The 72089-nt window shown below is 36.2% G+C and overlaps 1 protein-coding gene across 1 annotated transcript; it reads left to right on the forward strand.

The window, feature by feature from the left end:
* Positions 1 to 1002: 1002 nt before the first annotated feature.
* LOC114361592 (uncharacterized) lies at positions 1003 to 50289 on the forward strand. The gene is made up of 4 exons (XM_028316686.1): positions 1003 to 1230; positions 42208 to 42430; positions 46144 to 46584; positions 50286 to 50289. The coding sequence occupies exons 2-4, from the start codon at positions 42279 to 42281 to the stop codon at positions 50287 to 50289; spliced, it is 597 nt and encodes a 198-aa protein (XP_028172487.1). The 5' UTR covers positions 1003 to 1230; positions 42208 to 42278.
* Positions 50290 to 72089: the final 21800 nt, after the last annotated feature.

The raw sequence follows: 72089 nt of genomic DNA on the forward strand, positions 1-72089 counted from the left end.
CATTTTGCTCTAATCTATAACGTCAGTAAGAAAAAAAATTTTTTTTTTCATTAGATACAAAATAAAATTTTAGGCAAATAGGCGTATGTGCAAAACTACGCCACGTATAAAGCCCAATCATACGATTCGTCAATCTATACGAGTAGTTGCTTACATAAATACATATTTTTTATAATCCAAATATTAAAAAAAGCCATGAAAATATTTAGCAAATTGTTTTATTTATAAATTATGACACATTATATAGTTATTTAATTTTTAGCGTTAAGAGTCGCATCTCAAACTAATTTGAAAATTATAAATAACTTGAAAAAATCGAACTGCCTAAGGCATCGTGGGTTCAATTCCCGCTTAGGCAGTTGGATTTTTTCAAGTTTTTATAATTTTTAAAAATATGACACATTATGTTAAAAGACCTAACTAAACCTCGAGCACAGTATATGGGCGTATTTGCGTTAAAACGTAATAACGATACATTAAACAACTTTTTCTAACTGATTTATTATTGATATAGCACATGATAACAATTAAAATAATTACATGCATAAATAAAGAGAGTAATCGCTTAAAATATTAGGTATATTTATGTTGTCATTTAAGTCTCTTTACGTTGAACAATATACATGAAATTATAGAAATATGCCGACGTAAAAGGGCAATGCGTAAAATCTCAAAATATATAAGAAAAATATAAAAATTGATAACAGCAGTAGCAAAAGCATTACATGTTAAGGCTAAATGTGAAATTTCATTAAATTCGTTTTAGTAGGTCAGAAGATATGACCCAAAAATATGGTTCTGGCCACTAAAATGGCTCTCCTGTAAAATTTACTTTTTTCACTTACGCCAGTATACGTAGGAGCCATCGAAATGTAAATATCAATGTAATTGATGTTATGTGTGTGAGAGATAAATAAATTATTATTATTATTATTATTAATGTTCGCTGACTTATTAGACAGCGAGATATTATATTTCCGAACAAAGCATCGAGCAGATTAGACGATAAAATTGTTGGGAATACAATCGATATTCACATTTAATCATGTAGGTAGTGATAAATATTTTAATAAGTGTCTACCTACATAATGAAATATTGTTAATTCTTTATCAAATGTTAGTCGCGTTATGATATGATACGGAGTGGTTGTGAAATACGTTAATAATAACTTTTGTGTGTGTAAAAAGTGTGTGTCGTGAGAATAAACGCTGGGCGTCATCTAAAACAAGGTAAGAGCAATTTCATTTTATTTATAATTACTTATGTAGGTAAGAAGGTGTCTTTACCTAAGGCTAGAATTTGTTTTTTATTTAGTAGGAATTTAGCAGCGAATCTTTTTATTAACAAATGAGATTAAGGATAAAGGTAGATCTTTTAATTTTCTTATTTTTATTTAAATATGTTTGTACGATCTGGGATCTGGGATATTATTACGTTCCTTTTTATCTGCGAGGTAGCCAGCTTTTCGATTGTTCAACGATTTTGTTTACAATGTCAAAGGTTTCCTTACATGGCTTAGTATACCTACTCAGTTACTCAGGCATTTAACACAAAGCTATCCAACCCCATTAATCTCAATAATCATCTTTATTTTATTTAATTGTTCCCTGAAAATTCTCAAAATACCTACACCCAAGCTAAACTGTTTCAATAACTAGTTCATAACAAGATAAACTTCGGAACAACAAACAAATCTCTTATTTCCCAGGACGATGTAAGTTACACTTTAGTTCATATTTCTCCGTATTCCCTTCGAACGAAGTTAGAAAATGCTTTTAATATAGAAAAGCCTCTATGAATAAATAATAGATAAGTGCTATAATACCTATGTTATGCGAGTTTAAAGCATTTAAAGAAATAACTAAAATAAATATTTTTTTGTAATATTTAAAAACGCGCGTTTTATTTCAATACTCCTGTAGGTAGAAAAATATCACGTTGAGACCCGTGTCTCTCAATTTCTCTCAGTATTTTCTGTTGAATTCCGAGTACGTTCAACAACTATAATTTTCCTCGAATACACAGTGGAAGCTAGATCTCTATACCTAGATATAGGGATACTAGGAATCAGTTACTAGTAGTTTTGCTGACAATTTTCAATGAGCCAAATTAATTTCGAGTTCGAGTCATCAGTGGCGAAAGCAGCTGTCAGAACAATGAGCATGCTTCAGTTCACATGAGCGCGCCGGACAAAACTTGTTGTTCAATAGCTTAAACAACAACATTAATTAGCAATTTTCACGGCTTTTTTTGGTAGTTAGTAAACAACGAACCGGATGGATTGATTTCGTGCATAAGAAGTGAACAAAACCTTACACTAGTCTTTAACCACGTAGGTAAAGGTAAAAGTCTGATTATCTGGTTGTATTTTTTTGGTTTAAGATAATAAAACGTATATAACTCTTTGATAAAATTACATGCTAATCTTTAAATTTGAGAACATCCAACTTCTCTTTATCGCGTCATGTCGAATTATTACCCATGGATCAAATAAACCAGTTGATGAAGCATAAAATATGATGTCGTGCCCTGCGTGTCCAAACAACTGCACGCGGGAAGATATGAACACTACTGACAACGCCACTCTTGTAGTGGAGTTTTGGGCTGACACTGTATAAGTTTGTTGTCGACACAACAAAAAGAAGAATAGTAAATCAGGTAGCAGGCTAAACAATGCAACATCTTAAGAAGTGGTGATCAGAATAACCAATTAACTACTTTACAATAAAAATGTATTAACTGATGTTGACTATGTTGTCGTCTGATGTTGACTGTTGACTATGCAATCCTTTTAATACTTAGTACGAGGGGCTAACGGGACTATTAGTAATTTTAGCAATTAAAAATACTAATATTGAAAAAAAAAAGTCTGCTACTTTTATTTTTCTGCAGAAATGCCAACATTCAACACCTTTATCCTAACAACTTAGATAATAAACACGTGTCTACCCTCACCCTCACATATCTTTCTACAAGGAGCCAACTTAATTTCCGAGAAAAACAAGATCACGTCCGAAGCATGCTTGTTATAACAGGGAGATGTTACAGCATGTCCCGCGTTACACCCTGTTTATTTCCACATCTGCATTACACATCCACAAGGCAGGAGACGTGACTAGTAGGGTGACCAAGATTTGGGAAAAACAAGTATTTAAATCATGTAGAATATAGATAATAGAAAATTCTGATTTTTTATCAGATAAACTACAACTTTTGGCAACCCAGATTTCAGATAACGATATCGGACAGATAAAGTGACAAGTTAACTTGTTTCAAGTTTCTAGGTATCGTAATGACTTTTTTTGTTAACTATTTGAAACTTAATCACGTAATGGTAAAACTGGACCTGATTCAAATTAAAAAAAAAAAACTTTTTACTCAGCCCGTGACCTTTTTTTCTAGTATTCTAAAAAATAATTAGCCAACCTCACAAACGAATGAAAAGTTAATAAAGTTCTTTAAAGGGCTTAAGTAAAATTTGGAACTACGTTGGAATTTCAATGGATTTTATTGTCGACCGATGATACTAGAATATTAATTACAAAGTACCAACTTTAGCTTTTAGATAGCCTCAATTCGACTAAGTACTTTATTTAATGTAAGTAGGTACCCGAGGTTGGGCAGATGGCTTTTGCTTGAATATTTCAAATGCTTTCAAGCTTATTGGCGAATAGTACTTAAGGTACTTAACTACTTAAGTAGACCTAAACTATTAGAGGCTATTCAAATAAGTAGGACATAATTATTAGTTTTCTCAAGTTTGGGATCGGATATTAATGTGAAAGATTCTCAGATCTATTAGTAGCAGTAAGTCACAATTCATAAAAATACATAAGTAAAGATGTAAAAACAGGTTATTAAAATATTTTTAGGTAAGTGATACTACTCTCCGACTGTAATCCTCTCACGTAAGATAATTTTAACTCTTGGGAGAATAAATAAAGATCTAAATTACAAATACTAGCAAAGTCATAGTTAATATAAGAAATCTTTAGATATCCAACTTTTCACTCAAACCATGGTCACAGCAACGCCGACATATGACATCTGAGCAGAATTTTAAATACTCCACCCACACTGCCCTGAACTTACCCCACTATTCGAAACACATTCAGTTCGTAAATGCTTAAAATACAATCCCAGGAGCTTCGTGTTTTTGTCATCTCGCGTAACCTGTGAGTTATGAACAGCGCCGGGGTTTGTGGAAAATGTCGCGGATTTTTAGTTGGAACTGCATTTAGCTATTTTGGGATATCCATGCGTTCTTTTAGTGTAGGTATGTATTTACCAGTTAAGTCCCCAGTGATTGAAGACAAAAACCCACTAGTTCCAAACTTAGATACAACCAATAAATTGTACCTATCCAAAACATGCATTTCTAGCTGTAATAAGCTTTAAATTTATTAAAAATCATTGAACCTTTTTCAATGGGATTAAATTAGAGGTAAAGTATTTGTAGCATAAAATAAGGTTACCTATGCTTATGTACCAATATTCCTTTATTGGATAAAACTATCATTTAGTTATTTACAAACTTGAAGCTTAATTTAATTGTATATCGTTGTCTTTTGCTTTTTCTGTCGAATTAGCTTGGTCAGGCTCAACTAAAGTCACAGTAGACTAGGTGTCAGCCATCAAAGGATGCTGCGAATCTGATAGGATAGGGTTCATTAGCATTGCAATTAAAAGTTCTATTAGCATCCCTTCTCTACCATTTTCCGAATAATATTACAAGAAAAATCTTTAAGATTACGGCAAGTAACACACATGTTGTTATTAAAGCATGTTGACTAACTAGTAACTATTCGAACTCCCGTTACTAACTAGAACCGACCGGGTAGCCCACTGAGCCTTCCTCAAACTTAGAATCACTGGTATTAACCACTTGATCTAGATTTTCAGCCTTCCTAGATTAAATTCTAGCTAATTAAGAAATTAGTGACTACTTGGTACAAGTAATGTACGAGTATAAGATGAATAGACACGCACATTTTCTAAATAATTCTAATAAATTCTTCTACAGATGTGATTAAAAGATATGATGAATATTTTGTAATTAGGATGATGCCTCGGTAATAATTAGAAATTCTATTTAGTCCGTCAGACTTAGATAATGAATGTTTATTCTAAAATATTTAAATCTTAACACCTAGTATACTTACTAAATTAAGTAGGTAGGATTTCATAGATAATTTTTCGTTCGTGTGAAAAATTCCATTTAATTTTTTAAAGGTGTTTTAAATATTTGTATCAATTTCAATTCTTTGTATAAGTTGATCAACGAAATAGATTAAATTATTACATAATTCACTTTTATCTGGATAATTATCCAGTTGTATGTAACTTCTGTACGGCCTTAGTACATAATTTATTTACTTTCATACTATTTAAATAACTAAACAAAAGGATCTAAGATCAGATTGGCTTTCAAATCGCATGTCGATACACGTCCGACACAGAACACACATTAGTTTAAACGCCGGTAAACAAAACCAGTTGGACAACTGCTCGCGTTAACTCTATGTCACGCTTTCCTAATGCTTTGGCCACACTGCGACACTATCTTCGCGATATCTTTCTTATGACTTGACTTATGGTCCTATGTCCCCTAGATGGGGCAAAGGGCGTCCACAACAGTCCTCCATCGCGTTCGGACTTGAGCTACGCGTTTGATCTCGCTCCAAGTCTTGCCGATCTTCTTCGCCTTGTCTGCCACAGTGCGCCGCGTTCTTATGAGATGGGGTCTAAATCGAAATAGGACCAAAGCATTTGAAATTCATAGTAAGAACTACAGCAACTGTTGGAACTGTATTTAGGTTTAAACTGTATTTATTTATTTATATCTAGGTATAAATCTATAGGCTGAATGATGATGATAATGGCTACTGTACGTACAGTAAGTAAGTACAGTTAACTTTTTCTTTTAATTTATAAAATAGAAATACAGAAGATAACAGGGGCTTTCCGTGGAAACTCCAACGAAGTTAGAGTTATAAGTTAGAACCTAGATTAAAATAATTGAAAAAGTCTAACAGTGATATAGTTGAAATAAAAAAAAAACAGTTAATTACGACTTGCGACTTTATCAAGACATCCCAAACTTTTTTTATCGTAAAGCCCTTGGCGACGCACAGTTTTTCTTTCTTTCAGAATCTTTATTTTGCACGAGTGCAATAATAAAATAAATCAGCTCCATCTTTTGTCGTAGTGTGGCTTCAGCCTAATAAAGACGACATTGCAAGAGCTTTCCATGGAAAGCAATACATCTACGTCTTCTTACAAAGCCGTAAGTGAATACTTATAAAGACGATGCTTGTTGCTCTTTGATAATGGAAACACTTGTAAGACTTTGCTTATTTACACAGTTTATTTATTAAGCTGACTCAATTACCTGAAAGTATTTGTTGGAATTTAGAAAGCATTATGTTTGATTTATAATTTGTATTTAATCAGTTATAAATATCGTAGAAAATAAATACTAAAAAGTCCTTAAAATAGTTTTAACGATTAAAGGCAGCTAAATATCCTCTAACTTTCAACTAACTACGAGTATACCCATAAAAATTGTTTCAGCATGTTAGTTCATAGTGTTCACTTACCTACCCACGTTAACTTAAAAATGTTTTAGTAGTAGAATGTGTTTCTTTAATTGGCTTAATTATGTTCAAGTTGTATCTTCCTGCACATTTATATACAATTCAATGCTGTTGAAACATTGTTAAACAAATAAAATAAAATAAGATGTTAGAGTCAAATTATAGCATACACTAAATATTGCCTCTTCAAACTAATCTTCGATTTTTCTCTGGTCATTTAAATGACTTGATGATGACCAATACACAGTACAAGAACCTTATTTTGACAAACTTTAGATTAAATAAACTAAATGACATTTCAAACTATAACACTTACAAATTTGGGTTCCTTATAGGCTGTAGACATAAGAACATAGAAGACAGACATAAGAACGGATTTTACGAAACTCCACCCCTAAGGAGGTAAAACGGGGTCCACGACAGAGTCATAGACAGCCGCTAGTAATTACATACCTACTTTTCTCTTGTAAATTCTGCATTTAAGAACAGAAACATCGAAGAAAATCTATAAGTGTGCTGACCAGCAACCATCAGACAGCTCGACCATAAATTAAATGGTTTACTATAACCTAAAAACTGTTTGCTCATCGCATGCACTACATCGCATAGTAATAGCTTTTTAACCCACTTCGAGTGAAAAATAAACATTGTTTTTGTTCTGAAGCTCGATGGGGTAAACATTTTTTCATTATCGTATAAAGCAATTGAATTACACAAAAACCTGCAAAAATGCATTAGGTATAGTAATTTAATCATACTGCCTGTTCTTTGTCTTTCGGCTGAAACGAACCAACGAACGAACTGCCTGTTCAAGTTTCAATTATAAGTCGAAAACCTAGGAGAGTCTTAATGGGCAACCAATGAAGCCATTAAAACAATAAAATCTTTTGTAGGAATTATTTCCGATTTGATTAATTTTTGTGTTTAATTCTACTGGCCTATAAAGGTGATTTAGGAAAGTAAAAGTGCCCTGAAAATTCATACACCACAAGAAAAACAGGGTAAATAAATCCCAATCTTTATTGAAATAACGACTTCAGTATTAAGCAATATTGAAGCCTGTATGTTTCATAAACTGTTACAAGTTACAACTAAATATTTACAATTAATAGTGATTACCTACTTTTTAATATTGTTGAATCTTTTGAAACGCAGAGTTACATTTTAACAAACAAGTACTTATTGCACAGTATGAAATAATGTAGTAACTGAATTCCGATGAAAGCAATTTCAATTTATTGTAAAGCAACAATGGTTAATTAATAACAGGAAATGCGATGTAGTGAAATTAGGATTGTTTCCAAATATTAATGAACTAACCTTTTTAATGAAAGTTATTTAATGCACTGTATTCCATTTTATTTACTAAGGGTTAGATAAAATGTGTATGCTTTTATAGGTTTTAATAACGAAAACTTAAACCTTTTTTAAGCTTAAGGCTTTTTCCTCAAATATTGATCAACTTAGACATTGTATTTGTCATAATCATCGTCATCATTTCAGGCATAGAACATCAACTGCTGAACATGATAGGCCTCCCCCAGTGATTTCCACAATGGCCGGTTGGTGGCGGCCTGCATTAAGAGTGGAGCAAAAAAATTTGCAGGCTCTGCATCCAGCGCCTTCCTGCTACCTTTATGAGGTCACTCCACCTCATTATTATTATTATAAAACTTTATTGCACAATAAAATCGTACAAAAGGTGGACTTAATGCTATATAAGCATTCTCAGCCAGTCGACCCCTGGGCTATGCAGAAAGCTGTGAGTGCGGTAAAAGTTTGAACGGTAAGTATTTGAAGAAAAAAAGAGAGGAAAAAAAACTCATTGCATTGTCTTGAAGAAATACTGTACGTCTACTTAGAAATAAATAAAAATATTTTAATAAATAAAAAAATTATATATTTTGAAAAAATATATGTTTTTTGTCTGTAATTTATGATTTAGTTTCACGCCTTCCGGGGTTGCACGGGTTGCACTTTATCCAGGGCCGCACTGTAGATTTACTCAAATGAAAAGTTATCGTTCGTTCGTTTCAGCCAAAAGACGTCTACTGCTGGACAAAGGCCTCCCTCAAGGATTTCCACAAAGACCGGTCCGCTGCTCGCATCCTGGCACCTCCCGCGACCTTCACCAGATTGTCGCTCGGAAAAGTTATATTACCTACTACTTAAATGAACACGAAGAAAGTTAAAGCAATGTTTATGTATGTTAGTGGTTAATAAAGATCATAATATTTGCAACTCTGTGGTAAATCAATAAACGATCCCAAGCGAGTTCAAGTGCGGTGTAAATGTGAAAACTGGTACACTTGAAATCTATTGCATTTTGCATAGAGCTTTTGCCCCCGGTTTTGCTCGCATGGTCATGGTATTGGTCATGGTCATGGTCATGCGAATGGTCATGGTCACAAAGACTACGAGGTAGATCAATCACACTTTTATCATCATCATAATCATTTCAGCAGTTGTAATATATCTGAACTATCGTTCAGGATGGAAGCTTTTTTCAATTAAAATACTCCTATTTTTATTTCTAAGTCACCATAGAAAATCTTCCTCGCCTTTTTTACCTACTGTAATATTATTGCGAAAAAAGATGTCTTTTAAGTATCGAGACTCATCAAAATTGGTACAAAAATGGGCTTAAAACTGAACAAACTAATAGACAGACGTTAAAGTATTATTTAGCGTTACTATAAAATACATACAATGCTCATAACGATAAGCTAGAAAGCAATACGACGGTGCATCCACGGTTAAGTCTTAGAAATATGAGCACATCTAGATACTGTGGCATCTTATACCGTTGTCTTAAGTGCTATATTGCCATAACAATGTAAAGCCTGATGTGCTATCGATATCCAGTGTTGACGGACAGTAAGCGGATTAACGACAAAAACTCGACCCCGATGCGTTGGTCAGTGGGGCAGCTACTAACCGGTGCCTGGGAATGTTAGGGGCTTATTTTGTCATTATTTTCGATGACTGATTGGATTTAACCTTCTGTACTAAAGAGTATAGAGCGGTGATGGAATCAATTAGGCTTTGAATTTGATGTTTGTGTTGCCGATTTACGTACTACGGTTAGAATTTCGTTAATTACTTCTTGTGTAAATGTTGGTTAGTATTATGGTTTCAAAAGATGTTTTTTGAAGTCATGTTCTCCTAAAATCCTTGAATAATATTTCAAAACAACGCTCAAAATATAGTCATAGATTCTGTCCTGCGATTTGTCTACTAAAATATTAAAATTCGACCAATTGAAAGTCTCAATTTAATCTCATTGAAATCGAATTGAATTTTCAGTTCTAGAGGTATAGTAAAATTACGTGAGAATAATTTTCATTTTGAAAACAACTTGGTTAGTATACAAGTGTAAAGCTAAGTTGCAACTTCTAACTTTAACCGTAACTATAACGATAACCGGTGTATTTTGTATGGAGTTGACAGATTTCTGAAGTTTGTTAAAGTTAAAGTAAGATGATGGTGAACCCAGCCTTAGTCTGAATTCTTTAGCGACTAATCGTATAAAAATAATATAGCAAACTGTGAATCGAATTTATCCCGATCGAACTAAATTAATGTGATATCAAGTAACACTATTAATATAATCAATTTCACTTATGATTGACATTTTCTAAATAAGCAGAATTTAATATTTCAAACACCGATCGAGACTTGATGTATAAATTGCTCTGTTTGAAGTTTAAACAAGGCAATGTGGGTGTCCATTGTTAATTAATTTAAGGAGTGGAGATTGGCTAGTTTTTAGCGTAAATTATACCCGTAAACGTTACTATGAGATCTCACAGTGCGTGTGGACGCTCAGGGTCTCCAAAACCCTATTTGTAGACAATACTTGAGTGGCGGAGTCACACACGAATCAATCACAGAGCTCTATTCAACGCTGTGCGTTCGACTTCGCATAGCGTTGCTACTTCACTTATAAGCAAGCATTTGTGAATACAGTGTTAGTGTTAATATCCTGTGTTCACGTTAAATTGAATTATCCTGCAATCTTTTATAATGTACTAGCGACCGCCCGCGACTTCGTACGCGTGGATCCCGTTTTACCCCCTTAGGAGTTGAATTTTGCAAAATCCCGTCTTAGTGAGCACTTACGTTCTAAAAGGAACCCCCATGCAAAATTTGAGATTCTTAGCACTTGTAGTTTCTGAGATTTCGTGACGAGTGAGTCAGTCAATGGACCTTTCGCTTTTAAAGTTAAGAACCGTGTGCGGTCCTACAAATGGACGACAACTCTAGCTAGATGTTTGGGTTGCAAATAGAAAAATGTTTTTTCAGTTACGTCACAATTAGCTAGGGGCATTAATTTTACTTCGAGGCAGGAACTTGCTATAAATATTGATAATGAGGTGGGAACTGCCTGTATTATATGTTAGATCCTTGTTCTATGTAAGAAAGTGCGAATTAACCCTCGCTGTACGAGGTGGGGTGTGACACACCCCAGTCCTTTAAAATTAGCCACAATTTTAAAAATTTGCAAGTGCTGAATTTGAAATTCTCAGTAGCTGGAATTATGACACTGCTGCTTCGATCAGCGTTGCAAAATCAGTCCAGCGGTGACTACCAACTGAGTTACATGCCTTTAAAGTGCGTGTGGGTGTCACACACCCCACCTGGTACGGGACGTTGTTAAAAAGTTTAAAAAAAAATCTAACAGTTTTGGTGTAATTTATATATTTTTAGCTTTGTCAATTGAATAAAATTCAATACAAATATTATTTTTCGTGATTTTTACGGTATCTGAAATTTTCAAGCACTTTTAGTCAAATGAGATGACTTTTAGTGCGAATCTGGAAGTTTAGTACTGAGATCCGAAGATGTATGTGAACATACACTTATGGGCTACAATTTATACTTGGTGATACAATTTATGGGCTACTGAAATGGAATAACATATTTTATAAATAAATAATATTGTTACGATCCCATTTTATGCATTGAGCATACTCATTTTCTTTCATCAGAATTGTCGTAAATTGAAAACCGACGATCAAAACAAATTTATACCCTTCCAGTTTTTAATTTACTTTTAAATTATAAGTAAATACTTGTACTTTGTTAAATAAAAACGGTTGTCATAATTAAAGGCACTAATTAAAAATTATACATAGGAAACTGATTCCTAAATTACAAGAACAACGGAAATTGTGTCTTTCCGTTTTTTTATGATAAAAATGTTATAATACATATTTTCAGCTCAGAGCATTTCTTAAACCTAATTAGCATACGTAAATAATCAATATTAAATATTAAATTCCACCTAAAAAATGTTGAATGAAAATGTTATCACTTTGTTTATTGGGGTGTGTCATACCCCACCTGGTACGGGACGTAACTTTTAGTCACCTCGTACACGGAGGGTTAAAATTCCTAATAAAATTATCATTAACTTTTTTATCTCTATAAATATTTCTGTTTTATTTATTATTATTAATTATTTTTTATTGCTTGTAAATGTAACTTAAATAATATCTTATGCATTGAATTTGTTAGCATAATTATTATTGAATGTGTTTTCAGATGAGACAATTTACATAATTTTCTACTATGGCAGCACAATTATAATTTATTTAAATTCTTGTCGCAAAGTTGTCCCTATTAACACAAAATACTTATATTTTGTGCTAATAACCATTACTTGAGATACCATAGTGTCTACCTTGATATGCAGTCGTCTGTTCAATATTTTAATTGACATTTAATTAATACAAAAATCAGACTAACCCTTCGTGCTAACAAGAATTGATTTTTATTAATCTATGTTCATATCTTCAATAAATCAATAAATAAAACTAGTTTGTATGTTTTACTCGAATCGGTTCGTCACACCTGCTAAACGCGCAGAAAACATGCTATTAACACTCTTACAAGTGTACACACGCCATTAGGCCGCGATAGCGAGTGTGCACGCGGCCTTATTAGTCCGATACTTTACAACGCCATTAGAGACGCGGTTTTCTTAACTTATGAATCGACGCGTGAGTTTATAGTGCGATGGAACGGGTTTGATGCTTGCTAGCGTTTAAAATTCAAATAATTCAGGAACACTCTTGAATAATTTCGTTAATATTGTATGATTGGTAGGTAAGTACAATTTTTATACGAAGCCTTGATTGCACTAAAAATTAAGCCAGAAACCAAGCGATGCGGTGTCACTGTTCTAAAAAATTCAAAAGAGCTCGTAAGAGTCCAATCTTTATTTCGAATATACTTAAAAGTGTCACATACTCCGGGACTATATTCTCACCTCTCATCCCCATTACTGCTACTCATGTGTAGCCAGGATCAACAATTTGAGCATCAACAAAAAGTCAACCAAAGAAGGCCGGGTCCCAAGGAAAATTTAAACTGTCATTGGACATGCAATGACATCCATCAGAAGAAAAATAGGAGTTCAAAATGTCGCACTCTAATATTTTAAAGATGTTTTAATGGATTTATAATAATAATTTTGCGAAAGCATCAAACCCACTGCATCCAAGTACAAGCGTTTTCGAATGCTCAGTCGCGCGCTGCGCGGGCGCACCGTCCGGCCGCTATCAGTCAGTTCTGTAGGTCACTCCCGCACGCGCGGACGCGTCCCGGGAAACCCGCGAACACTACGTATACATCGACGACATTTTGTTTTTTCCGTGATTTTTTTGCAAAAACAATCGAGTGTCGATTACGAAGTGAAAAGCAGTGATTAAGTGCAGTGCACGTGATTTGTTATTTACGTTGACAGTGCGTGAGGTAAATATTGGAAATTGGTGTTTTAATTATCTGGGAAGGCAGGACTTTCGGCAGAGTTGGTAACGTAACGTGAAATTCTTGGATTTCTCATTTTGTAAAGCAATTTTCTCGTTTCGTTCATATATTTTCATAATATGGTTTCCACAATTTTCTTCTTTATGTTTACAATATTATTATCAGGAAGTTTCAGGATTTCAGACGGCAATCGTCTTGTTAAAAGAATTAATTTTATTCTATCTAAGTACTTATACTCGTACATTTTGGACAAAATCTGTACTTATTCAATACGAAAATAACTTTTTGAAATAAAATATTTATATTTTTGACGTGGCTGAGTGCGAATTTTTAGCAATTACGAGTAATAACTAATATTTCTAATTATTGTTATTGTGTGGAATCATCTGCAATATTAAAGAAAGCATCGTAAAAAACATATTGAATTTATTACTTTTTATTGCGTTACGAGTTTTTATTACTTAAATTGATAAAATGATTTCGATACGACGCATTTTTTTTGTGTTATTACGAGCACATAAATTCAAATCACTTTTGTGGGGTAGGTCAACAATTTATCAATATAGGCTGTTGATCGAGATTAGATATTGATTTATTGACACAATAGGTCTTATCAGGCGATATTATCGGGCGATGACATGCATTGATATTGATAATGGTGATTAGGAATTTCTAATTAGGTATCAATCAATAAGTCATTTATTGTGCTTTACTTCGTTACATTACCCATAGTTTATTAAGATCAAAATAAATAATTTTATCGTACTTTTACTTTTTACTTTTTGGCACCAGTCACTGGAAGAAAAACTATTTAAAAATTCAAACCACTACTTGGCCCGTGGACCAAGCTAAAAGTGGGCCAAGTCACTGGGAGACACTTTGAAGATGATACATTGCAACAAAACAAAACATTATTTTGGTTTTAAGTCAAAAGCGCATTGCTTACTTAAAAGGTATTGCACAATTTCAAATTAACCCTGTGTGTGTAGATACTTAACAAACAGTTCAAGATGGCAACATTTTAAGTGGTTTTCGGCACCAAAATACACTTTAATAATATCAGTTACTTAATTACTTAACTTACTCTTTACTACCACTTTGTGGTATCTTTAATTTAACTGATAAAGTAATCGAAATTCAAGTGTCAGTTAATTGAATCCATACTGTATCTGCCCCACTTAATTTGAATATTTCGATAATTATAACTGTTTTTTCTTTTCGGGAATATTAATATTGATATGTAAATCACCGTTAAGTCATAAAAGTTATTTTATTGGATAACAATTAGTTAATAGAGCGTTCACTATAACTGCCCGTTTTTGAATACCGCTAGTGTTTGAGCTATGACCCGGAAATCTGCTATATTTGCATTTATAGGTGGTTTTATTATGAATGTCAATGCTATAAGATAATATTCATAATATGCAGATAGATCGGTATCTATTGAAGCACTACTGCAGTATTGGCACACTTACCACCGCCTGTGGCTCTGAATGGCTATTTTAGTGGTAAACTTCCCATAGATAATCTGTAATTATGGTAATCAAAAGACGTTAATCATAATATGGGGACGCGATTATCTGTGGGAAAAACGATATTTATAAATAAAATAGGTCATGTGTACCTACCTACGTACCTAGCCTACGTCCGGTTGGATCACGGATTAGCGTATACGAAGCTGAGAAATCTTGGTAGGATTTCCATATTAAATCAATACATGTATGTCAGAATCTATGATTGGGCTTGAATCAAATGAGAATAATTGTTTTGTAATACGGAATGTTTCACAAAAAAGTTTCAAGTTTGTGGGTTATACTTACATAATGTTAACTTATAACCATGGAAGAGAAGCATTCTTATTCGTTATAAGCACGGATTTTACAGAGTTTTTCTGTAGTAGGTAGTAATGTTATGGCTTTATGGTCATGATGACGGATGACGTGATGATGATAATAATGATGATAAACACTATCATCTGGCATAGACACAAGACTATTAATTAGCCATAGTAACAAATTTCAATCAGAACATAATCAAAAAATAAGTAAAGTTAAAGCATCTTTTAGTCGATGTTTTTCCTACAAAGCCATCTCTAATCTATCGATAGATTAAATCCTAAACTCACTAAACCCAAACTACGCCGTAACTACCAGTGGTCTAGTTCAAAACATAATCTGCATAAATCACGGCCAGCAGACATCTTTACCGGGGCATTTGAATTTCAAATCGCAGTTCGATTCCCGGCTGTTGACTTTTCGACAGCTGACCTGCGCTGGACTAGTCTGGAATTCTGAATCTAGCCTCAATTAGTTGCTAGACTCTATTCAGGGGTATAGAGGTGGAAACTTAGGTGTAGAAAGGGTTTATTATCGGCCGTTTGGTGTAGTGGTTCTAAAACGGACTACTATGCCGAGAGGTCCCGGGTTTGATTCCCGGCCGGGCAGAAATTGAAATGATGAATTTTAATTTCTGTGACGGGTCTGGGTGTTACTATGTACCTATAATATGTATGTATTTAAAAAAGTATATAATATGTAGTATATCCGTTAAGCTAGCACCTAAACACAAGCATATTAATTGCTTACTTTCGGGATAGATGTCAAAAAAACAAAAAAAAAATTAGGAAAGAATCGACTGCCACAATTAATGGACTTGATCCACCCCTCTTCTGATTTCTATAGCGACAAAATATTGTACCCAATGGTCAAAAAACTTCAGACATTGTCGAATCAACCTCATCCTTCGAATACGTACCAAAAATATAGCAATACGTATAATTAACAATTTAAGTATGCGTGTTAAAGATTACGTACTTAAATTATTTAAACTAGTGAAATAAGTAGTTATATCCATATACTTACTAGTTAGGCCCCAGCCTTAGATTATTGTAAGGTACCTACTTTTGTCGGTAATATAAACGATTTTATTAATTTTTGATTAGTGCTGTGCGCCATCGTCACAGTACTCACAGTAATGCAAAAGTATTAATCCAATTAAACGATGACTCGCTTAAGTTAAGAAAATACTATTATTTCATGACAAAATTAAAATAAATATGCAGTAACAGATATTTTTTGTGAAGTAAGTAAATAAAGTACTTATTTCAATTTGTAATGATACTAATTTATTTCAATTCACTGGTCATCACTGACGTGGATTCTCCAGCAAAACTTGATCATGCTCGGCTAACCATAAACCATAGTTTCAGCACAAAAACTGATTGAAAGCATACGGTTGATTAGATTCGTAATAAATACCACTATAAAATACATTCCGTCTTGTGCTGATCGGGGTTTAGAAATCGAGTTTGATAGATATCCATTGTTGTTGAAGTTGTTCATCATCAACAGCCCTTTACAGTCCACTGCTGGACTATGAGCCTCCTCCACTATAGTGGAGGGTTTTGCCATAATCCCCACGCTTGGCAGGCGGGTTGGAGATCGCAGTTTAAAAGATTGATGTTTTTCAGAGAGCGCTGCTGCCCGTTCTCTGTTTGATGTGTGGACCCTAAGTCGCCTCTTACGACACCCGTGGGAAGAGTAGGGGTTGGTGACAAATGTATTCTACTCTGCCGTCACCACACGGCACGTCCAGATAATTTACTCCTTATAAACATTAGGTATTTTAGCACTCTCTTACTCTGTACTCTTCGTCTATGACTTCTGTTTTTAGAACTACAACTTCGAGTTCAGTATTACCATCAGATCTTTCACATTTCTGCAACTGACTGACTTCCAGAGGAGCTATCAACTTTGAAGACGGTCTTACAGGATTGCTGGGTGCAGGTGATGAACTGCCTAACCGGTCCTTAATTGCTGTTGGCACTTCTATTTGGTTGTTTGATTTCATTTTTCTTTGCAGTACTTCGATTTCAGCTTGGTTGATAACTTCAAATATCTCCCCTTTGACTCGGATTTGCACGTCTTCGGGGAACGAGTGAGCCGTACGACCTAAACTTGTGAAGAACTCTATGACACCCAGAGCGTCTTTAAAGCTGGAATTTTGATATTTGTTCTTCCCTGTTTTACCAAGACCTTCTTCATTTCTTTTTCTGACGCTGCTCTCTGATCCAGGGAGGTTTAGCGTTGGAAACGCGTCTTCAGCCAACCTCGCTGTTTTGTATCGAGTTGTTCCTACACACAGTGCAATAATTAGGCATTTTAAGACCTTACACAGAGCACAAATAAACAAAAAGAGTCAGAAAACGGAATGTTATTGACACGGTTGATCGACTTTTCTGAAGTTTTCTGAAGTTGTTATATTCATTTTATTTTAATTGATCCATATTCATTTTATTATGTGTTGCTAGTTAGCACAGTGCATAGAGATATATAGAGATGCCAACTAATGCACTGAGTTGAAAACTCAGTATCGCTTTAGACATTCACACACACAAAAAAATCAAAATATGTCCTCATTATCCACTGCGGTATCAGTACTCAACGTTCGAATAATTTTTAGTACTACGCAAGCAATGTAAGCTGTTTACATTATGACGTCGCTGCTGTCACTGTCACATTGCCATCTGTAGTGATACATACTGAAGTTTAGTAACCACACTGTAACTATTTAGCTGATGGCCATCTCAAAGGTAACTGACTGACTGACATAGTGATCTATCAACGCACAGCACGCACAGCCCAAACCACTGGACGGATCGGGCTGAAATTTGGCATGCAGGTAGACGTTATGACGTAGGCATTCGCTAAGAAAGGATTTTACGAAGTCCACCCCTAAAGGGGTAAAACTGGACGGGATCCACGCGTACGAAGTCGCGGGCGACCGCTAGTTAAGGCATAAAAGTTCTCGAGTGACGACCACGGGCCGGAAAACGTAGTGGCTAGGCCTACCACCCATATCGCGAAGCCTCTATAGGGGGGTCGCGAGAGGTCGTAAAAACTACCTCAGTAAAAAAACAGTAAATTTTTAAAGCTAGATTTATCCGAAATCTAAATATGCAAATGCATAAATAATGTATAGATTGAAGAATTCGGTCCCTGCAACATCTTTGTAAAAGGCATGAAAATAAAAGCGAACGGTCTGGGGGTCGCAAAAATGTCATGTAAAAGGGTGAAAAACACTGACCTAGACCAACCAAAAGAAAGTACCTAGACTGGTCGTTGAGGAAATCCTTGGGAGGCTTTTGTCCAGCAGTAGGCGTCATTTATCTGAAAAAATGAATCTTGTTTAAAGTACGGCCAACGAAAAGCGATACCAAATGTAAACAAACCCTATGTCATGGTCATTTGGAATAGCAGGGGTTTGACTTTGACATATATTGGCGGGAGAACGAGACATTACGACAAATACACAAGATGGGAAGAGACAGAATAGATTGTCAGTTCGACAGTCGAATCGACCTTTTGTATCGCTGCTAGTTGGCCGTACTTTAGCTGTCAATCTAACATTCTGACCACCTCTGACTGTACCCATGATCATCTAGGTAATTTAGTCGCCACAGCAGGAGAACTACTCTCTATAATTTTCCAAGGGCATATACATGACATAATCACGTTAAGCACTTTTTAAAGAACCTATAAACTAATCCAATTTCCTTCTTCAAACTTTCTGGGCTATTATTTAATTATAAATAATACAAGAGAGAGTCTTGAGTCTATGTTTAAATAGCGCAATGAAAGTAACATTAAAGTTTACTGCGTGGTTATAACAAACTGTCGAATGGTTATCTATGTCCTTTACTACTAATTACACCCTGGAGTGTTTTACGTCCATATTCTTTTTGTTTTCTCTCAGAAATTGGTAAACTGCCTTTGGAATAATAGTCGTACCTAATTGACTAATTAGCAATATCGACAACGTTCATTAATAGTTATCTATCAATTATTAAAAGGTAAAAGTAAGTTAAGATCTCTATATCTTATATCTATAGATGTTCAGTAGTTTTCTATGACTAATTTAGCAAAAAAAAATTATCTAAAGTAAAAATAGATTAACTGAAGTAAAATCTCAGAAATCGGATAACAAAATAAATCAAAAGATACTTTAAATAATACATAATTATTCAGTATTTTTTCCTAACAATAATGCCACTAGGTACTCCTCCATGCTTTACGCCAAATCCATGCGTTTCATCATTTAAAAAAAGAAGTAGGTAGGTATGTTGAAGAATTAAATAAAATTAAAGGTTACACAATTACTTTAGGCAAAATAATTAAATGAGTGACTATTGAATGCATAATATTAATTTAAAATGTTATCTAAACTCAACTAAAATTACCATCATTATCAAACATTGTCTCACAGTGCGTTCTTGACATAATTACCCGGTACGATCATTTTGACCCTCAAGTAATATCGTTTAAAATAAAAAAGAATTAGAATTACCTATTACTTACTTTAAGAATAAAAATATTATTCGTTCCATGTGAGTGACTTCCGTATTTTGTAAAAATAAATAGGGGATTTATGTATCAATGTATTCAGGAAATTCCAAAAAAAATTGATAACAATAATCCCATGTTCAATAATGACATTTGCAAAAGATATGACATCTCCATGCACCGAAAGTGTATCCTCGACATTTAAAAGTTAGAATTTGACATTTGTATAGTCACAAGCGCACGCGCATTCGATACAAAATGGAGGTCAACAGTTAAAGTTCGTGATTGAAAATCTTTTGGTAAGATTTAAATTGGAATTGAGTTTGTTGCGGCGCTTCTTCTCAGCACTTGCCAAATGTTGGTCTCGAAGCGCTGGTAGGGTAAAAAGATTATGAGACATGTAGAGGCTCCTTAAGAGCAAAATGACGATTTGTAAGAACTATTTATTAGTCCAAACAAATAAAGAAATTTTGACTTTTTTGACTTTGACTTTGGAACCCAATAAACACGACAGGTTTTATTAAAAACAAGTCGCTGTGATGAATCGAAGTGATGGATCATGTGATATCAATTTTGTTCGATAAAATCGGCACATCAGACTATTCATTTTTATCTACAGGCATTGGTATTTTTGCAGATTTTAAATCATTAACGTGTGAAATCTAAATTCAAGACCTATCTTGATTTGTTTTTAAATCGCTTTATACGTGTTTACTAACCAAAATGAATTTCATAAATAAAAATGGCAACATCACGTTGTTCACTATTTGGCTCAGAATTTATATCGAATTCTGAAATCATAACGGCATTTCTTCAGTGATCATTTTTACTTTTCTATTAGTATTAATTGTTTTGATTATTTCTCAATTTTCGAAATACTTTCCTGTGCGTTACGCTTCCTCGAGGAGACAGTGAGTGATGAAGCTCGCGCTTGAGTGGCTCTGCGCCCGCGCCTTCCGTACGCTATGACAGTTTTATGAGCGTGGTCTAAGCGTAGGCGTTAGCGGTTTTCTTAATAGGATACACGATAAAAAGATTCAAGCCTTAAGATAAAGCCCCACATTTTGCTATGTGTTTCCAGTACAATACAATGGAAAGTTGGAAACTGTGGGGGTTTTCCCTTAGATGTCTTGGACCAAGGGACAAAGATGCGCGTTATGAAAAATATCTTATGGTGATATTATTTGGGAAAACCTGCAGGCCTAGGATGCCAGGACCCGTGCCAGCGTGGGGAGTGTAAGCCAAATCCTTCTTTTATCATCATCATTTCAACCACAGGACTTTCACAGCTGAACATATGCTTCTCTCCAATGATTTCCAAATTGGCAGGTTAGTAGCGTCCTGAAACCTGCAACTAGCGCCTTCCTGCTACCTTTATAACGTTACTGCATGCACATTATAGCCGGATATCTTACACCACGCTTGCCATAGCTTCCTAAATCCCTTCTTTTGCATCTGTTAAAATTAAGAGCTTTTTGTAGTACTGCAGTAGAGAGTAAACGACCGTTCTTGGATCTATCTATCTATCATAGATTATCGCTTAAAACTTGAGCCTTTTCCGCTGTAGCTCGTGTTCTATGCCACATCTAACGTTAGAAAGTCAATACATATTCACCATAATCGATTCGCAACGTATCCGCAGTAAATAATAACAGTTAAAAGCGTTACCGAGCTGCGCTTGTTAAGATATTAGCGATGCAGTGTGACCTAATTCTTACTAAGAATGTTAGATTTTGTAAAATCATTGTGCGTGATGTTTAAGAGTCCCCGCAGACTGCAGAATTTTTATGGTAAACGAACAAAACTCGCTGACATAACCCGACGGATTAGCAAGCTGAAGTGGCAATGGGCAGGGCACATATTACGCAGAACTGGGGCATGGGGCAGCAAGGCTCTGGAGTGGAGGCCGCGTATCGGAAAAAGTAGCGTGAGACGTCCACCCACAAGGTGGGCCGACGATATCTTAAAGGTAGCAGGAAGGCTCAGGACGCAGCCCGCTACCAACCGGTCAACATGGAAATCATTGGGGAGGCCTATGTTCAGCAGTGGCCGTCTTATGGCTGAATCGTCCTTATTTACCACGAAATTTTTGCGTAAACTGTTACGCTTGATGTGCTGTCGAATGTATAATACCTACTTAGTAATAGTGCGCTACTTGCGACGAAAAACAGTACAAGGAACACAGGAAGTAGGGCATTGTGTTCACAAATCTGTGAGTGTAATGAAGGAGGAAACCGCACTTCATTAGATAAGCGAATCATTGTGATTACCTTCCGGCTGATCACCTTATAATCCACATAATTGTGATTTATTCAACAAACGTTTTGACTATTCCTCAGATGTATAAATTAAGTTTGAAGCCACGATAGCCGAACGGTGAAGGGGTCGGACTGACCAATTCGTGATCCAAGGAACGCTGGTTCGAATCGCGCAGCAGCTCGTGGTGAGCTCTCTTGTGACACAAGCATATTTAGCTCAGTACGAGGGGCTAACGGGACTATTAGTAAATTACTAAAAAAGTTAAAAGTCTAGGCGACAAGCGCTCAAGGTGTCGGTGTCAGATTGGCTAACTTGAGATCCAAGGAACACTGGTTCGAACCCCGCTGCGTGATGAGGACTATTGTGGTGAGCCCACACACACCAGATCGTCCCCTAACTTCACGAGATCTTCGATCCACATGTTCGCAACACTGAAAACTTCTGTGGTGAACCCACAAACACCAGATTATCCGCGAGCTCTACCAGATCGTCTGTCCACCTGCCCGCATCAAGGCTAATAAAATGTTTAGGTGGCTAGCACCCTAAAACTTAGTATGGTCATAGTTACCAGTATTCGTGTTGTAATTGTGAACAATAGGTTGACAATTGTAAACTGATCTTACCTAATCGGAAGTTGTAAAATAACTTGCCAATTTCCCACACAAAAACTAACGATTGTCTTCGATGGATAGCTTGCTATTTGCCAACAATGTCGGTTCTTTACTTTGTCTTTAATTTGATAGACGACAGCACATTAAGCGAAATAACAAAGCACATAATGCACTTATAATTTGTACGATTTTTGTAAAAACTAAGTGACGGGCACGTCAAAACAATGAAATGTCATTTTTGACATTTTTTTTTACCAAGTGTTGGGAATGATTTCTAGTGTTGTTGTACCTTAAAAAAACCGGTATTTCATAGAGAATCCATCGAATTTTTTGCCATTCGATTGTAACAGTAATCTAGTAGGCGTAAAGCTTAATATTCAAACACTATTTTTGGGTACCGCTAGTACCCAAGGCCACTTGACTACAAATTTCGTTTTGGGTACCGCTAGTACCCAAGGCCATAGGAGCGGTTATCTATACTTCTATACTCTATACTTACTAATATTATAAAGCTGAAGTTGTGGAACATGACGCTCAACCACCATAAGGAGTCAAAGCATTTAATTTACACAATCTTGGTTTGTCTATATATACTGGGCAGGGTAAAAAACTTCGTCACCGCGATGCAGGATTGTATGCGCGGTGGAGTTTGCCATAGTAAGATCGTAACAGCGCCATCTGTAACTGTAACAATAANAGAACTTTTTCGACTTCTACACGGACGAAGTCGCGGGCAAAAGCTATTTGTAAAATCATCATCATCATCATCATTATTTCAGCCATAGGACGTCCACTGCTGAACATAGGCCTTTGTAAAATAATTAAACTAAATTATTAAAAGTGCCTACCCAAAGTCATTAGTCCACGCGGACGAAGTCGCGGGCACAGCTAGTAATTTATATAAAATGGATGACGAGAGGTAAGGGAGGATTAATTCAATATCATTAACACATTTAATGTGCCACAGTGGTCACCTTGATTAAGCTGAATAATAATAAATAATAACTACCGTGGTGCTACTTTCAGAGACTACGTTATCATGCGACAGTTATATGAACGACATAAAAAGATAATATAGGTAGGTACGTACTAAATTACAAGAAAAAGATCGTGTAATGTTGCATTTAACTTCGACATAAAAGCATAGTTTTAACTTTGTTGCTTCAGTTTTTACCGATCTGTGGCTTACACAGCTAATTACAATATACCTACTCTAAGTACAGCTTTCGTACCTAAGCCTGCACTTAGAGATAAGTGCTAAAGTATAGCTTAGAATGCAGGGCAGGTCACGGAATGCGGAGATAGCCGTGGCTGCGACTAAACGCATTGTGCGCGACAAATTAGAGGACGCAATGCACTATGACCCATATGATGACAGTAATACAAATGTAAAACCATAGTAATTAGCCTATACATAGTTATTGGCATATTGGATTGTTATAAGTAAGAGGCAAAAATATTTACTACATTGGACTGCATATTGCTCAGAAAAAATATTTGTCTCTTTTCCTCTCTTAATAACTTCCATTAGGCTTGTTTCTTTTCATTTTAGGCAAGTTGGCCAATAACTATGTATTGGCTAATTACTATAGCGTTCACCCTACATTAATCTAAATTGTACAGTGGTATTTAATTATCGTGTATCAATACCTGAATATGAAGACTAAGATTCAGGTCATTGAAAGATACGAGGAGCATGTACCAGTGCAGCCATGAAATGATGTTTTTTTTTCTTTTTAGAAAATTGTATTATTAATCTTCTATCTTCTATATAAATAAAAATGAGTTCGTTAGTCTGATTAAAACTCGAGAACGGCTGGGCCGATTGAGCTGATTTTGGTTTTAAAATGTTTGTCGTAGTCCAGGGTAGGTCTAAACGGTGAGCAAATAAGGAAAAATTGCGATGGCTTATTTATTGCCTTTAAGGCGGAACAGAGTTCGCCTGGTCAGCTAGTTTGTAAATAAAAATAGTCCCGTTGTAGTTAGCTAAATATTCTTGTTACATGTGGCTTCGAAGTATAGCGGTGGCGGGGTTCGAACCCGCGTTTTTTCGGATCTTGATTCGTCCAGTTCAATAACTATAAGCCTTAAGCTGTTGTCGCTTCAAAAAATTTAATTTTTACTTGAATTAAATACATTTTCAGCGTTCTTTTAGTTAGAACATGAGCCATGATATTTTCTATTTTGAACTCTTTTTTTTTTGGATTAAAGTGATACTGTCCATTTTGTTACGTAACAAAAACCGGTTTCTCCAAACAAATACTAATCTTCCACAATCGAGTCCCACCACGTTTCCATTCCCACATGTGGCCAGTGCATTCATACAAAGGCACAATTACTCTCGAAAACAACTCAATTGTCAATGTTCACCTTTTGTTTGGTTGGGTCTTTATTACCCCGCTATCTTTAAAAGCTTAAGAGTTATCTAAGATTTTTATTTAACTTATTGTCAGCTCGGTGGTCTAGAAGCGTGGCGAATCACTTCGATGTTACATGAATGTTATTATAAAACGAAGTATATAAACATGATTTGAAAATAAATAAAAAAAATCAATAAACCCGACAGTATTGTAATATATTATGTATAATAGCTAATGTAGATTGACGTAAATATAAAATAAATCAAAATAGAAAAAACTTTATTTATTGAATATTTTTATCGCGCAAAGTAGCTATTTTTCAATTAGAATAAATATTTATTTCGAAAGGATTGTTGAATTGGTTAGGTATGTTTAAGAAAACTTTTTAGTGAAATTCTGGGGTATATTAGACCCCAACCTAATAAACTTGTAATTGATGCAACTCTACTGACCCCAACGTAAACAAATTACTAAGAGAAATAAGAACAGGCGCAATAAACCAGCGTTTTGTACAATGAAGCTGTTCAAAGTAATCGCAAGTGTATCTTGGGATTAATGTGAGACTGTAATTAACACTTGCAAGAGTTACATTATTAGTGACAGTGATATAGCTCTATTATTATGAAGCAAATAAACTACACACAAAGTATCTATAGTTCCTAAAATTTTTTAGCGAATTGAATCACTTCTCAAACTAAATTGTAGGTCAAATTGTTTATTTAATTTGAAAAAACCAATCAGGTCGTGGGTTTCGACTCCCGCCTTAGGCAGTTCGATTTTTTCAAGTTGTTTATTTACAATATAGATCCTATGTTCAGAGTTAAATTTTATTTAATTTTTTAATTTCAAAAATAATAAATGTGTTGTTGCGTATATCTTATATCTCTTTTTCACACACACTAGTTATTTAGTATTTCTTTGTATGATAAAAAAAAGTTTAATTGGGAGAAAATGCTAATGGCAATAAGTTCACCTTTTGCACTAAAGTCTGTAATAAAATTTCAAACAATTAAAATACGTTTTGAGTATGTTTACTAATAATATAATGCCAAATTGGCAAGTATTGTTCTTGTTTCATAATGAACAAGGCACTGTTTCATAAACAGTTCAATGTTCGACAAATAATTAATTGGCAATAAACTGTTTGTTAAAGCGTTTCTAAAACAAACAATCATTAATCAGTACATTGATATTATATTAAATTTAAATTTATTAGAAAATTATTTATGTAAACAAAAAATATATTTATCAAAAACAAACAATAATAATTTATTAATTTACAGAAGTGGAACTATACATTAAAATTATGCTAAATTCGTTATGCTAAATTATATCTTATATTTATTTAGTAGAATATTAAAATAATCATTTTACAGTGTTTGTAACAAAACTCCATCGAAGGGAGTTGACCCATTCTTATGAAAGTGGGTATATTCAGTAGGTCTGAGAATAGTTAATAAAAGTACTTTTCAGACCCTAGGAGCAAAAGATCATTTGCTGGGTCAGCCAGTTACTCGTAGTAATAAATACGTAATGTCAACGAAATGGATTCCAATTCAAGAGGGCAAGTTAAACTCAAAGTTTTTTTTTCTGTACTTAGGCCTTTTCCAGGACGCTTAATACATGTCCCAAATAGCTTGCCCTACCACCACTTCGGGAAAACATGGGCTGGTGCTGAGAAGAAGTGGCAGAAGAAACTCAGTCACCTTTGTCAGCCTCTTTTTTAATAAAATACAACAATCTGTTTTCGAGAGTCATCACGAATCGTCTCGCACGTAGGTTCGATGACTTCCAGCCTCCCGAACAAGCCGGTTTCCGGAAATACTACTTAAATTGAAACAAAATATGTAATAACTGCGAGCTAGGCAGGTAAAGTCCACGTACTCTTGTCATATAATCATTTATTTTATAGTATCCTTTTTCTTAAGGACTTTCTTTTCTTTCAAGGCCACTGATGGTAAAGACTTTCTCTAACAAACATGCGGACAAACTAGCGTGTAATGACTAGTTTTTAAACTAAGGCGTATCGAGCCGCGAGCTAGATCTTAGCATGCCAAGATGCAGTACTTTATGCTAAAGGAAAGCAATAAAACAAAGATCTGTTATTATCGAGGCGCTGGCCAAGTGGGTTGCTTTGCATGTCGACTGCAGAGGTGCGCTTATTTTAAATAGGGTTGTTACAAGTTAATCATATTATTCAGTAACTAGTTAGTTACTTTTCCAGTAGGATTATGAATAAATGATTAGGATGCGTGCCGATAAAATTATCGCGAAGCTCTTCCTGGGCCCACAGTAACGAGAGGCGGGATTTGTCCTGTTACCACTGCAATCCTGTATAGTTAGGATCTACAGTCTGGCCTCCTATGAAACATAACTGACCTAGGGTGATAGCTAATAATCCACAAAGAATTTAATCAGAAGATTAAAAAAATTTCGTCTATTCATATCAACGTAGCTCCGAAACAAAGAGACAGATGACTGAATATAGTTATAAAACTTTTCTGTACGACGTTATCGATGCCATACCTAAGTCATTAAAGATTGTGGATAGTAATGATCATATAAACATAACACAATCCTTAGTATTATTATGTTTAATTAATCGTACGGTAGTTGTGATTAATTGTTTAGGTATCGCAATTCTTTTTAAAAGCCTAATTGTAAAATAAAAATGCCTTTAGCAAATTAATGAACTTCCCACATAATCTGCATTGAAAATACTCATTATACGAGTAAAATTGATTTCAATGTTATCAGTATAGAATAGAAAATAATCACAAATAGTTATTGTTTGAATATAATGCGTAGTTTTATACTAAGTTATGCGATTCCCAAGTATCAATGGCTACTTTTTATATTGGAACATTTGGAACTAAAAGCTTCCCATGAAGGTATGTTATAATATTCTTGTTCATTTTAAAATATTTTACCAGCCTTAAGAAAATCAATGCTAATGGTAAACAAAAGAACTGCTACAAAATGAACTATAAATACTTAAGAATAACCAAAAAGAAAAAGGGAATTCAAGCATTCCAGAAATTATGGCATTATTAATAAATATCTACATTTTTTTTGTTGTTCTACTTAGTAGGTTAGTTTTGGGACTGTGACTACGAGTATTCATGGAATGTCTAGGTTAACAGTCTCGCTGAAGGGGTGCAGATTCGATCTGAAATAGAGCGTCCAGAACTTGTCCAGAAGTAGCCTGTATAAGGCCTATTCAAGCCTGAGCGATATTCGCTGCCGCTGTGGGTAGAGGTACATGGCAGACGGTAGCGAATACCGCTTAGGTCTGAACAGTATTATTACCGCATACCCACTGGGTTTTCTCTGCCGCAGACGGTAGCGAATACCGCTTAGGTCTGAATAGGCCTTTAAGAGTGCGTCTAAGAGAGAGAGAAATTGTGTGTAGAGCCACAATTTTTTTTCTATGGAACAAGACACCTGCAAAACAACAATAATACTTACAATTTTCCCTGTTGTCTAGAAGCTATCCATCCTCCCCAAGTTCCCGCTAGCACATCTTGTTTTTTGATTTGCATTATTGTTTATTGTTGAAACCTAAAATAACAAACTACACCATTTATTCCGTTGTTCCTACACACTTAAATTAGCTGTGAGACTCTGTAATTGGCTAGAGTTGTATAATGTAATACTCTGTAACATGTAAATTGTCGACAAAGCTGTTGAATTTCCAAATAAATAAATAGGTACATAGAGAGCACATATCGCCAACCCTACCAGTAGCAAATGTTGCATGCATAATGCACACCATTACACACGAGAGTGCGTCAGGAACTTAATTTTGCACAAATCATATATTGTGCAGTACAATTGCCGGGGTAATATTCCCATAGAATGCTGTGTGTTTTGTTCAAGGGAAATTTGGGTATTCGTGGAGCCATTAAGCTTTTCAATAATTCAGCATGAGTCATCTGTCAGCCATTTTCCACAAGAAAAAAGTTTATCCTTACTCGTAGCTTCGAAGACCTCAGATTTTCTTCTGAATAATTTCGTTGTGAGTCCAATGAAACTTTAGTTTTTCTCTGGGATGAAACTCGGCCATTACTGGTTGGGTTTCCATTAATGGTGATGCTGCAGTAGGTAGACTAGATACTAGCTACTAAGAAGTTGAAGCAGGTACGAATGAAGGAACTAAATGTATCCCACATGAACTAGGGATTGTAAGAAGTGCAGAAATATATATTTTGTCTGAAATTTGGCAATATTGCATTGTTTTTTAACATTTTTCCTAGAGATCTCATTCATACAAATACCCTAGTCAGTTTTTCATGACTGACATTTAGAAAGGTACAAAGTGTATTGAAGATTAATTTTTATTTTAACTATAACAATAAACACTATTCTAATAACCGTAACTGTCGTTTCAAAATCAAAACTACTTTCTCTCTAAAAGAATGGCTCATCTCACAAAGGTTTTCTTTCATTTATTTGTTTAATCTCTGGACTTCCCACGAAATCGCAAAACATTTATACAAACGGGCGCTTTCTTACAATTGTTTGGTAATTTTATAGTTGATTGAAGTGAGCGAGCCTTTTCATTTGAGACATAACGAAGTAGTAAAAGTAATGTTTAAACTAATACAAAACAATTATAAATGAAATAATTAAACAAGATGGCGAAGAAGAAGAACTAATCTGATGAATGTTAAATATTATATTCTTCCTAGAGCCATCATTATCCAAGTTACATTTTTGAAAATTAACTAATACAAAACAAAGTTAAATGAAATTATTAAACAAAGTAAGGCGCAAAAGAATAACTAATCTGATGAATGTTAAATATTATCTTCTTTCTAGAGATGACAGTTTAGGTATGAGGAATCCAATAAAATCCAAGTTAAGCATTTGATATTCATCTTCATCTTCAGTATCAGGTCATTTGGTTCACTTCAGGAGCACGTCCCTCTTTAATGTACCAGAGGAAAGAGAATTTAGCCTGCACTCCCCACGCTCTGACCAGATGTTTTTTAAGCTATTCTTGCTATTCATGTATTCATAAAAAATGGGTTTTAGAATTGTTAATATTAAGAAGTCTTTTTATGACAAACAGAGATCTAGACTCTGCTGTCGATGGATACTAGTTCAAATGAATCAATAATTTGCTCTAAACTTTAAACTTTGCTGTATCATCTTCATAATTAATCATGACTGACGTAGACTGCGAAAGTCTAGGTTTTTTACTGAATTATTTAACTGATGTTGGTTAATGACTAGTGACCTAGCAAAGAAGTAGCAAAAACTGCAATTAAAGTATTAGTAACGGTTAAAAATGTTAGTATATTTTAATCATTTCTGTCTGCGATTTTATTAACATCTATTTTTCTGTCTAGAGCTAACATTTGGATAGATAGATCAGGCAGATAAATAAAAATAAAAAACAAATAGCTACGTGTCGAAAGACCTGTTGCAGTAGTTTCTTACTATGTAATTTTTGTCCCGTGTTTACTTTTACGCTGAAATAAAAAAGTAATTTGCTTTGTATTGTCATGGATAACATAAAACCTTTTGTAAAAATTGTGAAGTCGCATTATCACATAATACATTAGTACCTAGTCCCCTTATTAATAAAAAGTTATACCCGGGACGATCACTCAATTAAAATGACATACTAAATGGGGTAATATTTATTAGCAAGTCGATCAGCTGGAAAAATACACTAACAAATCCAACTATTGAAATGTAATCGCGTGTATTTTACTAACAAATTAATTATTAGCAATTTGTTTGTTAGTTTGTTGGTTAAATGCAAAAATAAAACACATTCATTTACTGCTAAACTGACTAGCACTTCGGAAATAATACTAAAGTGCCGTGAATCAACGAAAAAAAATTGACAAAGAACGCTCGAACTTTCATTTCTGGAAACTTTAGTTTTGTTTTTGCCGACTAAAAATTCAATTAAAAACTGGCCAAGTGAGTGTAGTCACGTGAATATGTAGTAAAAAATATAGATAGGACCTAAGAACACAAATTGTGACTCAAAAAAGGTCTTTTAAATAGCTCTTTTACACGTCCTAGTAAGTATAAACTAATGCCCGTTTTCACCATCAATCCCTAATTTTTAAGTGACCCCTATGTAAACGAAATTCCTGTTATTTGTTAACAAATTGTTACCATAGGGGTCACATAAAAATTAGGGATTGATGGTGAAAACAGGCTTAAGTCATGTTTTTAACTTGGCCAACAAAACGTTGTCATTACGAGCGCATTTTGTTTTTGTGATTTGCAATTGTTTTAGGTTTTCCAAAGTTCAAATTCAGAACAGCTTGTCTATTAATACACATATTATTCGTTGGGTTGCCTTCATCCCGAATCTGCCCTACTTTGGGGCTGAAGGCTTGGCCTTTTGGAGGCAGGCCAAGATCAACGAAGTAGGGCAGGTTCATTTATCTCACCATATAATATTATTAAGTAACTATGCATCTTCTTTTATGGACACGCTCGTTGAATTATACAGGCCGAATTGCATAAAGAGGACGCTATAGGTAATTTATTACCAATTTCCTGCCTTAGAGTAAAAATCTCGGTAATGCATTTTTTCTCATATTTAGGTATACATTTTATGCATTTCGGCCAATCTTACAGAATATAGCGCAGTTTTACCTTACCTTCCTCCTGAAAAACTTATTTTACACTTTAAGAGGCTATCACTCTAAGGCTTCGTTATACAAACTTGACAATTTAATGGACAGACTGTATGTTACTAACATGTATTGTAAGGGTCTTGGTTTTTAGTTAACTAATAGTATATTTTTATCGATACATACTTATACTAAACTACTGATCTGATTTTGATGAAACTTTACGATTCATAACGATTTGTGACAAACTGAATTTCAATCGTATGAACGCGGACAACACCAAGCAAATCCATAAAAAAAACCAGTAGCCATTTCATCTAAATGATCACTAAAAGTTAAAAGTATCAATTTATCTATGAGATTTCAACAAAAATTCCAATCACGATCTGAAATTGGTAAATAAGTAATGTAATAATTCAAACAGGCATTAACATGAGCTCGGATTGCAATCGATATAGTATAAACTCATCGGCTGCTATTGCAGCTTATTTTACATCTTATTAGATGTAAAAACACTAATGATCATCCGCCGTCTCATGCGCAGGCGTACGCGAGAGCGAGATAGCAACGTCGATTAATTCTATAACTGTATTTATATTATGCGTTTTAATGTATAGTTCGATTGTATCTGGGGGCACGGCAGTACCCCCACCAAGTCCATTACCATCCTTTTCTCGAAGCAATTCAGGCCATTTTCGATTTCGACTGCCTGTAACTTCGTTGTGGATAAAACTAGAAGTTTGAATTTTCATTAGCTACGCAGGCATTGTAAAGACACGGTATATTTAAAATTTCATTCAATTTGAACCAGTAGTTTAAGAATTATAACGGGTCAAAGTTACTTAATTTTGTCACTCACTGACTCACCGATCATCAAAACTCTAAGGCACTTCTAGCAGACCTAGAAGTGCCAAGACTGAAATACCAAGTCCAGGCCAGGAAATCTTTAACGTTTTACATAAATATATTGACTTGGCCATCGCATGAAAACACGTGTAAATTAAATTATTTAGTGCGATGGCCAAGTCAATATATTTATGTAAAACGTTAAAGATTTCCTGGCCTGGACTTGGTATTACATGGATCTCACAACTTTTTACCGTAGAACAACTGAGTTGCGAGACTTGGTTTTTTTGACAAGTATTGTTTTTAATGGGATTGTTTTTTAAGCATGTTAATAGCATCTTTATAGATTAGTTTAAACACACACAAGAATTTTTGCATATTTTATAGAAAAATGTTAATAATAAAATATGCATAATTATTTTTCCTATTACTATTTTCCTGTGGTCTATTAGGTATTGAGGCTAATAGCAGTTTTGCTTTTTTTATCCACAACGAGGAAGCTCTTGGCCTGTATCTCACCTGATGGTAAGTGATGATCAGGCCAAAGGTGGAAGCGAGCTTAACCAGGCATCACGGAGGAACTGGCTATCTTACCTCTAACTGCCAGAATACAACAATGCTGTTAACATTGTTGGTATGGCGACAGATTTAGGTAGGTGGTAGCTAGCCAGGCGGACTTAGAACAAACAAGCCCTACCACCAACCAAACCGAACAGAAAAAACTGCCCCCGCTGGGAATCGAACCCGGGACCTCTGCGTCTGAAGCACATGGTCTTACCACTAGACTGTTTTGTAATAGATAAAACGTTTTGTCTAAAATAAAGTAATGAAAGAAGGTAAAAATAACTTAAAACATTTACAGGCAGGTATACCTATCATCCTAGACTGCATCTCATTTAACATCAGGTCTGATTAGGTACGGTCCTACCTAATAAAATAATACCTGTCCTAAAAAAGTTTTCACCAAATTCACTCAGTTTTTCTACCCCAAACCAAAGTTACAAAAACAGAAACATTAGTACAAATTGACGTACTGCAGCATTAGTTTTTTCGGTAAGCTACACCAGCACTTAGCCTGCAATTTCATTAACCTTTTACCCACCAAACCTGAGGAGTCGTGCCAAAAATGCCCCGTCTCGGGTACGCTCATTACTTAGCTAAGTATCATTTACACTGTGCGATTCCATTTCAACAAAAACCGTCGTTTTTACGTTTTTTGTGTGGCGGCCACGCGACGTTAGCACGCAGTGAAGTAGAGTTTTGTGGCTGTAGCGAGAAGACCGTATGCGGCGTCCCAAAGTCTTCCAAAACTGCCTTTTTATGCATAAACATAATTGTTTATTTTAAACAAAAAGTTACATAGAGAGCGAATATTACTATGCAAATGTTACATTAGCATAACACATAATAATATGGCTTCCCTGACTACTAAACTAGATTACGACCTGTATCTTCGTTGTCAGTGATTCATCTACTTGTATTACTTAAGCTCCTGTTACACTTGACCTCCACTAAGGATTTTTGCCGCAACCGGTCCTGTGCTGTCCGCATCCAAGAGCTTTCTGCGACCTTCGCCGGATCTTCGGACCATCAAGTGGGAGACCTACCCACACCTCTTCTAGTACCAGAAACAGAGCACACTTCCAGTCTGAAGTCGCCTCTCGAGAACTTTTCTGTCCTGACGTCTGAGCCCAAGCTCCAGCCCACTACTAGGTACTTACTTAAATTTAGAAATTTTGCAGGCTGTCAGCTCCAATCTCCAATTTCTGATTCAATCACAAAGGCTATAATAAAAATATAAAAATTGAAAGCCTCAGGTATTAAGAAGTCCTAATAGCCATCAAAATAAAAATTGAATTACATTAATTTAAAGTATCTATTACACAGTCGTATCGTCCACCACAAAGTACAAACGCTGTTAAACTGTACATTACGCAGTGTGCGCTGCTGTTACAACTGTAAAGGGCAGCGTACACTGTTTACTTTCAGTATAGCTGAAAAACTTTAGTCGGTATGTGTGGACGCCATACATTTCCTGAATGCGGTCTACGCCTTGTTTTTGCTTGTTAAATACCTAGTTACTTCCAAAAAAAATGTTATTCTAACGTGGTATTTAAGTAGAGTCAAATAAGTTCTAATTTTGTTTGAATTGTTAAAACAAAATCAGGTTGACTCAAGCTTGTTCTTCTTCCTCGGTCCCTCACTGATGAGGATCGCGACCACACAGTGTTCCTCCACAGACTGCGGTCATAAGCTGTGTGGACCGCACGATGCATATTTCCGCCCACCGTCTTCCTAACTGCGTCTGACCATTTCGTCAGTGCCCTATCCCAATCAATTTATGTGTCCCACGAGAGAATCAAACTCTGAACCTAAGGAACAATTCAATTCTAACCACTGAACCACACGTTGCTATTAAGTCTCTATTTCATTTTCGGAATTAACTTGCTTATTAAGAATTCTGTTATCATTACACGTGTGTATTAATTTATATGTTAATGCTTGTGCTAAATACTTCACATTTCAAAGCCGAGTTTACATTTTATTTCTGTGTATAAACTATATTAACACTACCGTTTCTCGTACTGTTAGAATAATCAATATACATACATGCGGTTCATGAATATACAGAATCATTACTCAATATTCATAATTTACATCAACATTACAAGTCGTAATATACAAGTGTTAGCGATTGTCCCCATTGATCAATAGTGGATCAAATACAGTCAGCAAAAACCCTATTTAATATTATTATAAATGCGAAAGTAACTCTGTCTGTCTGTCTGTCTCGCTTTCACGCCTAAACCACTGAACCGATTTTGATGAAATTTGAAATAGATATAGTTTGAGTCCCGGGAAAGGACATAGGATAGTTTTTATCCCGGTTTTTGAAAAGGAGCGAGCGCTATAAAGTTTTTCTGTGACAGACAAAATTCCACGCGGGCGAAGCCGCGGGCGGAAAGCTAGTTCTAAATGTTCTTAGCTCTTAGTCTGTTGGTAATAAGTGCTAGTTTGTTGAATGTTCAGTAAATACTGACTACTGTACGTAACAATCACTCATCTCTGTTTATGGCGAGTTAGATTTACGAAACCATGTTATTAAATAGACGTGTTCATTGTAATTTTACTGAGGTTATGGAAGGATAGTGTGGATAAGACTACCGATGGCTACTTGAGAAAATACATGGAATAAGGATAGTACAGTAGTTAAGTACCTGTAGTTACAAGTAAAGTGGTACAACTCCTAAACTGTAGTTACCTTTATTTTAGTTCAATCAATGATTTAATTAACTTTTGAACAGTCATAATGATTGCTTCGATGTGCTGGTGGGGTTAAAAGCTAGGGAGACTTTTAAGGAGCTTTATAAGGCTACCTTTCTTACTAAAAAATCTGTCACTTATTTTGTACCTTTTGGTCAAATCGATGGCAACGTTTTTCTTCGCTATCATCTTTGATCCCATAGTGGTACGAGTATAGGTAGTTATGAAAAACATTCATTAAATTTGATTTGATTTGCCCACTAACTTCAGTGTTTGGCTTGGATGTGCTGTTGTCTTATAGATCGTTTCATCCACGAAGACGCGCCCCACCACTTTTTGGGAAGGAGGGAAGTGCGGGGTGCGGGGAATTTGATCCGAGCGTCATTATTTTAGTGTGCGTGTGCACTCATGGAAGTTTAGTGTGTACCGATAACAGTCAAACATTAGCGGCAAAATGGTGGGGCGCGTCTTCGTGGATGAAACAATCTGTACTATGCGGTGTTTTCAGAACTGTGTAGAATCGTATCCACACTTTTCCACCGGTGTAAATATCCAAGACGATCTATCATTGTCTGCGGTCTGCGAAAAATGCGCGATATTTATAATTTTACACTTAAAAACACGATTTATTTAAGAAAACATACATTTTGACACGATTCTTGATGGATTACTGTAGATTGTTTACTCTTAAAATTTGTAAAACGGTGATTTAATGTTTCTTTCTAATTACTATAGTATTTATTATGTTTTAAAAGCTCATTAGACTGTGACCATATAAATTTTTAACTTTAAAGTTGACTTCATTCCGCGACTTTGTGTATGTAAAGATGAAAATAGATAGTTTCTATTTTTCCCCGTTTTTTTTCATTAATGCTTTGTTTGATTAAAAAGTCCGCCATGTCCTTTCGTAATACATGAATTATAGCTTGGATACAATTACAGCATTATAGCGCGTTATAATGAGATTTCTTTAAAAAGACGTCCACTGCTAGACGTAAACCTCCTCCAAGGTGTTACTTTACGAATAGGTCGCGTCCTGTACAGATAGATAATTTCCAAGTAGGAACTGCCATAATAATAATTTATTACTCCTTAATTAATTTTTAGTCTGCATTGTTTATTCATTTTTATAGCCACGATAGCCCAACGGTGAAGTGGTCGGACTGGCCGACTCGAGATCCGAGGAACGCGGGTTCGAATCCGACCGCCGCTCGACTATTGTGGTGAGCCCACCACTCGTAACACAAGCTTATTTAGCTTACCACGAGGGGCTAAAGGGACTATTAGTAATTTGTGCAATACAAATCTTTTAAAAAACATATTATAACTGTGGAAACTTTGCTGATTTCTGTCCTATTTTTTTGTGTGATTATTTGTCTATAATTATTGTGTCTAATTAACGAGCCGGAAGACGTAGCGTGGGCAGGCCTCCCACTAGGTAGACCGACGATCTGGTGAAGGTCGCGAAAGGTACCTGGATGCAAGCGGCGCAGGACCGGTCTTTGTGGAAATCCTTGGGGGAGGCCTTTGTCCAGCAGTGGACGTCTTTCAGCTGAAACGAACGAACGATTTGTCTAATATAAGATTTTAAACAACCGCGTTCCATTTCAACTAAAATAGTAAGACACGGGTCTTAACGCGACGTTTATTAATGAGTTACATTATGTATTAAGCCGTGAGTACATAATGTAACTCATTCATAAACGTCGCGTTAAGACCCGTGTCTTATTATTTTAGTTGATTATTTGTCTATCAAAATTGGTATCCTTCCGTTTGGCCAAATTACTTTTCGCCAAATTTCACTTCGCAAACAACTTATCGCCAAAGTTTCATTTCCCAAATGAACTTTTAGCAACTGTACTTTTCGCAACTAATTCATTTGGTCAAATTATCATTTGGCCAAATTTTACTTGGCAAATGTTTATATAGCAAATGTTTTATTTTGCCAAATATTATATCCCAAATAATTTGTTTGGTCAAATTGACACTTCACATACTTACCCACCGTTACCCACAAATCAAAGCATAGGCACATGATCATGGTTTTCACAAGAATTTTATGTAAAACAAAGAGATAGCAGAAAACAGTATGGTTGCAGAAAGTAGGTATTGCAGAAAATAGTAGGTTAGGTTAGGTTAGAACAGTGACCCATTAACGCGCGAAGGCGAGCGAAGCGTGCCGCGGCAGCGGCCGCCGAGCGCTAGAATCACCTTTATTGTTAACTAGCTTTCCGCCCGCGGCTTCGCCCGCGTGGAATTTTGTCTGTCACAGAAAAACTTTATCGCGCGCGTCCCTGTTTCAAAAACCGGGATAAAAACTATCCTATGTTCTTTCCCGGGACTCAAACTATCTCTATGCCAAATTTCATCAAAATCGGTTGCGAGGTTTAAGCGGGAAAGCGTAACAGACAGACAGACAGACAGACAGACAGACAGACAGAGTTACTTTCGCATTTATAATATTAGTTGGGATGAATCATTTGGAAATTTCGAAAAAAAAGAATGAAATATGAAAATTAATATAGATTTTTTTTATATTTACTACTCACGAAACAAAATAATAACCACAGGCTTATTTGTAGTCCATTCTATGCACCAATCAAATTATTTTGTAAATTGTTTATCGTGAAATATTTTTGCCAAATGAAACATTTGGCAAAACATACTTTGCCAAACAATAATTTGGTAAACAATAATATGCCAAACACGACATTTGCGAATTAAAATTTTGCAATAAGTTGTTTTGCCAAATGAAAATTTGCCAAATGAAAATTTGCGAAACGTTGTTTGCGATGTGATAATTTGGGAAACGTTTTTTGGCCAAACATTAGTAATCCATCAAAATTGTTTGTTTCCCTAATATAAATAAATTAATTTAAAAAATGTCTCTATGCCTACAATTACACCTGCACGCTTGCTACCCTGTTTAAACTAGGCAGGAAACCCAGACAACCTCAGGGAAAGTGGCCGGGCCTAGAAAATGCGTGTGAAAGTCTAGATTTACCCGCAGTTACTCTTGAGTGTGATCGCAGGCGTAAACTGTAATGTCAACCGTAGAGCCGAGAGTTATGTGCGTACTAGGAAATGTCGGTAAATAATAATTGCTGGTTTTGAACGACAGTTGGTTTTTAAGACTAATCATTATTGGTTATGCTTTCCGCTATAAAGTTGTAAATCTAAAGATATATAACTCACTGACTGACTGACATAGTGATCTATCAACGCACAGCCCAAACCACTGGGAAATTTGGCATGCAGGTATATGTTATGACGTAGCCATCCGCTAAGAAAGGAATTTACGAAACTCCACCCCTAAGTAAAACGGGATCCACGCGTACAAAGTCACGGGTGGCCGCTAGTTCTTACATAAATCGACAAAAATATTAACATAACTAACATTAAAAATATTCATCGATAATCCCATAATGTAACATTTTAATCGTCTCTAGTTTCTTATCTAATGTAAATACATTACCAAAGTTTAGTCACTCTAAATTAGTTAGATTTCAGTGCGCGTGTAACTTTTAATAGGTTAGGATTTTAAGCCCCAACCGCCCTAATATTTGACCCAGCCTATACAAAATTAAACCACGAGACAGTACATAAAGGGTGGGCGATTAATCTCTCTAATTAGTTTCCCGACGTTTAAGCGAACAATTAACCGAATTAACAATACCTCTTCCGGGTTAGGTGCAAAGTTAACGGACACAGTTATTGAACTAATTAAACTCTTTAAAATAAGTTGGTGCGTACACTCTGTCTGGCCATTATTTATTCGTGTACTTGTTACGAACAAGTTTTTGTTATTATATTATTTTCTATAGTCTGGTCCGTGAGCACGTAGGATTTTGTCCAATGAACCCAAGCTACCCATCCTTATCGCGCCTTATATTGCTGTCGCGACTGTGCGACTGGCACCCGCAGTCCCGCAGTGAGTGTGCGAGCGCGATAGCAATATAATTACGCGCGAGCGATAAGGATGGGTAGCTAGGGGTCATTGGACAAAATTCTACGTGCTCACGGACCAGGCTTTAATACAAAAATGACCTTCTTTAAAACACAAGCTCTACTATCTGTTAGTGAAAAACCCATCAAAATATACTTACGAGCAAAAGTATGGAATCACCTTGTTGTGTTTTGTGCCGAACGATCTTAAAAACTAACTGCCTACTACAATATTACTTTTAAAATGGTATCATTTTCATTTATTTTCTTTCTATTAGACATTTAGTTCTTAGGATCGTTCGAAACAAATAGGTAGGGTCATTCCATATTTTTGCTCGCAAGTTTAGTTTCAGCTTTTCCAGACATTACGTAAGAAAAAATGAACAGACAAGCAGCCAAAAAAAATTCAAAAAACGAATTTTTTGTGTGTTAATTAAAAGTAAGTAGTCATAAACTGAACAATGATTTATTATGCAATGATACCGTTTTCGATGACACGCACACTGCCCACTTTATTTATTTTTAGTTTTGTTTTGTGTTGCTGAATAAAACATTTCATTTTCATTTTTCAAATATATTTCAAAGCTAAACTCATCACTGCCCAAATTAATTCCTACAGACAATACAGGGTGTAAATCTTGTAACCACAAAAGCGCTATAAATCTAGTTCGAGCGGATTAGCCTGTCGCTGCCGATATAGCAAAACTACTGCTAATGTATAGAGTTACACACTAGTAGGGATTAATTGAAATGAAACAATGTTATTGAGTTTCACAATGCTGAAAACTTAGATGAATATTGTTATTACCACATAATTTGATGATTGAAGACCGAAAATCTCTTAAAGTAACAGCATCAGGTGTGATCTTTTTTTTTATGTACTTATCCTAAAACTGTTTTATAGTGAGATCGACATAATAATATACCTGTCCCAATTATGTGGACAGTTATCTTAGAAGACAGACATAATTCGTGGTCCGGAACGAATGTTCAGGTATTCTTGTACCAGATTATTTTAATATTTAAAAATCTTCGCCACAGTAGCCCAGCGAAAGCTTGCAAAAACGACTAGACGAACCTTGCATATTTCCCTTTTTCATTATAATTTTTAACAAGTCTGGAACCAGAATGGCCTTATCCCGGACCGAGCAGGGAAGTAATAAAGTTGCATTAATAAAATGCATCCCATTATTTCGCAGAGGCTGGATTAATGTGCCCTAATAAAAATGAGGATTGCACCAGCCAGATGCGAATAAATGAGGTTTATCTCAACAAATTTCCATACAGGCTGTATTTTAAGAGCCTACCAATGTACACACGGCCACAGTGTTAACTATCCATTTCCGTTTTTGCTCTCGCTCTCATCAAATGGTGATTCTTTGCGATAGAACGAGACGACATGACCGGCAAAGGGCAGTTAACACTGTTGCCGATAGTACTCTTTATTTATTTATTTAAACCAGCAGACGGTAGTGACTGAGTTAGTTGCGGCACTTCTTCTCAGCACTTGCCAAATGTTGGTCTCAAAGCGCTGGTAGGGTAAAAAGAGTGTGAGACATGTAATAGCAAAAGTAAGTTATTTTTATTAGTATTTGTTTTTTCATGAAATATTTGACGTTTATAAGCATTATTTAATAGTCCATATGAATAAAAAATGTTTGTCTTTGACTTGGAATGGGATGAGATATCGTTCTACAATAACAGGTTGATTAATAGTTGTAAAACGTAGGTACATACATCCTGTATTTTAAGTAGCCTTTAATTGTATGGCAGGAGTTCGGAAATTAACTACCTCTGTTTGCGTTCAAACTTAAAATTAATAGATATAATTTAGACATACCAATTAATAATGTCTTATGACTGATAACTTATGACAACAAATCGCGAAAAGTAAAATTAGATTATCTGTCGGCATTCATTTCAACTAGATTAATTATTAACTATATCGAAGTTAATATATATGTTTGTTAAATTAACATTTTACTTACCCGTTATAGTTTCATCGTGAATCGTTTTATGACGGATATTGCGACATTATAACCATTATTAAACAAGTATCTATGTATAGACTATAATACACTAACAATGTAATATATTTACGCGTTGCGGATACGTAGATGTTCGTAATAAATATTTTATGAACGACAGACGCGATATGTTGCATCCCTTGCGAATATTCAATCATTTACATATTTGTAAAGGCAAGTAATGGAAAGCTGCTGTATCAAATTGTGATGTATGTTGAAATATTTTTAAATTATTTGGGCTGTTTTTCTTCATTATGTTTGAAGTAGCAATTAATCACATAGTAGCGTCCTGTGTCCATTAACTGTACCTATCTGTGTATTTATCTGTTTTTAAAAATTTTATAGTTTCAAATATAGTATAAAGAGGATTTAGGACGATATTTGGATCAAATATGTAATTGCTCAATAATGAATAATAAATAAATAAATAAAAAATAAAAAATGTCTATAAAAATAAGAAACGTAGTTCTTATAATATAAATTGTATGTTAATCATTTCTAGGATCTCAAAGTAATGCCCAAATTGGATTATTTTTTTGATACTTAGTTCCTAAATTCGTTTAATTTTCCTATTTCAGTGCACACGTCCGCTTCCATCGAGCTATGCGCATGAAATGACCTCGTGATTCGAAATTCGAACGCCGGAAGCATGGGCAGCGGGCTCAGTAGCGCCACCAGCCGGAAGTACTCGCGGAAAGAGCCTCCGCCTCACGCAGAGTCTTCCAGAGTGCTGTTCCTCTTGTACCTGATACACAGGACTTGGAATGTCGTAGTTGAACACGTGGATTCTAAGAGTGCAAGGTACGTTTTGTTTTTGTTTTCATTCAATTAAACCTGATATTTTTCAAATAGAGGGGGAAACGTGCTTATCATGAGTTTACGTTAGGTGTGCTCGCTAGCGAGTACGTCAACAAATCTATGAAGATTTTAGTTCTTGTACAAGTAGTCGCTAAGAGCGCTGTACAATCTGTCATAATGACATTTTTTATGTACTCGCTAGCAAAGACACCTAACGCAAACTCATGGTAAGCACACAAAACAGCTTCCCTAAACAATGTAACGTTTATTTTTTATTGGGTACACCAACGATAATCCACTTTTAACAAACACATACAAAATATTAAACTAATTTTATTGCACTCTCACTTATAATAATTATACGTGACAGTTTTAGTTTTAAAATTCACTTAGACTGAAACCATTGCGAGAGTTCTTTATTCAGGGGGCAATTTCAGTCCTACATAGGGTAAACCAGAGAGTGATTGCCCACTGGTAGTGATTGCCCGCTTTAAGAATAATATTGTCAGGTGCTGACTTTGAATCACTCTAGTTAGATTTGAATTTACTAAGTAGATGGCTCCGAGATCAATGTACAGTAGATTTAAAATTTACAATAGGAAACACTAAAAAAAAAACTGTTATGGCGGATTTTGTCAAGACGGGTGAAAATGTTACTCAAACAGGTAAAGACTTTAACAATTTTACTAAGGAATGACTTGCTTAGAGGTTAAATTTTTTTTGCAAGTTATTTAATATTCAACTAATGGTGTATAGTCATGATGAAATTATAAGTGTTTTCTCCATTATCAATGAAAATAACTGACAAAATTTGATTTCTAACGGTCATTTTAACGGTGGGTAATCACTGCACGTAAATCTGTATATTTTTAGTTATTGCCCACCATCATTTCAGTTATTGCCATATTATGTTAATGTATAGTTATTGCCCAGGGCAATTATTATTGAGTGTTGCCACCATGCAGTAGCAGTGTTTAAGTTGCTCATTGCTAGACTTGTTTTGCAATTTACAGGCATAAATATTGAAATGGCTTTTAATGTTTCATTTTCAGTATGCCAAAGACTCCAAAAGTTCAATATAGCATAGAAAATTTGCAAAAAGCCATCCAAGCTGTACAAGATGTATCCAACAATTTATCTACAAGATAAATTGCTGAAAAATATGGTTTGGCTTGAAAAAATTGATAAAAATTCCAAACGCAAATACAAAAAATGAAAATCCTACGTTAAATCTACTAGTGAAAATGTTAATTGTAAGGAAATAGATACAACTTTAGGGAAGAATAACCAACAGCTAATTGAACATTCTGAGGCTAACTCCCGTTCCCGTGGGAATTTTGCAATATCCTGTTGTAACTAAGCTTTAAGTTAACTAAGGTATCTGCATGCCAAATTTCAAGCGTCTAACTTAAGCAGTTTAGATTTTTCATAAAAAAGGATTTTCCCGCTAATTCCCGTGCCCGTGGGAATTCCTAAGTATCCTATAACCTGCCCAGGAGTACGAAGAATAATTGTACCAAGTTTCGTTAAAATCCGTCAAGTAGTTTTTGTTTCTATAAGGAACATACAGACAGACAGACAGACAGACAGACAGACAGACAGACAGACAGACAGACAGACAAAAATTTTACTGATTGCATTTTTGGCATCAGTATCGATCACTAATCACCCCCTGATAGTTATTTTGAAAATATATTTCATGTACAGAATTGACCTCTCTACAGATTTATTATAAGTATAGATAACGCATAATAATATTATAGGCCCAAATACCAGTAAGTACGTGCCGAAATGAGCTTATCATAAGAGCCGTAAGTGCTACACCTTAATCTACTGTGTGGGCTAATGTCACAAAAACAATATCACATCTGTATTAACGACTTGCTTCATAACTCAGCTTATGGAGTGGAATGCCATAATTGTTTTTCCAGCCTATTTCGCGCACAATAATTGATTACTTCCTACTCTCGCTGAATTGCACGTCAACAAACTGGAAACGGGGACGAAAAGTTTTTTGCACGTCAAAGAGAATTTCGTAGTAAAATCATAAATCACGAAAAACAAATTTAATTTTGAATTTCAGCCTTTATCCCGGTCCTTTTGGATTACACGCGAGCTCGGTTATATAAATCATCAATATCAGACAGTTCAATGTGTTTTATAACGTACCAAACGAAATGGAAAAGTCGAATGTATGAAATAGAAATTCTTATCAAAGAACACGTGATGGCTTTTATGTTTTACGTGAAATAACATTGATTTATCGAAATTAATCGAAACCGAAGATTTATAATAAATTGTTAATCCATAGAACTGTCGTATTATAATGTTCTACTATTACTAGCCATTAATGCTAAACTTCTCTTATGTTCTCTGATTAACTTCGTTGCGGGTCCAATGACAGTTTAACTTTCCCCCGGGACAAACTTGACCTTCATTGGTTGGGTTTTTATGGCGATCAAGCTGTAGATCCTGGCTACACAGGAGTTGCAGTGGTTGGAACGAGAGGTGAGAATAGTCCCGAATCCACAGGAAGAGTGGGAGCCGTCCTATTCTACTCGGCCGGAAACACACAGTATAACTCGTACTCATGTAGTAAAATAAAAATATATTGTGGTTGTTCGAACTGTTTATTGCCTATAATTACAGTAGTAACTTAACCAGAGCAGTCATCTGTGGTTTTCGTGGAAATGGCCCGAGATAACCACATCTTTTTTTACATTCTCTATTAGTACAGAAAGTACTATTATCATGATTCAGTGTATATTTATGCTATGATCAATTTCTGTATGTATGTATCACTCTAGTGGTAAAGGAGAAATACTCAGAGGTGTTGGATTCGAAATCAAATGAATGAAATCACTTTTCCAATAATAATAAACCATTTCACCCATTAGGGCTTCGCTATACGTACGATCTTACACTAAAAAGCTTATTTGACTAAAAATGTGCTAATAACTGTACCTATCTAATCGTCATCATCATCATTCAGATTTAGAATGTCCACTGCTGAACATAGGTCTCCCCCAATGCTTTCCATGTTGATCGATTGGTAGCGCCTTGCGTCCAGCGCTTCCCTGCTACCTTTACGATGTCGTCGGTCCACCTTGTAGGTGGACGTCCCACGCTGCGTTTTCCGGTACGCGACCTCCATTCCAGAACCTTTCTGCCTCATCGGAGGTCAGTTCTGCGTACTATGTGCCCTGCCCATTGCCACTTCACTTATGGAGCCTATACATGTCTCATTCCTTTTTTACCCTACCAGCAGCGCTTCGAGATAAATATTTGGCAAGTGCTGAGAAGAAGCGCCGCAACAAACTCAGTCAACCACTGTTTGTTAAAGAGAGTCGTCCCTCCGCAGCCAAGACTAAATGACCTGTGGGCTGAGTGTGAGTTTATATCAAACGCGCTGACTAGTTTAAAAAATGTATGAAAATTTTAGTTTTTGAACGTTTCCCGCTAGGGGCGCTGTACAATCCGTCATACATTTAATGTCATTATTGATGAAAACTTACACTAGGCCCTCTGATAACGATCTATCTCTCCAAACCAGAGGTGAAATTGTGTAAAGCAATCGTAATCATTTGACAGTTCATAACGTACGATAAAGTCAGTTAAACAAAGCGTTTGACAGAATAATCGTACGTTATGAACTGTCAAATGATTACGATTGCTTTACACAATTCCACCTCTGATCAGTATATTCTCAATTTCAGATGGCGCGGCTCTCACACAGTGCCGAGCTCAGGCGAGGGCCTCGGCCGGAGGTTCGATTCCGTCAGCCTCGCCGACTCCGAGCTCGGCTCCTGCTACTCATCCTGCAGCTGTAGCTACTGCCGTCTGCGGGAGTGCGCTCATGACTGCGTCAGGTTGGTCATCATCATCATCATTATCTTGATAATAATCATCATTAGAGCTACTGTCAGCCTCGCCGACTCCGAGCTCGGCTCCTGCTACTCGTCCTGCAGCTGCAGCTACTGCCGTCTGCGGGAGTGCGCTCATGACTGCGTCAGGTTGGTCATCATCATCATCATTATCTTGATAATAATCATCATCAGAGCTACTGTCAGCCTCGCCGACTCCGAGCTCGGCTCCTGCTACTCGTCCTGCAGCTGCAGCTACTGCCGTCTGCGGGAGTGCGCTCATGACTGCGTCAGGTTGGTCATCATCATCAACATCATCATCATCATCATCATCATCATCATCAGAGCTACTGTCAGCCTCGCCGACTCCGAGCTCGGGTCCTACTACTCGTCCTGCAGCTGCAGCTAGGGAGTGCGCTCATGACTGCGTCAGGTTGGTCATCATCATCATCATCATCATCATCATCATCATCATCATCATCATCATCATCATCATCTTCACCATCAGCATCATCATCATCAGAGCCAATTCTACACCTGCAGCTGCTGCCGTCTGCTGTTATCAAGCAGGTTGGTCATCTATATCATCATCATCATCATCACCATCATACTCGTCCTGCAGCTGCAGCTACTGCCGTCTGCGTGAGTGCGCTCATGACTGCATCAGGTTGGTCATCATCATCATCATCATCATCATCACCATCATCATTATCATCATCAGAGCTACCATCTTCATGCAGCTACTACTGGCGTCTGCGGGACTGCATTCATAACTGCGTCAGGTTGGTCATCATCATCATCATCATGATCATCATTATCATCATCATCATCATCATCATCATGATCATCATTATCATCATCATCATCATCATCATCATCATCATCATCATCATCATCATCATCATCATCATCATCATCATCATTATCATCATCATCAGAGCTACTGTCAGCCTCGCCGACTCCGAGCTCGGGTCAGAGTTGGTCATCTATCTTATCATCAACAGCTCTTATATTATCATCATCTTGATAATAATCATCATCAGTATTACCGGCGGCCACTTAACCTAGAAAAAAAATTATTTAGGATAACGTTTACTAGAGCTGTGCATTTAGTTTTCGTTTCAAAATATGGTTTCCATACTAAAGCTAAATTGCGTGCACCTAGCTTTAACGATAACCGGTGTTTTTTGGAAACATAGACTTTTGACGATGTTAAAGCAGTTAAAGTAAGATGGTGCAACCCTCCTTAGGATTTTTTTTCTATTTATTAGTTTAGGGACTTTTACCTAGTATGTCAGTCCCATCATTAAGGGCATTTCTACTGCACGGTGTATTTTTTCTCAATTCGGTGCTAAAATTTATATTTAGTTTTTCAAGTAGTTTCAATACAAAAAAATAAATTTTACTCCATTCTGAATGTAAAAATAGCATTGTCACTAAATATTGTGAAGTGGTTTATGAGAAAAGTTAAGCACCGAATTGAGAGAGCACCGAATTGAGAAAATGAATCACGGAATTGAGAAATGAATCTCCAAATATTTAAATCGCTCCACAAACTTAGAATTGATGACATTATGAAGAAATACCTAATGTATTTCAATAATCAATATAATAAATACTTAAAACGTTTTGATATCTGACTGCTGGTCTATTAGTTAAATGGTTCATTTTAGGTTTATGTGTCTGAAATACCAATGGAATATAACAAAAATCCTAATCAATATGTTTATTTTTTTAATAAAGAACTATAATTCATTTTTATATTTATATATTATTTTAATTTTATTTAAATAAAACAAATAAATACATAACATAAGGTCTCATTGTTTATTTATTATTAACCTTAAACATAAAACAAATATTGCAAGACCCAAGAGCTAGATTGACCTGACACTATACCGAAGATATATCAAACGTCAGTTTGTACACGATTAAAATGGCTCTCAAATACAACAAAGCACCGGGTGTTACGGCATCATGGCTGAGCTTCGCCGGTACTAAAGGCTCTACAGAAGCAGTTCAATTCCGTCACTCTCGAAGAAAAAACGCCTTCGGTATGGCACAGAAGTGTAGTGATAGCATTATAGACTCATCTCACTAATGAGGCGTGTTTACAAGCTGTTTTCGAGAGTCCTTACGAATCATCTCGCTCGCAGACTCGACGACTTTCAGTCTTCCGAACAACTTGTTTCCGAAAAGGCTTTAGTATTATGGTACACACACAGGTACGCTACGGCAGATTATACAGAAGACCAAGGAGTCGCGATATTGCGGACGATATCGGAGTCATGGCTGAGACCTTGGAAGATCTAAGCACAATGCTCGATGGCCTCCGCAGAGCCTCTCAACAAGTGGGTCTCAAAATGAACATGGACAAGACAAAAATCATGTCAAATGTCCGTGTTGCACCCATTCCTCTGAAGGTTGGAGACTACACTCGAAGTTTTTGACAATTGTGTATACCTGGGACAAGAGTCCAGATAGTTAGGTCCAACTTTGAGAAAGAGGTCTATCGCTGAATTCAACATAGCTAAGCATCGATCGGAAAACTTCGCTATTACGTCTGAAATACCGCAGTGTCTTAAGACAAAAGTCTTCGACCAGTGTGTGTTGCCAGTGATGGTGTATGGATGTGAAACGTGGTCGCTTACTATGAGCCTAATAAGAATCAGAAATGAAAATATCGGCAAAAGAACCAAAGTGACCGGCATAGCCCGCAGAATTGCATAAATCAAGTAGCAGTGGGCGGGGCACATAGCTCATACAGATAATGGCTGTTGGGACTGAAAAGTTGTCGAGTGGAAACCACGGACCAGTGAGCAGGCCCCCCACTAGGTAGACCGACGATCTGGTGAAGGTCGAGGGAAGAACCTGGAAGAATTATTTTGATAAGTAGCAATAGCAGTGTATTATTTTTAATGAAACCTCAAAAAAATAAGTTTTACTGTCTTCTGTCCAATGACTGGTACGGTCCAATGATTGGTAGTTCACCCTATTATTATGCTCTATTGATTTCATTATTATTTTAAGATGCACAAACAATTTATAGCACAATAAAAGTATCTATTTTCATTTAATATCAATTCGGTGTACGTGTTTTCTCAATTCGATGCCCCATATTCCGCGGAATTGAGATCCACGGAATTGAGGAAAAATCACATTTCATCAAATTACTCGAAAATATTATAAATTACAACAATTTCTACCAAACGTAATGGCAGATATCAGTTAAATGCTTAATTAATTCAGCAGTAATCTTATTAAGTACTTCATGAACATTATTAATGTCGCACACCGGTTTGAGAAATGACCAGTGACCAAAAATTCTGAGTGATTTCAAACCTCTGAAAAATGCTCCTCAAAGCGACAGATCCCACTTTTATACTGCTCGACCACTCGAGTGCAACTGCTAGTTTATGGGAATCAGTCGTGGGTGTTCTTAATGTGCGTAGTTAGTGATATAGGAGCACAAAAGTAAAAATCACGGAATTGAGACACACACGTCGGACAAAATTTAAATGTGTTACTGTATTAAAACCCAAGGACTTACAATAAAGAAACTCATTTATATAGCTTTACTAACTATCCCTTGTTCTGTGAATGTGGGTATCATAATGGGGAAGTTATTATTTCAAAAGTTATGAAGCAAAAACGAGTAAATTCTGGAAACCGGACACTCCATTTTAGGCCAAATTTCGCCCGTTTTTGAACTTTCGGATTTTTTCAAGGCGAGATGTAAAACCTGGCGGTCTTTTAAATATGCTCTCCATCAAGTCAAGAGTCCTATAAATACGTGTGATTTTTTTCAAGTCCGTACTTCAATTTTAAAAGTACTTTTTTCGCCCCAGTAGGTCGATCGGTCGTCCCCGTAGAAATGCCCAACCTAATCGTATCCAAAGCCTTAGGATGTTGAAAGCAAAGCTAATTTAATCTCATGAAAATAATTTATTATTTTATTTGCTAAGCAATTCAACAACATTTTATCTTTATTCCAGGTAAGTCCGCATGAAAAGCTCCACTCTGAAAACTTTGAAACGGTCAGCAGACACCACACTTCTGAGCAGCTAATGGACGGGGCAAGGGTAACAGAAGTGAAACACTAAAAAAAACCCTTTAGGTAAAACAAAGTTTTAGACCTAAACTATTTACGCCCGTATTCACAAACATTAATATGAGGTCTCACAGTGAGTGTGGACACACATGGTGACACAGGAAGCAATCACAGAGCTCTATTCAATGCTGTGTGTTCGATTTGCTGCTTTACTTAAGCAAGCATCGTTTGGGAATACCTCGGATTTTACCCTCTGGTCTTAGAAAGTCTCTATCGCAGGTCCGTCTAAAATACTCCTCCTCAAAAAGACATTTCCTGAAAACGTCCGATTATACTTTAGTTAGGTTTTCGGACGGCTAGTTTTAAAAATGAAACGTTTTGTAAAGAAGTTGAACCTTAAATTATTGGTAAATCCACTAGGTACCTGATTCAGCAGATAGGTCATCTAGCCTACCAAATGATTCATCCATTTGTTGGAACATTTTTTAATTATTTGATCAATATCGTACTTGTCCCAATGATTGATGCGAAAAGTCGGAATAGGCCGCGATCCCAACCATAGATTGTAGACTTTTAAATTACATTTCAGGGAGGTTTCCAGCTTTTGTGCATTACTTAATTTACTTTAATACGGCAATTAAAATTCCATGAAAAGGGCAGCGGAGAAACTTAAATGACTTAATTTTATTTCATCGTAACTTCGGTTATAAAATAAGGTTTATTGAATTCTTGGTTCAAGTCGCGTTTATGCTCTTGACTATTCCATTTTCTCACAAAAATCGATCATTAACCCTTCAGGAATATTGTCATAATATAAGAGCTCTAAAATATCGATAAATTACTTATTGGATTTACACTGAAGAATAGATCAAACTGTGATTATTGTAAATTTTACCGTATGTGTAAAGTAAACTACATTAACAATTTAGTTTTTGGATGAAGGTCCTTCAACTAATCAGTACAACTGTCCGGGAATGTCCAGCTTAAAATTCTATCAGACATAAGTTTCAATCTTGGGTTTAAATATAAGTAGTCTTGAACGCACTTTAGGATACGTTTTAGTTTATGCTTATCTAAATCTACGTACCGTAAACGTTATCTCATTGAAAATCTGTCACCATTCAAGTACAATTACAGTTTCCAGTAGCGCCGCGAGCGCAGTTGATCTGAGACTCAATTTGCGCGGGCCTCGACACTCGCGCCTCAATCCATTAGGTCGCGGATTGCCTCACTGTTTGCAGACGTACAGGCAAGATTGATCAGTCAACTCAACTGCACGTTTTTGTAGTTCTCATGGGCATAGTAGCGTGAGACATCCACCCGCAAGGTGGACCGACGACCTCATAAAGGCTGCTACCAACCGGACGATGTAGAAGCCATTGGAGGAGGCTTATGTTAAGCAGTGGACGTCCTGGTGCTGAAATGATGATGATGATGATGATGATTGTTTTCATGTAAATCCCTCGGTGTCTAAGGTTCATATTGATTCAGTCGCAGTCATACATAGACTCTGTTCTATGATTGGTCTAAATATTTAAAACCCATGGAACTCCTCAATCTATGCTAGAAATTGAAAAAAAGTTTTGAGCTTTGTACACGCACTGGACACTTTATTCATGTGTCGTTTTAAGAATTGGGCTTGAAGTGGTTTATTTTTTCGTAATTTCTAATTATAATTTTTAAAATCAATTAACAGAGCTTGTAGAGGTATTGTAGTCGCTTGCGCTAACAACCAATTCAATCTACTTTGCAACGAATATTACTCAATAATGATTAACTAATATGACAACATAATGTTATAAAAATCCTTCTATATTTTACTATCGTTACTGTTCGTAATGAAAGTCCTTAGTAGGTTACATATGCATGTACTTCTAACTCCCATATTTGATTGACTTGAAAAGTACCTAATTTTAGAATAACAGAGACTGGCTGTTCTAACAGTACTATGACCACGATTTCATCTGCGAACCGCGAGATGCTCACCCGATGGTTTGTACGCAAATACATCCAACGTAATGATGCCGCTGCGGGATCAGCTCTTTGGAACGTATCGCTATCGTGTTACACTGTTTGCGTAGTGTGAGAGGAATAGCAAGGAAATGTAGAGTTCACAGAATGTGCAGAACAGAACCAATTACAACTTTAGTAGATGTCAGTATTACGCCCGTTTCCCATATTCAAACCTTGTCCAAATCTGGATTTCAACTGTCAAATTGAATTCAGTTTTAGATTAATTAACAACAATATTCGATGCGTTTACACTTTAATATTGTTTAAATAGATAAACAAAAATAATATGAAAATGTAAAAAACATCAAAAACCGCAGATATTTTGACCAAAAACATTGAAAGACAGTTGACGGACGGATTTGGATTAGGATTAAATTAGAATAGAAATCCAGCAGTAAGCGAAACTTGCCGGAACGTATTAGGTACCTCATCATCATCATCATCACCTCAGCCATATGACGTCCATTGCTGAACATAGGCCTCCCCCAATGCTTTCCATGTTAGGTAGGTACCTATAACTGACAAAATAAATGCTTTATTGATTTATTTATTAATTTAAGACGTACAAAACATTGATTGTTGTCGTATAATAAACTTAGAACTTTTAGGTACTACTTGTTTCTGACTTAATCACGGATCTAACTTAAACTTAGGTTACTTACTAAAACTTTGAATGATTTATTACCTATTTAAGTGTCACATCGCACTTTCAATTTTCATTTTTCATATTAATTAAAAGTGCCATATGTGGCACTTCATGTACGTTACTAATATTATGTAGTCTAAACATTCTGAAACAGTCTTTTTCACTTTGGCATTTTAAATTACTTTAAACATTTTGCATTTTAAATATAATCGTACTTAATTGCGCACATTCCATCTCTTTAGTTGCTCATTCCAAACAAACTCCCTTTGCTCGTGTCTATTTCACAAAAATAAAAGCTCGAGAAAGTTAAAATAACCACACTCCGGAAGCGTTTAAAAGCTCGTTGTACAGACCAGGGATGTTATGGATATCCGTAACCGTAACCTAAACTTTCGGATATCCGAAATAAAAAATATCCGAAACCGTAACCGATTCAAAAGTTTCGGATAGTTTCGGATGTAGGCAGTTTAAATTGTTTTTTGTATTGCATTAATGTAAAGGCATAACATCCTGATTTACCTTTATAATGCCATCTAGTATCAATTTTTATCTTTTTATTACTTTTTATTCGATATTAAGTGTGTGGCCATGAATGAACCATGTTGGACAACTATTGCAAAATGTATTCTAAAGCACAGATATCCGTAACCGTAACCGAAACTTTCGGATATCCGAAATAAAAAAATATAATATTATTCCTATATCCGTAACCATATCCATAACCGAAACTACATAATCATAACATCCCTAGTACAGACCGCCCAGAGCTCTTAGGGCGTAATGCTCTTAGAGCCTGAAACTAAACAGCTGGGCGGACAAAGGCAGCTTAATAACCAATTGCAGATTCTGTTTTAAAGAAGCCTTGGGAAGTTAAAAGAAAACAGATCGTGGTTTCAAGTTAAGTACAAAATGCGAATGGTAAAATTGAACAATTTATTTAGTTACTCAATGAGGGTTTTCGCGAAAGATCCGCTAGATGGCGGGACGTGGACGTGGGGTCTGACTGCTGCGTGATTGGTGGATTTTGACATATCTGTCAATGTCATGTCAAAAATAACCAATCATGCAGCATCTGGACCTCGCATCTACGTATGCCATCTGGCGGATTTTTCATTCGCGAAAACCCTCATTACGTTTCTTTCTAACAAATACTTGGAATAAATGGGTTGCTGGTTGATAAAATGACTACAAGATTATAACTTCGCGTTCCATTTCAACTAAAATAGAAAGACACGGGTCTTAACGCGACATTTATGAATGAGTTACATTATGTACATTTCAACTGCTATGCTGCAGTCTGCTTGTGACCACGGCTGCTGCATAGCAGCCGAAACGTCAAGCCGTGAGTACATAACGTAACTCATTCATAAATTTCACGTTACGACCCGTGTCTTTAACCCTTCATTTGATTTTGTTCACTGGGATGAACATTCAATTGAAAAAAATAATATGCCGAGTGCATACGTCTTAATTTCTGGTAAGTTTTTTTTTCACTAGAAAATATACTTAAGTTTTGGTAGAAAAATATGTTTATATATAGACCTTAAAAAGGATTTTAATTTACTAACAACACTTAACAAACATGCTTAAAATACCCATTATAAAATTTTCATTTCTAGCTTCCTACAACTTAGATTCCGTCGGCTATTTCTAATATAACCCTTGTTTTTCTTTTTCTTTTTTATCAAGAAATGCATGCAGTTGCGTACCCACTAGCCGCGAATTTCAAGAAAAGTGGGATATAATATCTCTAAAACCTAAAGATGACGAATTACTAGCCAATAAGATGTCAAATGCGCGTGTACTTTGGTAATAGTGATACGAGTATGTTTAAGTTTCTGATTTATAGTAGGTATAACTAGCATTCCGCCCGCGGCTTCGCCCGCGTCAAATTTTTTCTGTCACAGAAAAACTTTGTCGCGCGCTTCACTGTTCCAAAAACCAGGATAAAACTATCCTATGTCCTTTCCCGGGACTCAAACTATCTCTATGCCAAATTTAATTAAAATCGGTTCAGTGGTTTAGGCGTGAAAGCTACACAGACAGGCAAACAGACAGAGTTACTTTCGCATAATGTATAATATTAGTAAGGATAGTTATAGAAAAACTTGAATTTGCTCTCACTTTTGCCTTCCTTCTTTTATTTCTTTTAAACAAGATTTTTCCAAACTGCAAATAATAATGTTTATTTATTGATTTCTTCAAATCGCACAATAGAAAGTGTGGAATGAATTCTTTAATACATTAATTGGACATCTCACTAGAGCGTATCTAATGGATTACAAAATCGAAAACGGCTGAAAAACTTATAAAAATTAAATTGAAAAACGTGAAAAAGAGGCTGACAAAGGTGACAGAGTTTCTTGCACTTACTTCATCTCAGCACTGGTCCATTTATTGTCCCAAAGCAGTGGCTGGGTTTAAGTTATTGCTAGCACGTGAAAAGCATTTATTAGAAGCATATTATTACACTGCACAACAAAATTGCAACTTTTGGCTGATGATTGACTTTCATTACATGATGTTTACTAATTTGACGTCGCTGATTCTGAATCTGCCGTCCATTTTTTCGTAGCAGCTCTTGTTTACGTGTTATAGCTTTCACTCAAAAATTGCTAAATTTCAGTCTTAATTCGCCGACAGTTCAAAAAATACTATGTTTTCTTTGTATAATTTAATATGGTAGCATTAAGAAGTGTTTGTGTGATTGATCTAAATCAATTTTGTTTCATTTGCGGAGAGGATATGTTTGAATAATCCGTTTAAATGTGACAAAGTTCGTAAAATTGGCTTACAAAAATTAGTTTGGGGACCCAGTGGAAATGAAAGATAAGCCTTGAATTCCGCAAAAGGCGTGGAAAAGATGCGTTGAGTTTTTACGTTTATAAACAAATAAGAATATGTGTAGATTTAGGTACGAAACCGCTATGATCTGAAAGGAACCCTTGAACCATCGCGACGACTGTTATTTTTATTTTTGAACAAAAATGGTATTAACCAAAAAATATTGAACTAAATGGTAATTCCTTGCATACGTTTGGCATGTAGATGTCTTTTCAACCCTAAGAAGTCACCTGAACCTCATGTTGATACTTCACATGAGGATTTTGAGGCGAAAACTGTCAGTGTGGTAGAGACTTTGAATGTGACCCGAAATTTTCAAAACCATGTAGCCAAGATGGTTTAAACGATCGTTTTAGAGATTTAGGATCTTCAAGTCTTCCGAAAAGACATGGAATGAGTTATTTTGGTATTTTAATTTTTTTTTGGAAAATCCGAAAAAATCTTACTATTCTTACACATCGAACAACGTATAAATCACTTACAAACATGTTTTTTTGGTTGGATGTAATATAAACATCGAATTACACTCTCTTCGCAATCACCTGAACAATTTTATCACAACTCTTAAGGATCTAAGTGAAGAACATGGCGAGCAAATCCACCAGGGCCTTCGTACGATAGAGGGACGCTATCAGGGCCACTGGAATGCACACATGATGGCTGACTGCTGTTGAATCATTCAGAAGAGCTGTCTGCCTTCAGCATCAGCAAGGAAGTCAAATAAAAGAAAGTTTTTTCAACTTAACAACTTCATAAAATAGGATCATCTCTAAAAAAAGAGTGTTTTTTTACAAAAAGACCCAAGTGTCATATTTTTTTAACCAGAGCTGATACAGACATTTTAATTACAGATTTGAAATCGTCATTAAAAATTGGACTAATATCATGTAACATAACCCAATCATCAGAAATGCTGTTGTGCAGTGTTATTATTTTGTAGAAAATACTTAAAAAACCAAAAAAAAGGTGTCGGTTAGAAAATCTTTCATAAATCATCAAAAGTATCTGACCTTTTTTATGAAACAAAACATACTGAAAAACTACGCATTTTAATTTCGTTTGTTTCAGCCGAATGACGTCCACTGTTGGACGAAGGCCAAGGCCCACTTTTATGTATTTTATATGCCAATTAAACAAAAAGCTTGAATTAATTTAGTCCCTAACTTATAAAGCTTAAAAAAATCCTGAATTTTGCTTACATAGGGGTCACTTAAAAATTAGGGATTGATGATGAAAACGGGCATTAGTCAGGTACTTTTGAAAATATGGAAGATTCCAACAGACCCTTTTTCTTTGCGGTCCAGTGTAAGTATGTAATGTTCCGCTGATAGTGAGCCCACACCCAGTTTCTCGCATCTGGTGCTGTGAAAACAATTAAATTCATTGCGCTGATGCCGGACGGGTGTGCTGGAGTAGAAATACCGCGCTTCGAGTTCAATTCTCGCTTTACCGGGTTACTGTCTCCGATTTGAGCTATCATTTAACGTGACGTATCTACTCGTACTCATACTGCAGTGTTTTTTTTTATCCACAACGAGGAATGTGTAAGCTTCATTAGTAAAAAAAAAATTTGTTTTTCCTTTACAAACAAGCATTTCAAATTTATTTTTTTGTAGGTGAAGAGCGCATAATTATTCTTCACATACCTACAAGTGAGAAAATGCACGATATGGGTCACGATTTGTCATAATTTAACTTTTTTTTTTACCCACAATGAGCAATCTCTTGGCTTGTATCTCACCTGATGGTAAATGACGATCAGGCCGAAGATGGAAGCAAGCTTCACCCGGAATCCTCAACCACAGAGGAACTTAAACTTACCTTACCTCTAACTGCCGGAACACAACATGGCTTAACAATTTAATGGCTTTCTTAACCGATTTTTCCAACACCTAGCGTGCTGGCCAAATCCTCTAGTAAATTAGTGAAAGACATTTTCCTGTAGTGGATGGAGACTAAATAACCTGATAATTATTTCATAAATAAAACAAAATATACTAAGGACGCACTCGGCAGGCAAAAATAATCATAATTATTATTGCCGGTGACAGAAACCCAATAAACAAGATTGAGCAGAATGGAAGAGCATCGGATATTGTGGCCGGCGCGGATCGCCGCGGGATCACTCTACGTTTAATATTAACTCTACTTCTATTTGCTAGCCTCTTTTAAACTGATACGATATGTATAGAGTTATATGTAGGTACAAGCAGTACAAGTAGCTGGATAGAAAAAGCGAGAGATCACGCTTTGTGTCGTTTTTAGAAGAGGCTTATGTACCATCATCATTTCAGCCACAGGACGTCCACTGCTGAACATAGGCCTCCCCCAATGATTTCCACATCGCCCGGTTGGTAGCGGCCTGCATACAGCGCCTTCTTGCTACTTTTTTACGTCCAAAGTTTACTTTGTAATGAAAGTTTGCGATCAGCTTTGTGCACATGTTTTTTAATATTGAGAAACTTTTAACAACATTTGCTAACTTAAAATCAATAGAATTACACCTACATCGTAACGTATATTCTACAGTAAAACATGAAATTAGAGCAAACTCAAGTTTTCTGCATCAAGTTAAAATTATTTCACAAATACGGCCATCTAACGTTTCTTTGCTGAAGTAGCAGTGAAAGGTAAAACGAGTCGCGGCAAACTTGATCGCAAAACATTTTTACTTTTCCACGCATTAGTTACGTGTACTTCTCATAGATGGCGCTGCATGTCCCAGTACTTTGAAATGATCGAGGTTTATGAGGGCTATCGTTTTAGCGCTCACCAGTTAGCGCCACTGTAGAGTAAGGTCCTGTCACTTGCTTGTAGCGAAGACAGTGGCGCCAACTTGTGATCGCTAAAGTGGTAGGAGGACTATCGTATTATTTGCACTCATCAAGATGGCGCCACTGTAGAGTAAGGTCCTGTCACTTGCTTGTAGCGAAGACAGTGGCGCCAACTTGTGATCGCTAAAGTGGTAGGAGGACTATCGTATTATTTGCACTCATCAAGATGGCGCCACTGTAGAGTAAGGTCCTGTCACTTGCTTGTAGCGAAGACAGTGGCGCCAACTTGTGATCGCTAAAGTGGTAGGAGGACTATCGTATTATTTGCACTCATCAAGATGGCGCCACTGTAGAGTAAGGTCCTGTCACTTGCTTGTAGCGAAGACAGTGGCGCCAACTTGTGATCGCTAAAGTGGTAGGAGGACTATCGTATTATTTGCACTCATCAAGATGGCGCCACTGTAGAGTAAGGTCCTGTCACTTGCTTGTAGCGAAGACAGTGGCGCCAACTTGTGATCGCTAAAGTGGTAGGAGGACTATCGTATTATTTGCACTCATCAAGATGGCGCCACTGTAGAGTAAGGTCCTGTCACTTGCTTGTAGCGAAGACAGTGGCGCCAACTTGTGATCGCTAAAGTGGTAGGAGGACTATCGTATTATTTGCACTCATCAAGATGGCGCCACTGTAGAGTAAGGTCCTGTCACTTGCTTGTAGCGAAGACAGTGGCGCCAACTTGTGATCGCTAAAGTGGTAGGAGGACTATCGTATTATTTGCACTCATCAAGATGGCGCCACTGTAGAGTAAGGTCCTGTCACTCGCCAGGGGTGCCAACTGTTAAGTATAAAAACGATAGCCCTCATTCCATCAAGTTGGAACACCAGCCTACTCCTAATAACGAAGACTAGTACAAGAAAATCAGTGAAATGAATATGAGTAGTGCACGCACATTAGGTATTTAAACTTAAAACCATTTTAGACCCTAAAGGGTGTGAAAAGATAGGTCTGGACTGGTCATAAGCGCCACTTGTGGTCTAAACTGAATAAATATTTTTGATTTTGATTGACTCTCTACTCTGTAACCACCTATTTAGGGCAAATAAATGATTATTATTATTACTGTTCCCTGTATACTGTACTACAGATTTACTTTTTACTGAGTTCCAATGATGTTTTCGGGGCTGTTCCCAGTAAAGTCTATCTTTACTTTTTTTTACTAAGACTTCAATACATTGGTTTGTTCCAAAGAAATTTCCTCAGCCCTGCGTTGAAGCGTGCCTCGAATGCTAAGTCGTGAACCCGTCATATTTGCCCAACAATGGCGGTTCCACGAACGTTGCTTTCGGTTCGACTCCCGGGAAAGTCACAATGGCTCGTTCAAGGAAAACGTGGATTGGCAATTGTTTGGATATTTACAGTTATTGTTATGTCAGATCCTTGTAAATTGCTGATACATATAAATCGTAATTTTATGATATTACTGATTAATTGTAGGATTTCCTTTAGCCTAGGCGCAGACCACCGATTTTTTGTCGGTCGATAGTTTAGTCGGGCAGTTAATCAGTACTGGCATATATGGAAGTGCGCACATTACACCGATTTGGTATCGGCCGATTCTTCATACAAATAAAAATCGGACCCAACTTATCGGCCAACTAAAAGTATGGTCTGCGCCTAGGCTTAGACAAGACTCGCGTATATTAATTTTTTGTCATTTCTTTTTTCAATTTAAATAAACACTACAAATTATTTATTAACTAGCTGTGCCCGCGACTTCGTTCGCGTGAAAATCCGTTTTTGCATCATTTTTCATTGTTGCTCTGCTCCTATTACTCGTATCGTAATGGTATATAGCCTATAGCCTTCCTCGATAAATGAGCTTTCTGACACTGAAAGAATTTTTCAAATCGGACCAGTAGTTCCTGAGATTAGCGCTTTCAAGTAAACAAACAAACAATCAAACAAACTCTTCAGCTTTATAATATTAATATAGATTACATAAAGTCATGATTTCATTTAAGGTTGATCTGTTGACGACTGTTGCTTTAAATAATGTTATAGGTACCAATCTATGAGACGTTTAAAAGCTTTATTCCTTAATATTATGCAAATCCAGTAACAACAGCCTAATAAGCCTTGAAACTACCTAATTTGTTTCACAGTACATTAGGCTTAACCATAAACTAAATAATATTTAGACACGAAAATAGTTTCCTCGGAAAAATATAGGTAAGTAATTAGCTTTTTTAACAATACTTACAGATTTTAACTTATGTTTTTTTGTGTTTTATCTAGTTCTTGTAAATAAGATCCAGTATTAAATTAACTGTATACCTAATTAATACAAATGCAATACAAATCTATTTATTCGAAAGTAAGTACATGCATATAAAAACAAGGAATAAATTTTTAAGTACAGACATTAATGCATCTTACAAAATATTATGATACTAAAAACATTGAGCTTTGCTTCCTAAGTTAGGGCAGAGCCCTGTATTTTAGGATAAGCAAACGCTCTTCCCATAGCTAAAGTCGCAAAAAGATACATTTAATACATAACTAAATGTAATTATTTACACAATAGCTAAGATGTTTAGAGTGCCTTCGTACCGCCTCTGTTCATCAGAAATAATATACGTACCAATGGTGAATATCTCAAATAGCTTCAGTAGTTTCGGAGCCTATTTAATACAAACAATCAAAAATCTTTCCTGTTTATAATAAGTATTAGCGTACATAAGTTATTGAGGCTGTAATACCCATAGAGCAACATTGAATTGGAAAATATATTTTTCTTTTTCTTTCTCACATTTGCCTACTATAACCTGTTTTAAATAAACAAAGATTATGTCGAGTCACCTCTACTCTTTATTAACACTATCTGCATTAATGTTTTGCCAGCAAACAGTCGTACAGACAGGCCAATTCTTTTGTTGGTTCCGAACCAGTCGCTTGCCAGGCCGATTGCGATCGGTTGTTGGGACTCACCTTGTATGAGTATACTAATATTGTCTACTTGGAAATAACTGGACTTCTGAGTGACTGAGCTGAGCTATTAAGCTACTAAACTACGTGAATTATTTTCTGTTCCTGTAAAAATAAGTATTTTGATTTGTACATTAAGTGTCTACCTTAATCTTGGTATGCGTGCGATATTTATTTAGCTTGTCTAAAGGGTTAACGGATTGTATGGGTATGTAATCATTATGCATTGTGTACTACAGATTCTAACACTCTTTTAAAGTTACTTCTATTTATTGTTTACAGTAGGTAACAGTTTTTAACTGATTTCATCGCCAATTTTCAGTGAATATGCCATTGTGTTTATGAGCAATGTATTGCAAATTAAATCAAATTAATTTGAGCAGCCATAAATCCTCACTTTAACTCAATCGACCAAAATCCTGAATACGGATTTTACGGAAATTATTAAATTAAAAAAGTTGTTCATAACATACTTACAACTAATTCCACCACAGTAAGCACAGTAGCTCATAATACAGTGTGTTTAGGATAGGGCTAGCGGAAATAAATATCATTTTTGTGTAGTCACATAAAAATAAATTTAAAAAATTAAGCCCCCCAATCCAAGAGGAAGGGCAAGGGCAAGGCCCACATATGGGGGCATTTTTGTCGATAAAATTGACATAATAAATCGCCTTAAATTATCGCTAGCCCTATCCCAAACACACCGTATATATTGTGCAGTAAGTCTCGAACAATAATTCAAAATCCATCTGCAACGAAACCATCTCCAGTGATAATGTAAGCCTGAATCCGAAAAGGAAGGAACAAGCCAAGGAATTAATTGAATCTGCGCACACCCACCTTATACCGAGTCGCGAGCACCACGAGCGCGACGGAATGGCGCGAGCGCAACGGGACCGCGTGATTGGGCCGGTGCGTGTACACTACTATTTGTTTTCGATCGTTGGTGAGCAAACTCGAATGTAACTCTCCTCGATGGAGTCTTCCAGTAACTTGGCCCACTTTTGGCTTGGTCCACGGTCCAAATCGCTGGATTGGGTTTTCAAATGTTTTATTTTTATCCACAACGAGGAAGCTCTTGGCCTGTATCTCACTCTTGATGGTAAGTGGCGATCAGGCCGAAGGTGGAAGCGAGCTTCACCCGGAATCCTCAACCACGGAGGAACTGGCTATCTTACCTCTAACATTGTTGTTATGGCGACAGACTTAGGTAAGATGGTGGTAGCTAGCCAGGCGGACATAGAACAAGCCCTACCACCAACCAAACTAAACAGAAAAATCTGCCCCCACTGGGAATCGAACCCGGGACCTCTGGGTCTGAAGCAGGTGGTCTTACCACTAGACCACAGAGGCGGTTAAATGTTATTTCTACTAGCAACTGGGCCCACTCTAATTTTCTAGACTCACTGGAAGACTCACTCAATGAGTCAGGAAAATCTTAAAACTCCATAGATTATTCTTGTTTACCTATAATTTTGTAGAAAAAATCATGGATAAATATTTTTTTTAAATAAGCACATATTATTCCAAATTAGACATGATATTATTACGACAGTGTGTAGTGTTTACCTACACATTTTGTTTAAATAAGTTAAATATCGACTTCGGTGTATCCACTTAGGGTCGAAAAAGTTTTCATATGATATTGGTAAGGTCGATTCTAGACGACAAAATGTTATGTGCTCACTATCCAAAATAGTTAAAGTCATAGTAAGATTTTATAAATCGTGACACCAACCCTACTGAAGATACATTTTATTGACTTTTTTATTTTATGGATTTTTCTGAATTGTTCACTGATTTTATTTTAAAATTAATAACGAGTATCACATAAGTGAGAACAAAGTGACTACCACTAGTACAGCACACAGTAGCAATCGGACGCGAAATCAATGGAGTATAAACCTCGCTGCCTCCGCGGTAACCGCATACAGATTTGAGAAATGCCCGGGATTTCTACTGGTATTGTGCTACTGTTGGATTGAAGCTGCTTTTGCTAACTTTTGACTTTGAATGTTCATTTTTCAAGTTTGAAAAAAGACGAATTAATCTATATTAATCTGTACTAATATTATTAAGCTGAGGAGTTTGTTTGTTTACTTGAACGCGTTAATCTCAGGAACTACTGGTCCGATTTGAAAAAAATATCTTTGAAAGCCCATTTATCGAGGAAGGCTTTAGGCTAACAGGAGCGGAGCAGTAAAGAAAAAAGTTGCAAAAAAATATGAGAAATATTATTCTTACTATTTTCACGCCTATGAAGTCGCGGGCACAGGCCACAGCTAGTGCATAAAGATATACCTAAGAGTAATTTGAAGAACTTTATCTTTGTTGAGAGTCATTTTATGCAAAAATGATATGTGATAAAATCCTTTAAAAAATACACATGATGTTTGTTTATACGATGTATTATACAAAATTAGGATTTTAGACTAAAGAGGCGTAGAGAATTTACATAAACCCTTTGTTATTATTTATTAATTGATGTATTATTTACTATTATAATATACTTACTTACGCCTCGATGGCAAGTGGTGCAAATCTGCAACAATGTAAGGGAGATAGATTCGATTCAAAGTGTTTGCTGTATCAAGTGTCTTTCCGGGCACTTACATTTGATTGTGGATTGAGAAAACCATTTTCTGGATTCGGTCAGATAGTTGAGGAAACGATGTTGGCAAAGATTTGAATTGGATGCTATACGAAACGCCTCGGGCAAATAATCATCTGATACTTCGCATTGATTCGAATATCGTAGATAGAAAAAAATACATTATTTTCATTCTATGCGAGGTGCATTGACTTTTATTTTTTGCAAAAAGCATTCGACAAACTAGCTTTCAGCTGGTACCTATATTCTTAGTTGATAAAGATTGCGAATGGGAACCTATTATTATTTTTTTAGGGTAGGCGCACACCGTTGATTTTTAGTTGGCCGATAGTTGTGCCCGATTAGATTTCAAATTGTATGAAGAATCGGCCAAATCGAATCGGCGTAGTGTGCGCACTCCCATACATGCCCATACTGATCAACTGCCCGACTAAACTATCGGCCAACTAAAAATCAACGGTGTGCGCCTACTCTTAATCTTCGCATATCTGTCAGCGTTTTTGGTTTGCTATTGTTAGAAATCCTGTAATCCGTTGACAAATTCAAGTATTGTGAGTAGAGATGTGCCGCTGAGAAAGTTCTCGTTCCCGGCAATATTCCCAGTGAGAATATTCTCGAGAACTGAGAACGCTCCCGGGAATATTCTCAGTGTTCTCGACAGAATACATTTAGTTTTAATTTTAATTTTGTTGTTTATATGTGGTATTATTTGTAATGCTTCGATGTTTTATTAACTGGGCGTTAAGACTAGTCGTTATAAACAAGGCATGAAACGTGTGAGTGAAATATTGCTGTCTTGCTCACTCTTTTCGTGGCGAACGCGTACCGCGGCTTTAGGACTCGGCAACGGTATTTGAACATGAGTGTGCCTCTGAGTTTTAAGACCCTTGCCACTCTGGCGGATTTCAAGCGGATTCAAAGCGGATTTAAAGAGGTGCGGCGACGCGACGGCGACGCCGCGTGAAAATATCGTGAAACTTCCCGAAGGCTGTCCAACCGAGCTGGATTCGATGATTGACCTTTTGTTTTTCGAAGTTGGACCTACCTAGCTAACTGGACTGTTTGTCCTAGGTATACATTGTTGTCAACAACTTCGAGTGTAGAGTCTCCAACTTTTAGAGGAGTGGGTGGGTGCAACACGGATTTTAGACATGATTTTTAAATCTTGTCCATGGTCATTTTGAGACCCACTTGTTGAGAGACTCTATTGAGGCCATCGAGCATTAAGCCTAGATCTTCCTGCTAAATCCGCTCCAGCCCAGAAGCTTGAAAACATCTTCTAGGGCGGTGGTGATGACGTCTCCCTGTCTCACCCCTCGCTGCAACTGTTTCGGTTTCTTGAAACGGACTGTTACTATGGCGTGTTTGTACAAGCCTTTCAACACTTCAATGTATCGATAGTCAATTTGGCACAGTTGGAGATACTGCAGCACTGCCCATAGTGCCCATGTCTCAATCGAATCGAAGGCTTTCTCATAGTTCACAAACGCAAAGTGGCTGATTATACTCCTTGATCTTCCGTATAATCTGCCGTAGCGTATATTATTATGGTCTATGGTACTGAAGCCTTTTCAGAAACCGGCTTGTTCGGGGGGCTGAAAGTTGTCAAGCCTGCTAGCGTGACAATTCGTAATGACTATCAAAAACAGCTTATAGATATGGCTCAGAAGCGAAATGGGTCTATAATTCTTCAACAAGGTTTTGTCGCCTTTTTTGACGAGGAGTATCACCATACTTCTTTGCCATGCCGTAGGCGTAATTCCCTTGAGGATGACGGAATCGAACAGCTTCTGAAAAGCCTTTAGTACAGGCGTTCCACCTGCTTTCAGAAGCTCAGCCGTGATTACGGTGCCTTGTTGTTTTTCAGCTGTTTGAGAACCATTCTAATCTCGTACAGACTAAGATCAATCTAGCTAGCACGTATTTTATATAAACCCGTGTATAGACTCTGACAGTATGCTTTAAACAGAGTGATCTTGACATGGTCATTACATCGGACAAACCTGCGGGCCAACATTTATTACACCTTACTGCCAGCGCCCTTCGTTCCCTCTCGATATCAACATGATCTTTAAGGTCATCAGTAACGTAGTGTCCGAGATATGTAAATTTAGTGACTCTGTTTAACGTTACCCCATTCAGCAAGAGGTCTGGTACCACATTTGGACATTTACTGGCGGCTTTAAATACCATGTATTCGCTCTTCTTCACATTATACAATAAGCCATGGCATTTAGCATACGCTTCACACACACCCACCATCTTTCTGAGAGCCCCCACTGTTGGCGCCAGCAGTACCATATCATCAGCGTAGCTTATGTTGTTGATACAAACACCATCTACCCATCATCCGATACGCATACTGCTAAGGACAACAATGAGGTCATTTACGTATATGTTGAAAAGCCTGGGAGACGTCAGCCCACCCTGTCTCACCCCGCACTGCAACCCATACTCCTCAGAAAAAGCGTTAGCCCATCTTACGCTGTTAATTTGGTTAGCATACCAATAATGGAATATTTGTGATACTTCTGACGGTACGCCCTAAGACACAAGATCGAACGCCTTGGAGAGGTCGAGGAAGCATGCGTAAATGGGAGTCCACCGATCCGTGTAGATTTTAAATATTTATCTAGTAGAGAGTCAAGCACACTGTCAAAGACCTTTGCCGTGATTGTAGCTAGAGAGAGAGATCGGAAATAATGATCTCACGTGTCCTCTTTAACAGATGGATAATATTAATCCCAACTTAAGTTTTATAGCCATAAAAGTTGGCTCAAGCGTAACTACCTATTTTTTGAAGAAGTGACTCTGGATTCTTCTACAGACACATTTTTGGGGTAAAAACCTTTCCTTTAATGAAATAAAGTTTAGAACTAGGCTTTTATTTAAATGGTGCCAATATTGGTGGGAAGTGGGGATGCATACGTTTGAAAGTGCTTGTCGCGGGGGGGTCGATTTTTGTGATGACCAGTGTATATCATTATAGAAACAGTTTTTTGGCATGGCTATTAGTTGAGTACTATGATAGGCCCCCAAGTAGTTTCAGCCCAGGGCCCCACAAATTCACGATCCGGCCCTGAGGGGAGGCCTATGTTCAGCAGTGGACGTCCTACGGTATGGCTGAAATGATGATGATTATGAGCTAATAGCTAACACTACGGTCTTACGTGCAGACTACAGACCACAGATAAATAATTTTACGTTTTTATTTCATCATCATCATCATCATTTCAGCCACAGGACGTCCACTGCTGAACATAGGCCTCCCCCAATGACTTCCACATCGCACGGTTGGTAGCGGCCTGCATCCAGCGCCTTCCCGCTACCTTTATCAGGTCATCGGTCCACCTTGTGGGTGGACGTCCCACGCTGCGTTTTCCGGTACGTGGTACGAGTCGAGTACGGGAATACGGTCGAGGTACTAAAGNTATTGTGAAATATACCCTTAATGTCAAATGTAAAGAATAGTTTAAAAAACTAAAATTTAATTTAATTACTAACACGAATCATCAGGACCCTGGACATCATCTGGCATTAAAGTGCTCGAAAAGACAAATCCAACGAACCCAAACTCGATGAGTTTCCGCCGTTTCATTTAGGAGTTTCTATGGCCACCTCCTGACTCCATCATTAGGACCCTGGACATTATCTAGCACTTAAAGATATCGAAAAGACAAATCCAATGAACCCAAACTCGATATGATTCCACCGTTTCGTTTAGGAGTTCCTTTGGCCACCTTCCAGTCCCATCATCAGACCAGCTGGTACCACAATATTGTATTGTCATCTAATCTGCATAAAGTTTCATGATGATACAAGACTTAGAAATGCATGTCATTCAGATTCTAAGATTCCATTACATAGTTAGTTGCATACACGACGACCTAATAAAAGCGTGTTAAAAACGAAAAAATTGACAGTTATATTATTTAATTGCATGTAAAAAGAAATTTCTGTCATCTTACATATCATTAAAACGACATTTCACGACGAAAAAAATAAAATATAATAAAGGAACAGTTGCCGAGAATATTGCCGAGAAAGTTCCCGAGAATATTCTCGGGAACACTGAGAATATAGCCTTTCTCTGCAAATAGAGTGTATTGTCTAATATACACTTATCTGTCGACTTAATTTAAAACTATTTTACTTAAGAAAGTTTGTTTATTTCCATTTGATAAACATGATTCTCAACCTTTCTCACTTAGGAGAACGCTCCCGGGAGCGCTCCCGAGAATATTCTCAGTGAGGAGAGCGTTCTCGGGAACGGCACATCAATAATTGTGAGTATATCTCACGATTTTTATTTTTTAAATGCATACAAACATACTTTAAAAGAACTAACTCAAAGTCAAAATAACGTGTTATTGAAAAATTTACAAAATTAATTACAATAACACCTCCATTCATAGACCACCGATACCGAAGCGATATCGCTGGAGCTAGAATACCAGCGGCAACCAGCGGCCAAGTTCACGCGCGGCCAGTTAGTCGCGACCGCGCTGCGCAAGCGCACGCCGACCAAAACACATCAACGCGTCAGTGCAGTGTATGTGATACGAACTGTCAGTTTTTATTATTTTTAACGTGTTCTGTGTTGTGGGAATGGAGTTTTGAGTTGTGTCAGCGGATAAAGGTACGTTTTGGTGTGATTTTTTTATTTTGGAATATTTTTGTTGGATTTTTTTCAAATATAGAGCACACTTGTTATCGTGCGAGCCACCGGTAGTTCTTATTATATTTTTTATTAGCTTTTGCCCGCGGTTTCACCCGCGTGAAATTTAGTTTGTCACACATCGTCTTAAATTATCTATAGCCTATATGTTATTCTGGGTTATAAACAATAATACTGTAAAGTATAATCATAATCTGTTCAGTAGTTTTTGCGTGAAAGAGTAACAAACAAGTTAACATCCAGACATCCATACAAACTTTCCCATTTATAATATTAAGTAGGATTAATGTACTATCTTGATTTTGATATTTTAAAACTTACGTGAGAATCGGCTTTCAAAACAATATTGATTATAATAATTAATTCCATAATGGTAATTCAATGTGTGATTATATCACTATCATTAGCAAGTCGGTGCACTCTAAAACTTCTGTGTTCTATTACAGTCCATCATTACATTAGCACTTATCTAAGAACGGGCAAAAACCCACGATGTAACTTATGAAAATATGGAGAAAATGCCGGTAATTACCGAGTTTCACTAACATCCGATCGGCTGTGGGATAAGCAACAAGTTTCAGCCTGTTCTAGTTGGGATAATATTGTATCTAGACTTGCTTGCTGATAATATCCTGAGGACAATATTTGTCCTAAAATATATTATGGTTGACCAATGGCGATTAGTAGCTTTTGTGTTTACAAAATGCTCTTGTCTGAATAAGAAATAAGAGTCGCATTCTCAAATACAATGATTTTGAATTTTAACTTTCCCATAACTGTAAAAAGAAAATCTGTTACTGACAAATGGTTTAAAATAAGATGATACACAAGTCATATAGATTTTTACATCCTATTTTTCATTTATTTATTTGAACACCAACAAAGTTACATTGAGGCTTCACATTTTAAATCATTCCTTGTCATTCATCATCTTACATAGGTACATAAACAATACTAAAAGTGTAATAAATATTAGTAGGATCAATATTGGCATTAAAAACGTCAAATTTTTCGTCATTTTCGATGTTTCTTGTAATGCAAAATAATAACGTAAACATGTTGTCATCATCTTCAAAAACACTCCGTTATTACAACGTAGCTGTTTAATTAAGATTCCGATAAAGTGTGTATTTTATATTTTACGTCGGAAATGTGAAAGCATACGCAGATGACTTTCGCGATTATCGCGGAGCTACGCGAAGAATCCTCAGTCGTACGGACTCGTACGAGTTAGCGGAAAGACTCGAAAAATGAGATCAAGAACGGGTTACAAATGTGATATAAATTTTGACAGAAGTGACAAACTTTAGAAAATCCGTGTTAAAGTGTTTGACCGATGTAATTTAATGTAAGATGTAATGAGAAGCTTCTCGGTATTTGCCATATATTTGTCTCAAACCACTGGTAGAGTCCAAAATATAGAACGAGGCATGTAAAGAGCTACCTTTTTAAGGTTCCGTAGCCATGGCAAACAATGGAACCCTTATGGATTTTTATGGTTAATTTTGGTGTTCATTCCAAATATTGGTCAAAATTGAATACAAATTTTTCTGTTTACGACTTTGTTCTTTACAAGACAAAAAAAAATATAAAATCCAAAATATACCTTAAACTCCTATTTTATTTATAGTGCCACTACACGTTACATCCCTAATAAATGGCCATTTATGACGTTGGGTCTAATCGTAAATTCAAACTACCCACACAGTGAGAGCATGTTGTGTAGGCAAACATTTTGTCAAAATCAGTCCAATTCTCTTAGGACCTACGTGAGAAAATCCCGATTCCAAACAGCAAAGTCGTCATTCTTTGAGTACGTTTTTAAAATCTGCATCAAATTTTCACAGTCTCAAAATTTCAGACCCCAAAGCTTAACTTAATAACTTAAATATAGAGCGGTGGAACAAAAGTCGGTGGGAATTTTACAAAATCACGAACACGCAAAAAGTGGTTGAGGAAAAAACCTACTGAACATAAGTGGCACTTAATATTTATCATTCAAATTATTAGTTCTTAAACATGTTATTGGATGTCGAGGTTGCTTTCTTCTCGATGTTATGATTTTATTTTTACGAGTGTAACATTAATAATGATACATTTCGAACAAGTTTAATAACTCTAAATCATGTTTAAGAGTGGCCTGTATTTTGGAAATGTTATGCCCGTATTCACAAACATTACTATGAGGTCTCATAGTGCGTGTGGACGCACAGGGTGACGCATGAACCAATCACAGAGCTCTATTCAACGCTGTGCGATCGATTTGCTGCTTGTCTTAAGCAATCACCGTTTGTATACGGGCGTTAATTTCCTGACTAGAGACAAATGTTTTGTTATAAAGCATTTAAAATTGGTGGTATGAACGTTAAAATACTTACGTATGTACTGTGTACTTACTACCTATATCAGATGTAGGTAAAATAAAGGTACACTTCAGACCATCTCCCTGATATATGTATTCCCAATTTGAAGGTTAGGCTTTCAATCCCTTATATTTGCTTTCATGAACATTTTTACTTCTTAATCAGTGAAAGAAAGAAAGAAAACTTTTATTAAGCTTGACAAAAATTGTTTTGAAAATCTTAAAAAAAAACATGTTTAAGTTGAAGAGGTCAGCAAAAATCGCGACATAACATCATCATATCGTGATGCTGTGATGTTTATCGCCAAAACAAACTATAATAATTAACAAACTCTCTAGATGATCCCAATCTGACTTGCAAATACTCCGTTTTTACCAATAACTTGTAATTTTCTTTTGGATTCGGAAGTCGGAAAGAAACCGCTATGTATGAATAAAACATTACTAATCTCTGCACAGTTGCGTAACTGTGCCGTCACAGTCCCGCGGAGATGCGGTCATTAATTGGTATTAAATGACTTAAATTTATTATATTCCGCTAGCTTTAAAAACATTATAACGAGTATGTCCCCTTTTCTTCTTTCTTTCTTTCTTTATAAATCGGTATAAAAACCATTCCAGTCCTATTCTATTTTAGTACCAAGTTTAAAAAAAAAGTTTTCAATATTTTTTGCGTGAAAGTGGTAATAAACATGCATCCATCCTTCCTCACCACATAATTAGTTGGAGAATAGGATAATGACTGACAGAGAATGCCATGCGGCATTAAGTCTGCCATACGATATTAAATGCGCCACAGTGCATTACTTGTATGTATTGGCAAAAAGTTTAAA

This window comes from Ostrinia furnacalis, unplaced genomic scaffold (genome assembly GCF_004193835.3).
Source record: "Ostrinia furnacalis isolate ACB-3 unplaced genomic scaffold, ASM419383v2 OfSCF5843, whole genome shotgun sequence".
Classification (NCBI taxonomy): Eukaryota; Metazoa; Arthropoda; class Insecta; order Lepidoptera; family Crambidae; genus Ostrinia; species Ostrinia furnacalis.

Coding starts and splice junctions, on each gene's coding strand:
- LOC114361592 (XM_028316686.1), top strand. CDS start 42,279: ATGGGCAGCGGGCTCAGTAGCGCCACCAGCCGGAAGTACTCGCGGAAA. Junction 42,431..46,143: donor GTGGATTCTAAGAGTGCAAG/GTACGTTTTGTT, acceptor TCTCAATTTCAG/ATGGCGCGGCTCTCACACAG.